The sequence below is a fragment of the Lytechinus pictus genome, chromosome 6 (genome assembly GCF_037042905.1).
Source record: "Lytechinus pictus isolate F3 Inbred chromosome 6, Lp3.0, whole genome shotgun sequence".
NCBI lineage: Eukaryota > Metazoa > Echinodermata > Echinoidea > Temnopleuroida > Toxopneustidae > Lytechinus > Lytechinus pictus.
Window position 1 is genome coordinate 3,590,066 of NC_087250.1, and position 72,089 is coordinate 3,662,154.

The 72,089-nt window shown below is 36.4% G+C and overlaps 3 protein-coding genes across 4 annotated transcripts in view; 1 reads left to right on the forward strand and 2 right to left on the reverse strand.

The window, feature by feature from the left end:
* Positions 1 to 21,499: 21,499 nt before the first annotated feature.
* Positions 21,500 to 38,750, forward strand: LOC129263054 (proton-coupled folate transporter-like). The gene is made up of 9 exons (XM_054900985.2): positions 21,500 to 21,558; positions 24,243 to 24,573; positions 25,848 to 26,043; positions 27,584 to 27,762; positions 28,699 to 29,029; positions 30,589 to 30,720; positions 32,221 to 32,304; positions 32,882 to 33,038; positions 34,534 to 38,750. The coding sequence occupies exons 2-9, from the start codon at positions 24,271 to 24,273 to the stop codon at positions 34,655 to 34,657; spliced, it is 1,506 nt and encodes a 501-aa protein (XP_054756960.2). The 5' UTR covers positions 21,500 to 21,558; positions 24,243 to 24,270; the 3' UTR covers positions 34,658 to 38,750.
* Positions 38,751 to 42,234: 3,484 nt separating this feature from the next.
* Positions 42,235 to 57,442, reverse strand: LOC129263910 (splicing factor 3A subunit 2-like). Of its 2 annotated transcripts, XR_010293848.1 has the most exons (9): positions 57,353 to 57,442; positions 54,064 to 54,221; positions 52,783 to 52,901; positions 51,008 to 51,117; positions 49,854 to 49,903; positions 48,658 to 48,798; positions 46,272 to 46,340; positions 43,803 to 45,194; positions 42,916 to 42,976 (listed from the first exon to the last, which is right to left on the reverse strand). XR_010293848.1 is itself a non-coding variant. In XM_054901826.2 (8 exons), the coding sequence occupies exons 2-8, from the start codon at positions 54,187 to 54,189 to the stop codon at positions 44,634 to 44,636; spliced, it is 1,176 nt and encodes a 391-aa protein (XP_054757801.2). In that variant the 5' UTR covers positions 54,190 to 54,221; positions 57,353 to 57,442; the 3' UTR covers positions 42,235 to 44,633. The 2 variants fall into 2 exon arrangements, 1 of the variants encoding a protein (XP_054757801.2); XM_054901826.2 differs by having other exon boundaries at positions 42,235 to 45,194.
* Positions 57,443 to 66,894: 9,452 nt separating this feature from the next.
* LOC129263560 (brevican core protein-like) overlaps positions 66,895 to 72,089 on the reverse strand; it is a 6,470-nt gene continuing 1,275 nt past the window's right edge. The window contains exons 2-3 of the mRNA XM_064100628.1: positions 70,608 to 70,895; positions 66,895 to 67,383 (exon numbers count right to left, since the gene is read on the reverse strand). Coding sequence (XP_063956698.1) covers positions 67,220 to 67,383; positions 70,608 to 70,895 — 452 coding nt within the window. The 3' untranslated portion in view covers positions 66,895 to 67,219. The remainder of the gene's footprint in view (positions 67,384 to 70,607; positions 70,896 to 72,089) is intronic.

Sequence of the window (72,089 nt, forward strand, 5' to 3'; positions counted from 1 at the left end):
AAGAGATACAGAGAATACGACATGTACGAAAGATTAAAAAAAGAGATACAGAAAACAAGGTATATAATGTATATAGAGAGAGATAGAAAGGGGAGAGACAAAGATAGAAAGAGAGGGAGGTGGAATACGAGGGATAGAAAAAGAAAGAGATATCGAAAGCAAGGGATATAAGGGGGAGAGAGAGAAATAGAAAGGGGACAGACAAAGAGAGAGAGGGAGGGGGAGAGAGAGCAGATGGGAGCTCAAGATGAATCGGATCATAAATGGTAATGACCTTCGCCTTAACGATGACAATGAGAATGGTTTTTATACACAATGAAGTATCGACCCGGGGTGAACTAGGTAATTACACGTCGCCTCAGCCCGGAATATATCGACTCGCTAAAGACCACTTTGATAGATAAATCATCTGTTGTTTTTAGCACTGTATGGAATAAAGCCATCCCAACTGTCACTGGAATTTAAATACCGTATCACGGATCAATATGAGGACACTTCAGTTAGTATTGTCAAAGTATATATAAACAGTTTGAAAACACATTTATTTAGCATTTAGTAACCCACAGCTCTCCACTCCTTATGTAAAAAGTGAATATAGACATGCAGTTTTGCCTATGTTTTTTGCGCTACACAACAAAATGTTTCATTATTATTGTCGGATGCATTTTCTATGCTATTTTTTTCACTGCCCTTTAACAATTCTCAACATCATTGTTAAAAAAAAAAATCTGTAGAGGTTATCGGTAAAGTTTGCATGTGTTATGAAAATGGTGTTCAACCGATAGCATTGATGTTAAAACTCCAAGGTGTAATTGTCTTGCTAAGGATGTAGTGTTTCCGTTACCTGTCATTTTAAAACTCTAGTTGTTTTAGGTATTTTGTAAAAAAAAAAGATTATTAAAGATTATTGGTGAAGGTTTGGGGAAAATCGATCAAATATTACAAACTTGAATTATCCTAATTCGAAGTTCTCAATTTATGACATTGTACACCAGCAGCGGCCCCATATGTTATGTGATATAATATGTATAAATTTATGATTTTTAATAGTTCGTGATGACTCTTGTTTTTATTTTTGCAGGAGCGGATGTGAAATGATTTGTCTTTTGATATCCTGAAGGTACAATAAAACTACTTTTAATTTTCTGAGAAATGACATTTCATTGATTTTTACCATACAATGTGTGGAAAGGTGCTTGCGTGATTTATTATGACGTAATAATTCGACAAATTAAATTCTAATAACTGTTTGGTTTTATTCTTTGATAGATTTCCCACTGTCCTTCACCATGAATTTCATTTTACTTTCAGTTATTAATACAATAAACTTTTTTATGCAGGGCCAGGGTGAACAGCACCTTTTAATCGATAACAAAACGACAAAATGGTAATGGCATTATTAAAACATTTAAATTAAAGAAATACAAGAGGAGAGTTGACAAACTACGATAGATCCAATTGTCTCTCTTCTCTGACATATCTAATGGCAATCCAAACGATAAAATAGCAAAACCACCTTGACCTACGGTGACCCGGAAGTGAAGAACATTTCCCGGAAGTGAGCTCCGGTGATCCTTTGGCTTTTGAGAGAAGTCATGTCAATGAGAGGAACAGACGGGTTTCCGCATACTATTAAAATAACACTTTTAACAGATATCCGAACGACCGAACGAACTCTGTACCAGGTATAACTATTTAAAGGGCATATGAACCATCAACCTTAATAGCCCCACCTAGAGTCCTCAACTACCCCCATCTTGCCATTTTCATTACCCATAATGATGATCCCCTGCATTGATATTGCGCCATATTTCTGTTAAAAACTATTCAAAGGCGCAACATTTTCAGCAGTGTAGTCTTGTAATATAGACCCATTTAAATTATAACACACTAATTCACTTCTTGATACATTAATATCGCGATAATTATGTTACCAAATAAAAAATACATATATCTATCCTCTAAAAAGCATTTAGGCTAATCTACACAAGTAACATTATAGACTAAAATATCCTCTGTATTACCAATAGTTACCTCAAAAGATATATTCTAAGACTAGGCATTTATAAAACATAGTCATTGCTAGGCAACTCACAGTATTTGTCAGTTGGCTCCCCTTTAAACGGCAAAAGTTCATACAATGTCTCATTCTCACCTCTCTGAATGTTAGCTTAAAGGAAAAGTTCACCCTGAGGAAAAGTCTATGGTAAATATAGCAGACAAAAATATTGGTGAAGGTTTGAAGAAAATCTGTCAAAGATTTAAACAATTAGAATTTAGTAGTTTGATTTCCATATATCGTGTAGTAAAAAAAGTCAATGTAATGCGTTTTATTATTATTTATTATCATTTTATAACTATTATGATTATTATTATTATCGTCATTAGTATTATTATCACCATCATTATTATCCTCCTCCTCATCATCATTGTTATAAATTATTATTATCATATTAGGTCATTTCCTCATGTGGTTTTTGAAATAATTTGAATTGAATTAAACTGAATTTACAGTGCAATCTCTATACAGTGCGTATAAAAAAAAAATTACACTTTAAAAAAGCCCTGGGAATTAAAAAATATACAACATGCGGGTAATTTGTTCACATGTAATCTTGGGTTTGGGTCTCATCTATCCAATGAAAGTAAAAGTTTTGACAGAATGTTACACTTGAGTGAGCACTGTCTATTTTGGAAAGCTCGCAGAAATCTGTTTGCGCAGAAATGCTCGTTTTCACGCTGTGTCAAGGGGGAAAGGGCGAAATCAAACTTACCCTGCGAAACATTTCTCATACATTTCCCTGTCACTTTTAGTCAATTGAAAGAAAACGGATACATTCAAGCATTTTGTAACAATTTTGCCAGCAAAATTGAAATTTCAACACTTAGTAAGCACAACCTTTACCATTTTTGTGCCAGCTGGATCTGAGGACATAACTGAATCTGAACAAAAGTTTATATCAGACATCTCCAGCATTTTTTCACTAATTTTTTATCATTTAAAGTGGGTTTACATTTCATTTTTCATTTAATACTTGTATCTCCATTCTTTTCCCAAGCTTGACAATGATTAACAAAATGGAAATCAGGCCTAAGCCATTTCATGTAAATCACAGCTCAGTGTAAAGCAAATATCGTCACGATGGCCTCAGTGTGTGGGGGAGTTGGGTTGGGCGCAATGTAATCTTCAAAGTGTTTTGGGCAAGAAAACAAGTTAAATAATGTAGAAGATATCTTCAAATCATTTTACTCGCTTATTTCCATGTGTTCTTCATGATTAAGGTCTACTTTTAATCGCATAACTATTTCAAAGTTCTGCGCAAATCATTTTTCACTAACTTTTCAAAAGTAAGTGGTGCTCACTCAAGCGGAAATATTTTTCGACAGTTATATCATAATTTGCTTAAATGGATCTGTACCAATGTTAAAATGGGGGAAAATCTTCAGGATATTACAAATGTATAATTTTACAGGATATTTTATAAGTGTAAACTTTTTTTTGATACGCACTGTGTACTCACGTGACCTACCACCGCTAAACCTACACCTTTACATACAAAAATGTTCAAATAATAATTGTTTTGTTCACATCACGTCAGACCATATGAGATTCATTAATTCATTAATTTTTTAACACATTTTCATGAATTTCAGTTTCAGTTTATATGTTGTTCTTTTTTTCTAAGTAGACACACTCAATACATATTACCTAAAATTAACGTGACTGATCATTCTAACAAGACTTATTTTTCTTATTATGCAACATTTGAAACCCTAACTTTAAATCGATGCCAAGCCTGTTCTTTCAAGAAGCAATCACATGATTTAAATCGAAACCCGCTCAGGTGACCTGTTCAGGTAACTTACAAATTCTCTTTATTCCTCTTGGCAATGGCGGCGCTTCTACTGTTTGGTTAGTCACGTGGGGTGAAACATTACCTGGGCATCACGGTAGCCTGTGCATGTGTCGCCTTATTAAGAAGCATACGAAACGGTAGCCTAAATAGCCTCTATTAGACCAGTTCGTAGTTACTTCATGCACGATTTTGGTCAAATGACCTTTCATTTATTTCATTAAGATAGACAGATTTCAAAGTAAGATATTACGTAAGCATGCCTTACATAGCAGTATGAAGAAATTGAATAGACCAGGTGACTGAAATAGCACACCAATGAACACTCTATGAAGGTATTGTTACATTTCTACTTGAATGCATTTTAAAGCATAATGTACAATGTTCTTGGCAAACTGAAATACCAGTCGTTCGTGGACGCATTGTTGTTTTTTGTAGATATAAATGAAAAACACAATGCAAAAGAATATATGAATAATCAAGACATCAAGGTTGGTGCTTATCTCATTAAATTTTTAACCACCGTGTCACTTTAGTACAAATGACCTTTCTCTGATCATGCGCAGAATCTTCTGTTCATGCGCAGAGAGGAACTACGAACTGGCTTATTCATGAACTACTCATATCTTGTCAGTTTCATTACCCATAATGCAACATTCACAGCAGTCCAATCTTGTTATTTGGGCCCATTTGAATGATAACACATGAATTAAGTACTCAAACCATTCATAGCAAAAATTATGTTGCCAACAGGTACCTCTCTACTCGAAACATTTCAGTTTCTATACAAAAGTAAAATTGTTGACTAATTTATCGTCTAGATTACTTTTACTTGTCACAAAATAAAAGGTATATTTTAAGACTTGCCATTTATAGCACACAGTTAATGGGAGACAAAAATTGGTTATCCATGCACTCCCCCGCACAAGCTCTGATTGGTATTGAGTTAAAATTTGAATTATTTATAGAATATAATTTCACATTCCAAACATTTATAAGTATAGTGGCCACAGACTTTTGCTTTCAACCATTAACATTCAAACTTTGAATCTTCTGGTATGCAGTGCTCCCTCTCGGTGCTGTTTTTTTTCATAATTTTTCTATAAAAAGGGCTATTTGAGCACCTGTCTTACAAACCAGTCTATGGATATTATAGAAATCTACAGACAATGATTACATCCTGAAACTCTCATCCCTTCCCGTGCATTTGAAATAGATTTTTATATAAAAACAAAAAATTTACACGCAAAATACGAGATCGAATATTAATTTAACTTACTCTATTTTATATGTTTTCTTTATTTTATACTGCAGGGAAGGCCTGTTCAGTTATGCAAAACTGCTTTCCAAAGGCGCCCTGCAGTTTAATAAATAACTCTACATCAATAGAAATTCAATGTGTGTAACAAAACAATAAAGTAAAAACAGAAAATCCTGGCCTTTAACCCGTTCCATATATTTTATTTAACATATTTTTATTGAGGTAATGTAATGTATAGCACGATTTACTAAATATATTATAGGCCTCTACCCGTCACATGCTACGATGATTAGACAAGTATATGTAGTGTTATATTTCCGATAGTTCAGGAATGAATGGATGTTATTGTCACGATTTGCAATGAAATAGGTGATTACTCTAATTTCATTTCTAATGAGGATCATTAATATCAACTTATTAATTCCGTCGTTACTTGCATTTTCCAAGCAGTCGCGATAATTATAAAATGAAGGTATAAAACTCATTTGGCTAGGGAGGCGTAATCTATAATTAGCCCAATTAATAAAAGACTATTAAATTAGCACGAGCTCGATTCAATGAAAACAAAAAAGCAGCTGAAATATCATTAATGAACTTAATTCTTAGGATTTAATTATTCACAAACCAGTTTAGTGCAATTGTGCAAGTGCAATTGACTCTTATGTTAATTTTATAAGGACAATATTATTTTCAAGTAATGATATGAAAGGTGAAATTCACCATCAGACTGAAGGACATATAGGCCCGTTTTCTGAACTCAATTTTAATTTAAACCATGGTTTAAAGATGTGGTTTAGCTATGGATAGCCACTTGGGGGACAGATTATTATTAGCACGCATTCAATTTATTAATTCATATGAGAGTCAAATAATTCATAACTGCCGGGAATGATAACTAAAGTACATTTCTTCATTACGAAAGCAAATCAAACAAAACAGTAAACATATGAAATATTAAATGAAAACAGATATTTTAAGTTTTTGGCTCCCCATAATTTTAGCACAGAGATAGACCGTGGTCTAAGTTAAGCCTGACTTCAGAATACGGGCCTTACACTCGGCTCTTTAACACGTCTGCTCCCCGTCTGTTCAGCTGTTTCTGGGGACAGAATTTCTTTTTTCCTTTCTTCACAACGAACAGAGCTTAATTTGTATGCCATCTTGCTAGTCAATAGAGAATAGAGTGTCATGGGTTTGACATACCCTTAATGAATCTACCAACTTGCAAGGACATTCCGACATTGCACTCTTAAAATAGTTTGGCAAAAATGCCCAACTTTTAACCAACCCTGATGGGCAACATACTGTCCACACAACTATTGGTTAAAATCTGTCCAAATTGGGTCAATAAAAACTAATAATTGGGTAATAAATTTGCTCAATTGGATTATAATTGCCCTAAATATAAATACTTTGTTACCTACATATTACCCAACACAGCATGTTGTCCAACATTTAAAGTGTGTGTTAGATTTTGCATAGGTCTTAATCATAGTAATAAATATACTAGATAGTAGCAAATGCCGCAGACAGCCGGAATAAAAGGAAACGCTGCTGAGATCGTAGAGTCGGCCTTTATTTCATTTTGATATGTTCGATAATTATGTACACATGGTATATAGTTATAATGGTGTAAGACTGATAGACAATAAAAAAATCATTTCCGTCCACTCTGATTCTTATCACGCACAAACGCGCACACCCAAACACGCACCCCCCTCCCACGCGCAAACCCACTCACACCATTCATACACACTCACATCATTCATACACACACACAACACACAACGGAATGTGCAAACCAATGCGCACAAATACACACACACACACACACACCCTCACCCTCACTCGCTTTATTGCCCTCCTACTCCCCCTTCTCCCTTCCTATTTTTTGTCACCTCTCTTTCACTCTTGTATACTTTCTGTGCAAATTCTATTGATCTCACTCCATAAGCATCAAAGGTCAAGTCCACCTCAGAAAAGTGTTGATTTAAATCAATAGAGAACAAAATAGACAAGCATAATGCTGAAAATTTCATAAAAATCGGATGTAAAATACGAAAGGTATGACATTTTAAAGTTTCGCTAATTTTTCACAAAATAGTAATTTGCACAATCTAGTCACATGCCAGTGAGAGAATTGGTGATGTCCCTCACTCACTATTTCTTTTGTTTTTTATTGTTTGAATTATACAATATTTCAATTTTTATAGATTTGAGAATAAGGATCAACTTGACTGAACCATAAAATGTTAAACAATGGTAATTTCACATGTTCAGGGAGAAATAAAACTATGTTTCACAGGACAATGAGGAGAAAATAAGAATATTTCATATAATAAAATACAAAAGAAATAGTGAGTGAGTGATGTCATCAGTTCCTTCATTTGCATACCGACCGGGATGTGTATTATTTGTGAAATTAAATGAAAGTTTAAAATTGTCATAACTTTCTTATTTTTCATCCGATTCGGATGAAATTTCCAGTGTTATGCTTGTTGGATTTTTCTATTTTTATTCAAATTAACCTTTTGTTGGGGTGGACTTGTCCTTTAACTACAGTCTTTCCTTTGTCTGCACAGCATTTCCTCTCCATGCTCTTTGCATAAATTTATTTTCCAACAGAAATGTATTGCAGATAAATTCCCTGTATTCGAATAGTCTAGCATTTCTGCCAATTTGAAACGCAAATCAGTATCCGAACATTCAACACGTTATATCATAATGCCAGACTTCCTTTTTGACAATTTATCTACGAGACAATTGCCAAAACTCGCTGTGCGTTCTATGATATCAAAAAACACAATCATCTTTGCGGAATTAACTACTAATATCATACATCCGTCACTGGCGATTCAAGAAGTTTCCATCGTCCCTTCCCATTGTGACACTGTGATATCAACAGCGATGAGGCCAAAAGTTTGATTGAGTTTTAAAGATTACTTACAGAGACGATTGTTCCTATCCCGAAAAATAAATGATTTACCTTGGCAATACACATTACTAGTTGGAATTCACATTAAAGTGCTCCGGTGACAACTGCTCCGCTTTAGATTCCCCACACTAATGGTATGACCAACTTCAAGCCAGGAGTTAACACTTTACCCTACCCTAAACCTACCCATAAAACCCTGTTGAAACACTAACCCTATGTACTTCTTAGACGAAGTTAAACCAGAGTAATTTCGCAGGAGCAAACGTCGTTTCACCATTTATCTCAACTGTTTTTAATACAGTACAGTGTAGAATTTTCATATCATTTATTCATTTTTTTTTGGGGGGGCGGATAATCATGACTTTGTCTTCACAAGTGGGTCAATTCCCATTTTGTCTCTTATTATCAAAATGATTGGAATCAGTAATGTCGTCCGTCTGAGATACACAAACTATCCCGACTAGAATATGTGCTAACGTTATGTTTCGTTTGAACCACTGTTTCTTAGAAAATATTAAAGTCATTGCATACAGATAAGCCATATGGGTGCAAATATGTGGTATTATATTCTTTAAATACAATCACACAAGCACTCCTTTTTTACAACGGCTCATTAATTTTTTTTACCGCATATATTTCGTGTACTTTCAGCGTGTTCAGTCATGTGACTGGTCCACATGATTGTATAATTTATTTAGCACGACAGTCAAACAATGGTTTGCTGAAACGAAAACGAGCAACTGTCAAAACTAGCATTTTTTTATAATGATAATGAATCATGATAAATCAGCACCTTTTCAGACTATGAATATTCATGAAGGGGAAACAACGAACACACAACCTCAGATTATTTAGTAAATCCCAGTCATGCCAACCGGATTGAGTCCAGGACGATCAACGTATGACGTTAGTTTTAATTTTATTTTACTTTAATAAGCAAGTAAGTGCGCACCGAGTTACCAAGAATGCGTATAGCATTTTCATTTATTTGAATGCAGGATAAAAGAGCATTGCCGATTAAATGCCTTGCTCACGGGCATCGGTGCCGCGGCCTGGGATCGAACCCCGGACTTTCCATGTACAGTATAATCAGGCGCCTTAGACCACTCGGCCGCGGCACTTCCATACATTGAAGATGTGGGGTTAAAAAAAAAGTAATGGACTGTTGTAAAGAAGAGAGCGCTTGTGTGATTGTGTTTAAAGAATATTACACCGTATGTTTTGCAACGAGATGGTTTATCTACAATATGCATTGACTTTTTATTTTCTAAGAAACACTTAAATTGCATACCCTTGATCGATTTGTAGTCGTCTTTGCTGTTGTTGTGACTGTGACATGAATGGGTGATTTCAAGTTCAGTGTAGACCTATTGGTGTTGGTGTTAGGTAAAGTTATCATGGTAATATAAGGAAGATACGGCAGATACTATTTTCGGGGCTCCATTAATGGCGTTCCAGGCTCTAACCTGTCCCTCTTTTCCGCTTGTGCCCCCCTCTCTGTCTTTCTATCCCTATCTCTCTCATGCACCATTATATTTATAAAGACGATTGACTTTGCTTTGTTTTCTATTTTCGTGAGCAATACCATAAACTATTTCAAAAAATAACTTTTTTTTATGTCTCGCTGAGCCAAAAGTTCGAGAAACATACACTCTTCAACGAAAACATATTACGAGCATGTGTGAGAATTTACTGGGTAAAGTGTAATGTCAGAAGGAAATGCCGTACTTTCTTTATGCAACAACAGTTCTCTTTTATCAGACAACATTCGTGTCGCTTTGCATGTAGAGCGAATTTCCGCCTCTTGGCTAACAACCTGAATTTAAAGGGAATACAAACACGTTAAACTCGTGCAACGTACGGGTTAGAAGCGTGTGAACACTTTGTGAGAAAGGAATGAAATACGACTATTTTACTACAAGGTGTTAACAAATTCATATACATATAGGACTTTAGTCATTGTCGTACATGGGGCTGTGTAGTCTGCATGCACATACTCATATTTGACACTTCAACCAATAACAGGTCTAGAGTTAAGACTAGACGCCAAAGGATCTGGTTGTGTATAGCCAGCCACAATCGATAGTGAATTTAGTCTAACTACTTCAGACTCTGCATTATGCACTATGCCAAGGGTCTGTGCCTGCAGACTAGGGGCGGGGGGGGGGGAGAGGGAGGGGTCAAATTGCCCACACCCCTTGACAGATTTTTAAAGACCTGATTCTTGTTCGTCAGAATGAAAATACTTAATTGATAATCGTTGTGACCCTTGACCTTTTCTAGATACGCAACTGAATGTAGTGTATGAGTTCTGAATTACATTAAAAAATCGGTTTCTTTACCAACAATACACCATTTCGTTCATGTAGTCTTATAATATAGACCAGGTGAGGATCAGTCAATCTATATCAAAATTAAAATTACTCTTACGTTAATAATGATGGACATTACACATAATCTGTAAGCCTTTAAACATTCTCCTTTACGAGAAAGATTAAATGGATAATATTATAATTACCGAAGTTTTTTTTTTATATTTTAAATATTGTTCCATCAACAGACATATGTCACAAGACTATTCTACAGTACACGAGTTGGGCGTTGTGGCGTGCGCCTGTAATCCAAGCTGTGGGGAAGTTACAAATTGATGCAGAGGTTCGAGGTTCGAGCCCTAGTCACGTCTTTCGGATAGTGACGTTAAAGGTCCGTCCCAGACGTAAATAATCATATCTGATTGATACACGTCTGACAAAACTCAAACACACACACACACACAGTCTATTTAATGACCCTACGAAGCAGGTGACCCCCCTACTAAGAGGACAGTGCCCCTTTCACCGAGGTACGTCATAAACATAAACACTCTCTCTTTGTCTCAACCCTTCCTAACTCTCTCTCTTTCTCCTTCTTCTATCTGTCTTTGCTTTTAAGCGCCAGTCGAAAATATAGTCTTCACATTTTTGTTTAATATTTCAACACCTTTTTTCATGCATGACTGTCATTTTCCCCTTTAACACGTACCCTGCATGGTGTGATTATCTCGCTGTAAACATATCCACCATCCTTTCCGTCTAGTTAATAATTTATAGTGCCCCAGTCACATCATGAAACTGACTACTGACCGATCAAAGGCTATTACGTTATTTCCAATGGAATATCATCAATCGGTTTGGAGTCGGTTTCGTTTGTGTGACTTTAGCACTATATGACACAGTCAATCCGGAGTACCCGGTTCCAAACCGATCAAATACATAGTGTTATTTCCAATGGAACATCGTCGGTCGGTTTGTAGTCGGTTTCGTGGGTGTAACTGTACCAGTGTTCCCTTCGTAGACAGGAAATAGTCACGTGATATTTGAATTCAGACATTCGACATACATCGTGATAAACCGGGCATGTACATGCCTATTAGTGGAAATAGATAGTTTTATAGACTTGGTCTTCAGCATTGGGTGCAGTTCCATACAAGAGCATTGTTTTATGTAGTAAGTGTGTTGCAAAACAACGGTGATGCCAGGGTAGTTTGGTAGGTCTGAGTGGGAGGGGGGGGGGTGGGGCGCACTGGTGTACAGATGGGGGTGGGGTCATGCCCCAAGAGTCCAACCGCCAACGGAAAAGGGATGAAAGGAAACAAGCGCAGCTGAATATATCCTTATAAAAGTTGCGCTTTACAAGTTTAATAATGTTTATCATTATTATTATTACGAAAGGAAAGAATAAAGAGGAAAGTAAGATGCTATTTTTTAATAGGCCTTGTAAACATGTATAAAAAGACACTGCTTTCGTATTTTAAGGGTTGAACAAATTTGCTCACTCGCTCGCAATTTATTCTTTCGTTTTGTCCCATATACCATATTTTACTCCCATACAATTGTTGGCTTATTACGCCACTGGGTGGGGCGAGGCGGGGGGGGGGGGCAAGACAACATAAAGGGGACTTTTTTGTAATTTACTAATATGTATATTATAGAATAACACATTGTAGAATAAATTCATGAAAGTAGAAGTAAGGAGTAGTATCCAAGATCATTTTTATGATACATTATCCAACATCATGTGATAATTTTGAAACCTTATGTTTTCTCTTCTCTCTCGTGTCTCAAGTGTAAAATATAATTATGCTGGTATAGTTCACACGATTAAGCAGCGATAAGTGGATCTACTTCGTCAGGTTAGTTTTGAGACTATTATTTTCAATTCTTTCTTTTTCTATTATAATTTATAATCTTTCTTTCTTTCCTTCATTTCATTTGTCTTCTTTTGTCATGTTTTACTTTATTCTCCTACTTAGACTTTTCTTTGTGTTTCCTTGTTCTCGGTGTCTGTCGTTCTTTCTTTCTTTCCTTCTTTACCTTTGTTTTCTGCCCTTGTTATTACTTTCGTTCTTTCGTTTTCCCCCCTTTATTCTTAATTTCTTTCTTGTTTCCTTTCCTTGATTATTTCCTTACTTTTTATATTTCTTCCATCCCCTCTGTATTTCCATGCCTTTCCATTGTGATTCTTTCATTTACTTCGTCCCAACATGACTGTCCACATTTCCCTTCCTCCTTTTCCCACTTTCTCTTTTTCTCTCTCCCCTAGGCTTTCTCACTCTCTCTCTCTCTCTCTTTAAATATAATTCTGTTTTTATTGAACAAAAACCAAGAAAATCACAGTATTTGCCCTCTCACCCTAGTCTGCTGTGCAAACCATTCACTCGAGCTAAGGGTCTGAATAAGCAGCCTATTAATGCCATGAGTTCTAAAAGCCCTCGCGCTCATAATTGAAAAAAGCAAATTTTGTATGTGCTAGTCTTTGCGTGGAGACCCACTTGTTGATCAAAGTTTCAATCAGGGTCTGTGGCCTGCAGACTATTCTCACCATGCATGGGGCATACTCTCTTTCATTGGAGTCTAGTCTTCACTCCAGACCTGTTCTTGGTTGAAGTGTCAAATAAGAGTCTGTTCGTACAGACTAGCATCGAAGAGAGGCATGAAGAGTGAGTGTCTGTCACGCACGATGAATGAGCACTAATCACCATTACCTATGGATGGAAAATATGGCCCCCAAAAGATGCACTTTGCCGCATATATATGGCAGAGTTACGCACAGGGTAAATTAATAATAATAGTAATAATAACAAAAACAACAATAATAATAATGATAATGATAACAACAATAATTATAAATACGATACAACATCGCTTCGAATAATCTAATATGATAAAGTGCCTCATAAACTTCATCGCCAACATGACCTAGCCTTGGCAGAAAAGAGATATGAAGAATCAAGAAAGTAAAGAAAAATAAATCAAACGCAAGTCGCAAAATAATATGGAAAGATAGATAGATAGATAGATGGATAGATAAAAAGATAGATACATGTAGACAGGCAGACAGATAGATAGATAGATAGATAGATAAAAATATAGATACATGTAGACAGACAGATAGATAGATAGATGGATGGATGGATGGATGGATAGATAGATAGATATCTAGATATATAGATGCAGCGAGTGGGAGTGTGAGAGAGAGAAGGGGGGGGTTCTTGAAGAAACTTGAAGTATATACTAGACAATTAAGCTATGTAAGGATACGAGTTCTCGGTTGATTTTGTCGAGCAGAATTCCAAGAAACGTCAGCATTGGCAATAAACTCGAGGAGTATCTATTAGGCCTTTGGGAATTCAAAGGAGAATATACTTGTATCAGTCAATTAAGAGATACATTGAATATCTACGCTGTGAAGTAGAGCAGGGTGGATTTTGGTCGTGGTAGGGTTTTTGAATTATTTATCATATTTTATAGGGTCCTTTAGGGGTGCGTAAAAACGCGTATTTTGGTCATTATGATGTACCAAGACTGAATTGAACGATGCCATGAAATCTGACGAATTTCACATAGGTTTTATGTACACAACTTTTTTTTTTTTTTTTTAATGTTTTTATTGATAAATCTTCAACATACAAATCATTTACATCAAATTCCACTATAAAAGTTACAACAAAAAAAATCAACACTTTCTGTGAAATATCGTGCCGTATAAATGATGATAATAAAAGATAGTCGCAGATGCGTGCAATATTCCCTAACTCTAGGAAAAAATCCTTGCATCACGTTCTCAGCCATTTTATATAGGCCTTTAAAAAAAAAATTGCGAAATCGAACTGCGGTATCTGGACTGAAATGAATGAATGGGATAAAGTGATGAATTGGATTCTCACCATGTACCAAATTATATCTTTTTTTGTATTATAAGAAAACTCTAATCAACGGTTGGTTTCTCTTCAGCAAAACCAATATTATAAAAAAAAGTGTGACTGATGCAATTGGAATTTACGTAAAAGGGTTAATCATTAGGACTCTCGTACGTTGCCATGTGACTGGTTAGTACGTAAACCCGGGTCGGTCAGACACCCGATCTCGATCGATTATCCGTGTTTGGTAGATATTGTGAGATCGGATTTAAAGACTGTCGGCGAACATACGTGACAAACACATTCACACACGATATCTATGTGTCTTGTATTTCAGATACACATGATACTGACATCGCACACACTTGCTCATTAATGAAATATTCGTTACACACGTCTGTCAGATCAGTCTGCTCAATCATCCCCTTCAACCAAAGCCAGGTTTTCCCCCAGATCTTATGCAATTATTAATGTAGGCTTACATGTACTCTCTAAATGCAAATGAGCTAATCTAGTCCCTAATCTCACTCCTTTCAGAGTGAGATGAGGGACCAGTCCGTATGGAATGAGATTTCAATCTTTCAAGAGTGATTTTTTACCTCTTTTGGAGTGAAAGTGTGCATTTTTAAAGACTTTCATTCAACTTTCACTCCAAAGAGGGTAAAAATTCACTCTTTAAAGAATGAAACATCATTCAATTAATACTGGTCCCTCGATCACCTCACTCTCTGAGAGGAGTGTGATTAGGAACTAGCTCCTTTGCATTTGAGTCGATATGACCATAAAGACAAACCGGTCTAGTGTGTATAGAGGAGTATAGTATAGTGAAAATTTGTCTTTAGTGCAGTGGCCACCAAATTTGTTTTTATATTTGAGAGAAATATGTGTTACAAAACTCGTCTATAAAGGCAAACACGTTTCCTTTGGGTGGTCGTAAAAGACAGGTTTAAACATCGTTTATAACGTCGGTTCCAGTGGTGCTTTAACACGTACAGAAGCACGGACATCTTGCGCGCAGTCAAGCGTAAATTAAGTCATTACTCAGCCCATCGACAGGCGCGGGCTTCTTACCAGACAAGCGTAAAGGACATGACGACTAAACGAGACACAGATTAACCAGTTGCCTACATGAAACGGACGACGCCTGTACGAAGTCAATGGGTGTAATGATATTCGGTAGTCGGCGGGTTAATTAGTACATACCTTAATGACTGGAGATCCATTCTTTTCAGCTTTTCTGTAGACGATGACATCTTTATGTTTCTTGATTCTTTCCCAGCCTTCCTCGCTCTCTGCAGCATCTAGCTTTAGCATATCTTGGTAATCCTCATCGGTAAGGGGGTTCTCCGTTGGGGCATCCAAGCAAACCTCTGCGGGAGCCTCCGCCTGCTTAGCGTCTCCATTCGCCTCCTCCTCCTTCTCCTCCCCCTTCTCCTCCCCACCTTCTCCGTCAGCAGTCTTCCCCTCTTCGTCCCCTCCTTCTTTCTTCTCCCCTTCCTCCTCTTTCTTGTCCCCCTCCTCTTTCTTCTCCGCCTCCCCGTTCTCCACCGCGGCGGGAGCGGGCGTCTCCTCCGCCTTTACCTCCTCCTTGGATGGAGCTTGCTCCTCCGTGGCTGCTGGTGTCTGCTCCGTATCTGCCATTTTAGAAAAAATTCCACCCCAAAAACTTGCTCGAGAATATTCCGATATAATAATCAACAGGATTTTCCCAGTCCTTTTAGGCTTTATCGCGGTGAATGATATTCCAATCTGTTAGTGGTTTTTAAATCAGTATGTTTGCACGCGAGGAGCTCACAGTACTCAGTTAACGACTCAGGGCGCGGTCCATGGGAGAAAAAAAAAGCAGAGAGAGAGGGTGAGAGAAAATGCAAGAGTTGTGCGTTTTTCCACAGACAACGTGCAGCGGACCTCGTCCATCAATTCCACACACATTTGCTTGAGCTCCACGCTATTGCTTCTCTCATTACCTTTTACGGCAAATGGGAGCGGACACACACCTGCTAAGACGCATGCGCAGTGTGCCTGGGAGCCAATGCCTAAAGGGATTGAAGAAACCACTATATTGGAATGATCCACTCATTGTGAGGGGTGTATGTCGTAAAAAAATACAAATTTTCGGTTTGGCTTTTCGGGTGGTTGATGATATTAATATTCATATTAGGCCTTTCAGTATAACGTTATTTTTCTTTGTCGAAACAATGTGACTAACACTTTAGAAGTTTTAGAATCATAGATACTTCATGCCTCTCTTTATTATCCTTGCTTATCACCTATCTAAGCATTAAAATTAAACTTCTTTCTAGATGATGTCAATAGAGTTATAATTACGTCATCCTTCGTTGCATTTATCGCATAATTACCATGAAAACTTTAAAAGGCGAGACATGAAAGCAAAGTTATTGAATTCGTCCTGCTCAGAGTGGTTTCGTTCACATTCTCCATCCAATATAACCTGAAATCGGGCGATATGCTGGATAATCGAAACTATATAGTAGAGGTGTAAAATATATAGAAGCGGAAGTATACATTAGTGCGAGAATAATAATGAAAGCGTTAGAAAGTTAAAGGAGACTGAACCCATTGGATCAAGTTAGCTTGTATGAAAACAGAAAAATCAATAAAATTTCAAGAAGAATTGAAAAAACAATAAGAAAGTCATGGGCATTTGAATGTCTAAATCACTAATGCTATGAAGATCCTCTGATTGGCAATGCGACTATTATGTGTAATGGCACAGAAATGACAGAAGTACAAATAAAACATATCCTTTAAAAAAATCTATTTTTGCTCATTCTATGATAGCACAAACTCTTTGTCCATGATGTATTTTATGAAACCCCTTTAAAATGTCTTCCATTAAATCGTTTGTTTGGATTTTTCTAAGGGTTTCATTGATTTATTTCTTTGCTTTGTCAGTTTTCACACAATCTAACGTGTTCCCATGGTTTAATTTTCATTTGATGGGAAAAATGACAAATAGGCAAAAATACTTTATTGGAAAGAGGCAAGGGATAAAGAAGTAAAAGTTTAAAGTGGTAAAGAGGTAGAGTGGAAATTAAATAAAAAGTTAAGGTGTAAAAAGGTAATGATTTAAACGGTTAAGGCTGTAATGGGGGTCAGGGGCGGATCCACGATTTTCCAAAGGGGGGGGGGGAGGGAAAGAGGCACATTTTCCGGAAGAAAATTTGACAAGCAAAAAAAAACGTTTTCATATAAAGTTGAAGGTCAATTTTTTCGTTCACGAAAAATTTGACAAGCAAAAAAAAACGTTTTCATATAAAGTTGAAGGTCAATTTTTTCGTTCACGAAAAATTTGACAAGCAAATATATATAATAATAACAATAAAAGTCCTCACTTGTGTATGAACAACATATTCCCATTTAAAATATATGGTGTGACTTTCAAAGGGGGGCACACATTTTGTAAGAACGGCATACTTATATCAAATTTCGATCATGGCTCTCAAGAGGGGGGGGGGGGGGCACGGGCCAGATGTGCCAAAGGGAAAGGGGCACATGGGTAGACTAGGATTTTCATAAAACCATGTAAGGTTCTTGAGGGGGGGGGGGCTGTTTCTTGTGGATTCCAAATAAGGGATAAAGGGGTTCCAATTCGCATCCCCCCAAGAGGGGGCTATAAGATTAACAGGGGTAATGGCTTAAAGGGTTTTGGTTGGTTTGGTTTTATTTACCAAGTAAAGGAATATATGTTTAAATGATTCATGCTTCTAATGCGACATTGAATAAACGATATAGTGGACAAACAAAAAATAAACATAATAATACAAGTACAACACTAAGCGTGAAACATCAAAAATGAGCCTTAAAACTGATAATGCTTGTCAATTTCTCTGTATGGTTTTAATAGGGAATAAATGAAATTTCATATGGAATTTATCCTTTATCAATTCTCATTGAATTTAAATCAAAATTGATTGAGAGTATTGATTGCTTTTAAAAACATCAACACAAATAGACGACCCATTACATGTCTTTAAAAAAAAAGAAGACCTTAATGAAAAACAGCATTTGCTGATAGGGTGCTCCATTCCACGAGTGGTAAATAAATACATTTTTAAAAAAGAAAGGCGATTTAATAGGAAGTAAATTACAGGCCTATCTATACATGTATTGCAAAAAAGGTAAAACTATATTATTTAGGGTCTTGCAAAATATGCGGGGAATTCCAACAATACCTCAGTAACAGAACCGCATAGTTGCAGTGCGCCCTCTTCGTTCAAAGGCAAGTTAGTATTTTACGACAAGTTCACTGCCACTGCGGGTGATCTGGATCAGTGGTTACTACCTACTCGAAATGTATCATAAAGATTTATTCTAATATCATATAGTGCCTAGTACATTCATCTCACAGCCATTCTTACAAAATATTCATAATAATACAATTATATTAATAGAGGCCTACATACATACTTTACATTTTTATAAGACGACTCAATTTTCTTCTCAATTGTATTGTATAGTGGCCACTTTTGCCCGGGGGGAGGGCACTTCCATTGACGAGTGGATACCATGCGTGACCATGAGGTTTCTAAAAGCACCCTAAACAGCTAGACAAGTATTTTCTATATTCTGAAAATGCAACCCTTAACAAGCATTGGCGTGTGAAACCCTTCCCTTAACATGTACTATTGGAAACAAAACGGTACACAGTAAAAAATGCGGTGTTAACCGGTGTACATGGAGGACCACACCAGTTATTTTACACCGGTGTTAAATTGACAGTGTTAGTTTAGCAGCTATAGGTGTCATTGCAACACCTTTGGTTGTTACATGTACACTCTTTGGTGTTATATTCAATCTCTAGGGTGTAATTTTAACACCAGAGGGTGTGGTCCTCTATTAACAACCACTGGTGTCATTTTTAACACCACAGTTTTGGCAGTGTACCCTTGACAAGTATTCCCTGAATATTTACCCCCCCCCCCTAAAACTTGAAGTACAACGATATCTTAATTGTTATGTCACCACGGCGGACGTCGGTTTTTACTTTCATTGGGTTTAGTACCACCCCACACACCCTCGCTCAAATCGGACCCTAAACATGTAGTTTATTTATTTATTTATTTTTATTTATTTTATTTCCAGGCAAAAGACAATAAGAATATATACAAGAGGAATAAATTACCACCGACTAGTGCCTGAGGATGACTAAAAGAAAAACTAGTTTCTGTTAGTGTAGTGTTGGGCAAAAAGTAGTTTCCACATCCTGTATAAAAGTATTTTAGTTTTTTTATACCCTAGCAAATTGGACCTTAAACACGTAGTTTTCTAGCGAAATATATACCCTTTTTTCCGTTATTTTAGTGTTTTTGCCACCAATATTACGTTACGTACGCATTTTGCCCTATCTTGAAAATGAGATCCTTTTTACTTTTTTTGTTTGGTCACACATGGTATCCACTCGTCAATGGAAGTGCCCCCGGGTATTTTTGCCGTTTCTCTTAGGTGGCCACTATATGCCTACAAACTCAGGTTTGACTCTATTTTATGTTCATCATTTTGGACCCCAAAGAAGTTAAATGACGAAGAAAGTAGGAAAAAAAGGAAAAAAAAAGGGGTATTGTCGGGGATGATGTATATTAATGTAAAATCTATCACAAAATGTCAAAATTGGTGCTCGCTCGCTTCGCTCGCAGCTTTTTGTCAATGTTCTCCTTCACGCCATGTCTACCCTTAAAAATGATAGACTCATAACAACCATCACCTCCCCCAACCTTGAACAGTCGGCCACCATCCAGGTCAACACCCGTGCGAATAGGCCAAACGTTGCTCAACCCAGTTTTCCATGCACAGATCCAAAACAAATTTCTCGAAACTGAATCTCAAATTTTTTGAAATTAATAGACATTTATTGAGTCCGTTATTATCGTTATTAAAATTAAAAGACGAGTCCACCTCAACAAAAACTTGATTTGAATTAAACAAGAAAAATAAGAAAGCATAACTCTGAAAATTTTACATCGGTTGTGAACAAAGAAAGTTATGACATTTTTATTTCACTTTACTTCACAAAACAGTTGTATTTATATTCACATCCTGGTCGGTATGCTAATGAAGGGACTGATGATGTCATCCAATTACTATATATTTCTTTTGTATTTTACTATATGAAATATGAAATATTCTAATTTTCTCCTCATTGTCCTGTAAAACATACCTGAACATGTGGAATTATCATTGTTTTAACATGTTGTGGTTAAAGGACTAGTCCACCCCAATTTTCAGTGTTATGTTTGTTGGATTTTTCTCATTTTATTTAATAAATAAAAGGAAAAAAATCCAACAAACATAACACTGAAAATTTCATCAAAATCGGATGTAAAATAAGAAAGTTATGACATTTCAAATTTTCGGTTAATTTCGCAGAACAGTTATATTCACTTTCTGGTCGGTATGCAAATGAGGGGACTGATGAAATAATTCCTTCACTATTTCTTTTATATTTTATTATATGAAATATATATATTCCAATTTTCTCCCTGTTATCCTATGAAACAAATTTTATTCCTCCCTAAACATGTGGTATTACCATTGTTTTAAAATCTAATGGTTCTGTCAAGTTGGTCGTTATTCTCAAATCTGCAAAAATTGAAATATTGTATAATTCAAACAATAAAAAACAAAAGAAATAGTGAGTGAGTGACATAATCGACTCTCTCATTTGCATGTCATTGAGTTATGCATATAACTGTTTTGTGAAAAATAGGCAAAACTTTAAACTGTTGTAACTTTCTTAGTAGACATCCAATTTTGATGAAATTTTCAGCGTTATGCTTGTTTGATTTTTCTCTATTCATTGAAATTACCCTTTTGATGGGCTGTTAAGTTAAAGTTGGTCTTTATTTCCAAATCTGCAAAAAATGAAATATTGTATAATTCAAACAATAAAAAAATAAAAGAAATAGTGAGTGAGGGACATCAATGACTCTCTCATTTGCATATCTTTGAGTTGTGCATATTAACTGTTTTGTGAAAAATAAGAGACACTTTAAAGTGCCATAACTTTCTTACTTTAAATCAGATTTTGATGACCGTTATTCCGGCCGTTATGCAGCGTTGAGCTAGTTTGATTTTTCTCTATTGATTCAGATCAAAAATTTTCTGGGGTGGACTTGACCTTTAAATTTTCATTAATCATGTTATTGAAATTATCTTTTAATTAGGTTAAAACCCTTTCCACCAAGGTTCTAAAAGAACCTTAGCGTCTCTCTTTTTTTTTCTACATTGATTTTTTAACTGACGGATACCGTACACAGTCACAGTCAGCTGACTTTTCTATGAGACATCCACACAAAGAAAATTAGAGTTTGTAAGTTTCAATCTTATTTTCTGAAAAGTGCTTTTCTTGTAAGAAAGAACATTTGAATTGCAACGTTCTTGCTTTTTGCGTTATGTTTGTCAATTCAACAACTTGTTTCATTTTTCAAAGATTATCTAACTTGAGACTTCGCGTAATTAGCTTTGTCAGATTCGGTGCCAGTTGTACATTCCCACACGTTCATTTTTGTGTAGGGTGGAGCGGTGTAGTCGATAGTCGGATTAGGAATAGGATTTTTTAAGTCAAAAGTTTGTTCTTTATATTGCTCTGACGATTGACTCTAACGTCATCAATTAATTCAATGAGATCTTAAGATCATGAAGTCTTTGTAAATTTGTATGTAATATTCCGATAGAACAACGTACATTTAGTAGATTATTAATAATAATTAGGCCTAGGCCTAATATTGCTGACGATAATTAACACTTTTTGGAAACTTTCAATTTTCAAAGCGATATTAAAAAAAATTGAAAATACCATGTGCTTTGAATGAAGCCAGCAGTGCAAGCCTTAGACCAAAAGATTCGGTCTCTGTTATGTTGGTTGTTCCGCTGAACTCCGTTGGCTCCACTCACCAAATACAGAGACCGAAGTTCTAGCGCAATCTGTACAGGGCCGGGGACTCAATGGCCATAACGTGTTTAAACTTAGTTTAATGTATTAAGTTTGGATAAAAAGGGGAAGTGAAGTTGCGCGATAGCCGAAGTAAGTCACTGTTTTTTCCCCTTTTAAGTAAATTTTTCCCCGTTTTGGTGCATTTCAGGCCAAAACGGAATAATAATCTTTATTTTGGTACAGTTCTATTTTTATGAAATAAAGACAAAAATCGACGAGCCCCGACGGGGGATTTTGCATTGTAAGTCCCCTAATGGTGGCTGCACGATAGCGAGCCGTCTGTGTACGACGAGAAATTTAAAAAATAAAAGTGTTTAAAAAACTCCTCGAAACAGACGGCTGCCAGCTGTCTATGCAAGCCTATGTCATCAATTAGCAGTGCAAGCCTAAGGAAAAATAAACAAATAAAAAAAAAAGAAGAGAAAGGAAAAAAAGGTAAAGAGGAAAAAGAAGAAAAGAACAAGAAAAGAAAAAAAAAGCATAAGGGAAATAAAAGAAAACAGGAAAAAGAAAAAAAAAGAAAAGAAAAAAGAAAGATTTATAGAAAAGAAAACAGGAGAAAAAAATGAAAAAGAAAAATGAGAAGGAAAAAAAAGTGAAATAGAAAAAAAAAGGATGAAGGAGAACATGCATTTCATCCTCAAAGAAGGCTCCAAATTAAAGCAGTGCCAGTAGCAAAAATAGCAATTTTTTTTACTGATTGCCAAAACACCACAAGACAGAAGAAGAAGTTTGTTTGCCAACAGACGTTCCACCAAAGTCTGTACAATAAAAAGATTGGACACTTTGCCGACTTCGCGTCACGCTTTGCATCGTTTTCGTGTAAGATAGTTTTTGTGTCTAGTCTTTCCCTTGTAGTGTCTTTGATATGAAGATAAATCGCGCGCCCTCTTTTGCTCATTAGACGAAAAATTTGAGAACTCGCAAGGTTGCTTTGTATTTTGTGGTAAACGAGAAGAAAAATTAACGCTTAAATTACGCTTTTTGAGGGATATTCATTACATTAGGAGGAAATGACTTCACATCGATTGGTAAGTTTCGTAGGAGGATTTCATTCTGTAAATCCTCTTATCAAATTTACAGTAGTTTGTTGAATTGTTGAATGCGCCGTGCCTCAATTTTCCTGTACACGGCGGCAGAGATGCACCCATGGGTGGTTCTGGATCTTGTCCTCGCACCATGCTTGTAACGGGCCTGTTTTAGGCTGTGAACCATTAACCCGTTGAATACTGAATTAAGTAATTACCATAGACTTTGTACAGGGATTACCCGGTTCCAGTCGGCAACGGATTAAACTTATATTTCACATCTGCAATTATTTTTGCCAATTCAGTACTTTTTCCGACATTCAGTTTTTGCTTGCACTCAACATAGCATGTTTTACTGTATACATATAAATTGCTACAATGTATGTCTATCCAACACCATATCCGCACTTCATGACACTCCTTCCAGTGGCTCACTTAATTCATCGTCCCAGTATAGCTTGCTGTATGAGCTGCCAAAGGGATTATTTTATCAAGTATCAAGTATCCAGTCTTGATTGTTGATGCTGTTGACCTAAACCATAATGCCTGACTGGGCAGTAGTCGTATCATAACCTTGTTCATTGAATTAGTGGCAGTAGTGTGTGTTCAATATCAAGTGAGCAAGTATTTTTTTTTGCTTGGGAAAATGTGCTCCCCCCTCTTGGAAAATCCTGGGTCCCCCCCTGGTTTGTGGAGACAGCTGGAATGATTTGCCTCTTATGATAAGACAGTCTCCATCAATAGCAATTTTCAGGAAGGCATTAAAAACCCATCTCTTTCGTAGTTCGCAGTTTTATATTTGTATAATTTATTTTAATTATTTTCATTGTAAGCGCTTTTGTCCTCATGGAAGAATAAGTAATGATTAATCTGTCTGTTTTTTTTTAATTGTTTTTTTTTACTTTGGTGAAGCAAGACGTAGTCCAGCAGAACACGTGACGAAACAGAGACTGAAGCTTCTGATCTATGTTGGTATGATTTTAAATGTGAGCTTGATCTTTAACTTTCAATTTTCTCCTTCATTTTGAACAGCACCTGTCTCTGATTGAAGCAAACAAGCATGGAAGACGATGAAACGTCCCCCCTGACGTATTCAACGCAAGTGACCGCATCGGCGGACAACACCCAACCGGCGACGGACGGCCGTAAGTCCAGAATCACCGTCGAACCGGTCATCTTCTTCATGATGCTGGCGTACAGCTTGTTCATACCGCTCAGGCTACAGTATCTGACGAGGCGGATTGCGCAAGATGAGTTTGGGATCGTAGATTACAATCACGCTGATGATCCACTCTGCTCTCAGAAAGTTAATAACAGTGTGATGACGGTCAATGGCACAACGGAAATGGAAATTGAACAGAGGGTAAATAAGATGAGATTTATTATTAAACTTGATAAAATGGTGATACTTATACAGCTTGGGAAGTGATTATTAGACTGTACTGTATGGCAAGGGTAAGAAATAATTCAATTTTTTAGGGGCTGTATTTTTATTTCCATTTTGGGGCAATTGCAGAATTTTGGGGGCTATTTCTTTCATTTTAACAGCTGCTTTTTAGGGGTAACAAGCAATTAGAGTTAGAATAATGATTCTCTAATTAATCTTAGATTTGTGTTTGACAGATATTGGGCCGATGCTAGAAAGAATGGTCGCCCCAAAGCATGCATTTTTTGAGAATTTTATGGGCTATTTGGGCTGTCTTGAGGGCGAAATCGCCCGTTGCCCTAATGTATTTCCTACGTATGCTCATATGGGATCTTACTAGAAAAGTGGTCTCATAATTATTTCTCAAGCTGTAGTACCTAATCAAATGATTTTATGACCAGTCATTTAATACCTAATGGAAAATTTGCGACTGACTGGCACTTGTGACTAGTTTTTGAGACAAGGATGGTTTATCAAACAACAGTGATTCACATCTTTGTGTTGTAAAACATAAAATACACATCATTTTGCTTGGGCATTAAAATATACATGATAGTTACCTTTGAAAGGTGTAGACGTCCTTGGCATAGTTGGAACTGGTCCAAAGGTACCTTGCGTATAATTCCTAATAATGCCCTCTATAATGTGCATTATTTGTATACTATTGCCCCCCATGATTATTTGTATACTATTGCCCATTGGTGTACTATAACTATCTAGAATTTTAGCAGTGCATCAAAGACGTAGATTCGTATATTGCATGTTTTTCCCGTGAGGTAGAAGAGAATGTATTGCATGATCAATAGAGATCTGATAAAAATACATGTAACTCGTGCGGCTTATGTATAACATGTGACGTTTTGCATTGGCTAATAATAGGGAGGTTTTGCTCAGCGGCACATGACGGATTCAAGAACGCGGTAAATGTATTGAAAATAACGTAAAACAGCTGGGAATTGTTGTCAAAAATTGGTGAACCGAAAGAGCAGCTTCATCATAAATTTTCGGAGCTAATTAAAATTGCAAATGTGTCATTTTTCCAGATTCCAGGAGGAAACTGGTGTTTTAATTCACCAGTTTTCAACAGATGCTTCTTGGTAGTGCTTCGTCACGACGGGCATTGGACAATTCATTTTCTATGTTATTGAATCCACCGTATGTCGCTGTGCAAAAACTCCCTAATTAATAAAGATGAACCTCCCTTCTTTCAGGTGTCACTTTTCGCACTGTACCTGAGTGCGACAACCTCCGTTCCAGCATTGTTCTGCACAACCCTTTTAGGAGCACACAGTGACCAAGCTGGAAGGAAGGTTGCCCTCATAGTCCCATCCATAGGTTTCTGTGTCTATGCAGCATGTTATCTTACCGTCACTATCAAGGAAATGAACATCTGGTATCTTGCCATTGGTGAGTTGCTTCTTTCTGAGGAGAGGGGGCGGGTGGGGGGGGGGGATAGATTACAAAAGAAATATTTCTGGACAATGCATTTTTTTTTCTCAATAATTGTGTTTATTTTTTTAAGCACCAATTTCTGTAAGTTAAATGATCGTGTTTATTTTTTAAAACATTTTCATTAAATTTTCTGACATATTTGGCCCATTTTTTTAAAATGTCACTTGCTGAATCTAAATTTGAGTCTTCCTTGTCCACACTTTTTCTGAAATGAAAAACGACATCTGAAGCTTGGCAACATCAAAAGTTTTGCCTCTTTATGCCACTAAGCTGCTTTTATTTCACACAGTAAGCCACTATCAATTCAGCTTTCAATCCATATGGACTAATTGAGCTTACCGTACTTTGCTCTCTAATTGATAAATGTATGAAATGCTGGTGTGATTTCTTTTGCTTTCTTATTCGCTTTTTGAATTTGATTCCCTTATTTTTTTTCTCAGATCTTATAATGAAGGTTTCCTTCAAAGTGATTTTGATTAAATGTTTCTATTTTATCCGTATCTTACTTCAGGGTTCCCAGCCCATCAGGGAAATCAGGGAAAATCATTTTACTTTTTTTCCAGTCAGGGAAAAATCAGGGAATTTGATATGAAAATAACTCAAATCAGGGGAAAATGCCTCAAATTGAGGGAAACATCAGGGAATTTTGATCAGCCCAAAAGTTGAAAGCACGGTAGTCAGTCAGACTCCGTTATATTTTGTTGCATATCAAAAAAGCATCCATTAAATGACTGGTTATTGTGGTACTACAATATTGCGTTTACACTGAAAATAACTACAACAACTTCAAAAACATGCGAAACTGGGAATGGGTTTAAATAATTATCAGGGAATTTTTAAACTTCATCAGGGAAAAACCAGGGAATTTTTTTTTTGGAAAAGCTGGGAACCCTGTACTTTATTCCATGTATGCAGTAGGCAATGGAGATAGCCTCTCAACAGAATTTGTTCTTTTTGGTGATCCCCAGGCTTTGGCTGGTGTTTAACTTCATTCTATTTGTTATTTTGTCAACCATGTGATGTTTTCAATTGTACTTTTTCATCTTTGTTATGATCTTGTTTGGAAATAAAATAGATGAACAAATATTTTTACCTAATATGTTGTGAAAGTAATAGGCTAGATATGCACAGACCACCTAGTTGTGGGGTTGGCGTGGTCTAGTGGTTGTGACTCACGTCTTTCAATCTGAGGGACGTGGGTTCGATTCCCAGCCATGGCGTGTTATCCTCCAGCAAGAAATTCACCCACATGGTGCTGCACTCAACCCGTCTGAGGTGAATGGGTACCCGGTAGGAAGAAATTCCTCGAATGCCAGAGCGCCTGTAGGCAGCACGGCTATAGCCGGTGTAATATAAATTATAAAATTATTGTAATGCACAGTTGAGTATATACTTATAGAAATGATAATATAAATGTACAATTATTATTATTACTATTGTTGATTCAAGCCCTAAGTGATAAACAAGCTGGCTACATTTTCCTTATCAAATGCAGGTCATTTTATGCTGGGCGTTTGTGGAGACTTTTCGCTGCTCCTCGCTGGCTGTTTCTCCTACATGGCAGACATTACCACAAAGAAGGAGAGGGCTCTGCGAATCATTCTTCTTGATTGCCTGAGCTTTACTGCTGCGGGAATCGCTCAAGTTGGAGTAGGTTTCTGGATAAAAACTCAGGTACATGGCCATTCTATATAATGATAATACGCAGCTCTTGTGAAGTACAAATCACATGATATTACAGTATGTCCATATTTTTTCCAAATGAGTTAAATATTGTTACCCTGACTTTAGCCTGGCTACTGTTTGCAGTGTGGAAGCATTTTAAGGAATGAATACTGCCAGGTGGGCGTTTCATAAAGCTGTTCGTTAGTTAAGAGCGACTTTAAGAACGACTGGTGAACCTTTCTTACGCGCTTAACCATCGCCAATTAATATATCATTTACCACAAGAAAGGATCACCAGTCATTCTTAAAGTCGCTCTTAAATTACGAACAGCTTTATGAAACATCCACCAGGTCTCTATTTAACTCACCTAGGTTGAGAGCAGCACATTGTGGATGAATTACTTGCTGAAGGAAATCAACTCTAAGTTTGGGATTCGATGCCACAATCCTTATAAGAGTCAGAGTGACTACCATCATGCAAATTTCATCGCAATTTGGTGATCTGCAACAAAGATCTTATGGGAGAGGGAACATCGCCCCTCTCCCTTCCGGTCCTGACAAGAATTTGATGTGGCTGTAGAGGTCCAGACTTTGAACCACGAGGTTAGGGGTTCGATTTTCCACCAGTGCACTCGATCCTTGGCAAGGCATTTTTCTACATTTGCCTCTCTCCATCCAGGTGTAGTAAATGGGTACCCACTAGGAAGAAATTCCTTGAATGCTCAAGCGTCCGATCAGAGTAGCCATGCTAAAGCCAAAGTAGTATGCAGCACTTAGAAAAATTGCATTAAGCTCTATATAAATGTGGCATATTATTATTATTTATTCTTATTCTTCATACTATCAGTAATCAGGGTTAAAAGTGGAATGTTATTGCCATTATTACATGGCATGCACATGTATTTGCTTATAAATATCTTCAATTCCTTGTGTGTCATTCCTAAGGGATTCGAAGCACCGTACATCTTCATCCTTGGCTGTGTCTCACTCACAACGATCTACGTCATCTTCCTTGTGCCTGATACGCATCCGCAAGCTCACCCCGCCATGTTAAACGTCGGAGACGCCATCCGTAAAATACTGAACCTTGTCCAGAGCAACACCCACCAACGGCGTCTCCCTCTCTTCATCGCGACGTCGGTCATGCTTCTCAGGGTTCTGGTGTTTTTCTCGTTGCCATCGTTGACGTTGCTCTACGGAATGGGGCACCCGTTTTGCTGGGATTCGGTGATCATCGGGATATTCAGTGCAATGCAGTATGTGTCGGGAGCAATAGGTATGTAGCGAAGATGACTTTGATGATGATGATGATGGTGATGATGATGATGATGGTGGTTGTGATGATGATGATGATGGTGATGATGGTGATAGTGATGATGGTGATGATGATGATGGTGATAGTGATGATGGTGATGATGATGATGGTGATAGTGATGATGGTGATGATGATGATGGTGATAGTGATGATGGTGATGATGATGATGGTGATAGTGATGATGGTGATGATGATGATGGTGATAGTGATGATGGTGATAGTGATGATGGTGATAGTGATGATGGTGATAGTGATGATGGTGATAGTGATGATGGTGATGATGATGATGGTGATGATGATGATGGTGATAGTGATGATGGTGATGGTGATGATGGTGATGATGATGATGGTGATAGTGATGATGGTGATAGTGATGATGGTGATGATGATGGTGATAGTGATGATGGTGATGATGATGATGGTGATAGTGATGATGGTGATGATGATGATGGTGATAGTGATGATGGTGATAGTGATGATGGTGATAGTGATGATGGTGATGATGATGATGGTGATAGTGATGATGGTGATGATGATGATGGTGATAGTGATGATGGTGATGATGATGATGGTGATAGTGATGATGGTGATGATGATGATGGTGATAGTGATGATGGTGATAGTGATGATGGTGATAGTGATGATGGTGATAGTGATGATGGTGATAGTGATGATGGTGATGATGATGATGGTGATGATGATGATGGTGATAGTGATGATGGTGATGGTGATGATGGTGATGATGATGATGGTGATAGTGATGATGGTGATAGTGATGATGGTGATGATGATGGTGATAGTGATGATGGTGATAGTGATGATGGTGATAGTGATGATGGTGATGATGATGATGGTGATGATGATGATGGTGATGGTGATGATGGTGATGATGATGATGGTGATAGTGATGATGGTGATAGTGATGATGGTGATAGTGATGATGGTGATAGTGATGATGGTGATAGTGATGATGGTGATAGTGATGATGGTGATAGTGATGATGGTGATAGTGATGATGGTGTTAGTGATGATGGTGATGATGATGATGGTGATAGTGATGATGGTGATAGTGATGATGGTGATAGTGATGATGGTGATAGTGATGATGGTGATGATGATGATGGTGATAATGATGATGGTGATGATGGTGATAGTGATGATGGTGATAGTGATGATGGTGATAGTGATGATGGTGATAGTGATGATGGTGATAGTGATGATGGTGATAGTGATGATGGTGATAGTGATGGTGATGATGATGGTTGGACCTGGAAGTAAAACTAAAAAAAAAAAAGATTGATGCATCCGATCATTTTACCAACAATCAACAACCGAATACTACTTTTACACTAATCGAATGTTCGCCAGTTGTTGGCTACCGATTCGAGACAATCCATTATCAAACCTACATGGCTATAATCTGTGGTATTTGACAATGACGTGCAAGATAACCAATGAAATTTATGCTAAAAGTTGATGAATTCCAAACAACATAATTTTTTTTTGGTCACCCTCTGTAGGTATGATAATAGGTGGGAAGCTTCTCAGCCGATACCTCCGAGATGCCAGCCTTGTTCAAGTTGGATTAATTTCTTCAATTTTATGCATCGTGTTAACAGGGGTAGCACCAAGGAATCCTTATCTTTATGCTGGTAAGTGTAAAGTCAAATCTCTTGGAACAACAGAAATCTATTCAACTTTAAAGGACAAGTCCACCCCAACAAAAAGATGATTTGAATAGAAAGAGAAAAATGAAATAAGAATAACACTGAAAATTTAATCAAATTGGATGTAAAATAAGAAAGTTATGACATTTAAAAGTTTTTCTATATTTCACAAAACGGTTATATGCACATCCAGGTCAATATGCAAATGAGGGGACCGATAACATCACCCACTCACTATTTCTTTTGTATTTTATTATATGAAATATGAAATATTTGAATTTTCTCCTCATTGTCAAGTGAAACAGTGATTAATTCCTCCCTGGTCAAGTGGAATTTGATTGTTTTAACAGTTTGTGGTTCAAACAAGATGGTCATAATTGTCAAATCCGTAAAAGATGAAATATTGTATAATTCAAACAATAGAAAACATAAGAAATAGTGAGTGAGTGACATCATCGACTCTCATTTGCATATCACTGAGTTGAGCATTGAACTGTTTCGTGAAAAATAACTGACACTTAAAAATGTCATAACTTTCTTATTTTTCATCCGATTTTGATGAAGTTTTCAGCATTATTCTTGTTTGATTTTTCTCCATTTATTCAAATCATCTTTTTTCTGGGGTGGACTTGACCTTTAAAGAGAGATTTCCTCTGTTTTCATTGGGAATTTGGCGCTATTCAGACGTAAATCATGCATGGTCGAACCATGGTAGGTAAAGATCTATGACTATTAGATGTTGTGTAATGACAATGGAAAAGATCTTATGTAAAGTCATTATCTCACTGTATGGCAAGTTCCCCCAAGTCTGCGCAGTCCCCCTTGTCTGCGCATACGCGTATCTGCGCGATTCTACTAAAAGAAGATACGCGACGACCACAGACTTTACACATGCAATACATAGAAAGATATTCATTAAAAAATCCGACTAAAAATGGTGGGAAAATAATGAATTTGGGGCATTTCATATGAAGGCCTCATGCAGCCTTTTTCATCAAAATCCCCAAATCGCGTGCAAAGTGAATGGGTGCGCAGACATGGGGTTCCATTTTTTGGTTCAATCTGAAAATGACCACCTGAGGTTTTTCCAAGAAAATCATATATTTCTTTAAAATTTTTACGCGATATTTGGTACACTTACTCATAATAATAATATAAGGAACATTATCATTTGAAAGATTTTGGGAAAAATAGAAATTCATGTTAAATCTTAACTCAAATCGTTAGGTGGGCAGACTTGGGGACCACCATCATAAAGTCAAATAAATTGCTCTTAAAAAATACAATCAATTTCAATAAATTCATAATTATGATCTATTTCATAGCATAAGCTTTTCTTCCTTAATTTTACTTGTAGGATTCTCAACAAACATACAATGTTTTTCTATGGACTTTAAAATTCTTTTGGTATATCTTCATTGAACTTTTATTTCATTCGTTGTTGATTACTTTTACATGGATTATTCTCATTATTCATCTCTTCAGTTCCAGCGGTAGGATTATTCCGAGCTTTATCACTCCCGATGCTGAGAACGATCATGTCAAAACTGGTTTATCCGTCAGAGCAAGGTTTGTGAACTAAGTCACTATAATCTTATTTTATTAAATCATTTATTAAACAATATTTCATCAGACACATAATTTGTATACATTCTTTTATCATAAATCTGTGTACTGCATGGGTTCTGTTTATATGAACATATGAATAGAAAATTAATAATGGTTGCCAATTTGAGGATTAAAATAAGATTTATTTTGAACTTATGAAGTATGTGTACCGTATGGGTTCAATATTTAAATGAACATATGAAAATTAATAGAAAATAAAGTGTTGTTGCTGATTTGAGAAGCAAAAAAAAAAGAAGATTAATTTAGAACTTATGAAATCTGTGTACTGCAAAGATTCCATTCGTGAATATGAACATATGAATAGACAATTAATAATTATGGGCAATTTGAGGATCAAAACAAAAAATAAATTAGAACTTATGAAATCTGTGTACCTCTTGGGTTCTACATTCATATGGACATATGAAAATGAAAATAAAAAATAAAGAGTTATTGCTGATTTGAGGAGCAAAAACAGATTTATTAATGAAAGCAAAGGGTTTGATGACTTTTATTCCTTACTTTTTTTTTCAATCAGGTGTAATGTTTGCTTGTATAGGATGTCTACAGAGTTTAGCCATGGTAGTATCACCGCTCATTTTCAATACTCTCTATAACGCAACGTTACATATTCTTAGAGGACTCGTATTCTATGTCATGGCTGCTTTTCTCGTCATCGCTAGTCTTCTTTCAATGTGAGTAAAAGTTCAATCTATTTAAAGAGGATGTTCACCCTGGTTTAAATATTTATTATTATTATTATTACAGTATTATTATCATTTATATTGTTTTTATTATTATATTATCATAATTATTATTATCATTATTGTTATTATTAGTAAGGGAGAGAAATTTAGGGAGAAATATTGGTGAAGGTTTGATAAAAATCGGTGGAGGAATAATGGAGTTCATGAGTATTTCAGTTTAAACTTTAAGACGAGCATTTCGTCCATATATGTTGTTTGATAACCTAAGGCCATTTTCTCAAAAAATGGACAGTGATTTTATTCTTGTGGATATCATCAAACATTTTCATTTTTGTCTCACCTGCATAGCAGAGTGAGACTATAGACGCCGCTTTTCCGACGGCGACGGCGGCGGCGGCGGCGTCAACACCAAATCTTAACCTGAGGTTAAGTTTTTGAAATGACAGCATAACTTAGAAAGTATATGGACCTAGTTCATGAAACTTGGCCATACGGTTAATCAAGTATTACTGAACATCCTGCCTGAGTTTCATGTCACATGACCAAGGTCAAATGTCATTTAGGGTCAATGAACTTAGACCATGTTGGGGGAATCAACATCAAAATCTTAACCCAAGGTTAAGTTTTTGAAATGTCATCATAACTTAGAAAATATATGGACCTAGTTCATGAAACTTATACATAAGGTTAATCAAGTATCACTGAACATCCTGCTTGAGTTTCACATCACATGACCAAGGTCAAAGGTCATTTAGGGTCAATGAACTTTGGCCGAATTGGGGGTATCTGTTGAATTACCATCATAACTTTGAAAGTTTATAGATCTGATTCATGAAACTTGGACATAACAGTAATCAAGTATTACTGAACATCCTGTGCAAGTTTCAGGTCACATGATCAAGGTCAAAGGTCATGTTAAGGTCAAAGAACTTTGGCCACGTTGGGGGTATTTGTTGAATTGCCATCATATCTCTATAAGTGTATTGGTCTAGTTCATAAAACGTGGAAATAAGAGTAACCAAGTATCACTGAACATCTTGTGCGAGTTATAGTAGTTTTCAAAATCAGCACTGCTGCTATATTGAATCGCGTGATGCAGGTGAGACGGCCAGAGGCATTCCACTTGTTGTTTAAAATACATTAGCTACTCGAGTACTTACTTTATATATCAACCAGTTGGATATTAGAGTGTCAGAGACAAATATTATCTCCTAAAATTTTCATTCCATGGCTTGAGAAAGGGTTTGATAATACATGTACATGTACATGTAAACCTGTAAGAAAAAAATTCAGATTAAAAAAAAGTAAATTTATTCACTAAAACACATTTTCATTTTATATCTATCACATTTTAACTGTTGCAGAGCAGACACATGTAATGAAGAGGAATAATGTCATGTATTTTTCTGGGATATGTTTATACCAAAACTAAAGATCGGCTTTAACATTACCAATTATAATATCATGTTTTTGTCTCTTGCAGTGTTTTACAAGTTAAAAGGCAAGAGTCCTCATTCTTACTCCTTTCGGACCCGTCAACCATCAATCCAGGTAGCCGCAGTCTGTTAACGGGACGACCTCGTAATTACAGATCGGTTCCAACGTAGTGGGGATGATCCCTAGTCAGCTCTGCACACCCCACTTTTGAGTTAAGGGTCTGAATGTGCAGCCTACAATGTGTACTGAAGCCCCCCCTCACTCAGAAATTGAAACAGCAAGTTTTATATGTGCTAGTCTTGCGTGAAGACCCTCTTGTCGATCAAAGTTGTAAATCAGGAAAATTGAAACAGCAAGTTTTGTATGTGCTAGTCTTGTATGAAGACCGTCTTGTCGATCAAAGTTGTAAATCGGGAAATTGAAACGGCAAGTTTTCTATGTGCTAGTCTTGTGTGAAGACCTTCTTGTTGATCAAAGTTTCCATTAGGGTTTTTGCCTGCAGACTAGATGAATGGAATGGTCGGTATTCTGAACTTAGGTTCTATTCAAGCTGTGGCTGAGAGTTGTGGTGTTACTATGGAAGGCCAACTGTGACATAAACATCTAACAAGAGATCTTCAATTTGTCAGCACAATTGGTGTTCAATTCATTCATAACTGTCTTGAAATGATAACTGAAATATTGTTTCTTCACCATCAAAACATAGAGGAAGATTTTCAGCAAAGATGAGAAAATATAATGTTGTCATAGTTTTTTGACATGTTTGACTTTCCATAATTGTAGCACAGAGCTGCCTCATTTAAACTTGACTTCAGAATACATGCCAAAGTGCGGATGAACCCAAGGTGCAATGAATCTCCTTTCCAAGAGAATTTTTTATTTTTATTCTATTTTGGGGGGCTATTGTGATAACAACAGACTTGATGCATGAGCTGTGATTGGCTGTCAAGATACTGGCGCCACAGAATGGGGACAAAACTACATAATTATTAAAACATGTCTATTTCACAAATTTATCCTTCTCACAGAATTCACAATTTCGAACGCTGAATCCACGCGCAAAGGGCATTTTATATATTTCTGTAAAAGTATATTCATGCAATATTTTGCAGTATTTAAACCATCGTTAGAGCTAAAGCCATTGCTCTACATGCTTACCTTAAAAAAATTATTTTGACTTGCATATTTTTAAACATTAATTTGAGTGTATTCATTATAAAAATGTGCCTTTTGGCTGAAAGGTGAGTCTATTCTCAACAAAATGTTTGTTACACAAAATTTTTATTTTAAAGACATGCCCTATATCTTATTTCATATGTAATTTGTATTTATTCAGGTGTTTATATGTATAAGTATAAAGCTTTATTTTGTATAACTCTTGTTGTAAATATTGTGTATATATTCATATATGAAGGAATGAAATATGAGACAGATCTTAAAGGGATCGTTTAACTTTGTGAGCAGCTGATTTAAAAAATTCTCAAACTGAGTTGAAACGTGCGTATGAGTGCCTGTATTTGTCTTCAAAAACCCTGAAACAGACCACAATATAGGATGAAAAACTCTAATTTAGATACAAGTAGCAATTTATTAGCCTGATTTTGAGAACCGTCTAGTAGACGGGTTCAGCTTATGACCAGTTTTCTCCAATTCAAAAAGTCTGTTGGCTATTTTGACTGCCTTCTGTTGTGTGTATCTCCTATACACACACTATTAGCTGCACTGTACATTCAGTGTATACCTTGTACACACTCTATGTAGGTCATGCTGTGTTCATCTAGAATTAATGTGTTGTGGTGCACAGATTCCCTGTATACACATAGTCATTGAAACCAACTCCCAATTATTTCAAACTTTGGTTTACATCTCCAAGGTTTTAAAATTGATCCTGTAAATATAATACTTTGAAACTTTTGGGATGGTATTTTTACACTATAAGCCTAATGTTTAGCCCATTTTCATGAACCAAAAGGAGAATTATTTAAATCAGAACAAAGTGAAACGATCACATTAAGAGCTTTAAATTGTAAAAACTAATTTATATTTTGTGCAATGAGAATAATGGATCCATAATTTTGTTATTGAAAACCTTATCAAATCCTTTTTAGTTGCCAAACGTCAGGGCAGAGTGATGATTGGTCCTTTTCCAAGCAATGATAATACATGGTCCCACATATGCTTCTCAGTGTTTGCAATCTCCAATTAAAGAGTTTTTCATGTTAATTATAAACCTTGGGCCTGTAACACAAAGTATAGCAGTCATTTTAGAAAATCAGTTTATGATTGATTACATTGACTTAAGTGTATGATTATTTGTGAAACTCAAGGGTATGATGTGGAAGCTCCATGGTGTAGCGGTTCTGACTCTCGCCTTGTAATCAGAGGGTCGTGTGTTCGAATCCCACCATGTCCTAGCGCTCTTTGGCAAGGCGTCAATCCACAATTTGCCACTCTCACCCAGGTGCTAATTGGGTACCAGTAGGAAACAACCATCATTGTGGTTGGTTAAGCAAGTGTGCGCCTAACAGGCTGCTTGAAATGCTATGAATCCAGTGACCGGGTAATAGTAATTGTGAAGCACTTTTAACAGTTGTAGATTGATAAAGCGCTATATAAATGCCAATTATTATTATTATGATTAATCACTAACCTTTGTGTTGGGACCCAAATCTATATTTATGATGAGATGGTTAATAGTCAATATGATGTAATTTGAAAGACTTTCTCATGAAATCATTTTTTGCTGCTAGGGTTACAGTTATATCATATCAATATGATATAATTAATTTGAAAGACTTTCTCAAGAAATCATTTTTTGCTGATAGGGTTATAGTTTAGCTTCAAGTTGCCAGTTGCACATTTCATATGAAGTCTCACTTCTTTAGTCAGATCATGGAGCTACTAATGGCAGGCACATGTAATATCATCAGTGAAAAAATTATATTATACTGGATGGCTCAGAATGGAATACTAGAAATATTCCAAGAGTTCGGGAATATTGGCCTTAACGAGTGGAATATTTATGGTATTCCATGAAGAAAGCCATCCAATATAATCATTATCATCTATCCCACCCCTGGCAATCAAAAAGAGGGAGAAATTTGATTCAACAAGTCAAATCACTTATCACAATCATAATGGCATCATCACTTCACAAGATCAAATTTGGTCGCTGACATGCGACTTGCATGTAGTTTATTATGACGTCATCGAGCATAGTTGTGGTCTATGCTGCGGAATGCATTGCTTTCATTGTTATACGCGTTGTACATTTCACGCATTCGCGCATGCGCACTATATTGTTGAATACGCTCTCATATTCAATAGCAAATTTTGTACAGAAGCCCATGTTATTCGTCGGATTTCGGTCCTTTTTAGGGATACGCTCTGATACTGCACAAGCAATTGATGCAGACCAAAATACACGTATTTAATGCATCGCTAGAACACTCTATATAGATAATGCATTATAACCCATATGCACATTGGCATGAATGCACATCAGTTATTCACACTTACAATAACTCTTTGTATTGCCCACCCCGCCCCCCAATTTTCGTATTGTGCCTCTTTGCTTTCCAAGACCTTTTCCTTTTTTTCAGGCAAGTTTATTCTTCTTGTGAGAAAGAATCCTTTGTTTCATGTGGAAATTTTGAAGATATCAATCCCTCTCATTTATAACATATAATATATGTTTGGCTGAATGCTAAGTGTGCATTGAAAATCAGTGACAAGTTTTTCATGAAATGCCCCCCCCCCCACTCCTTTTAGGTATTATATATATATATATATGCAATGACCCATCATTGGTAAATAATCAACATTTTATGTGAAAAGAAAAACCAAAAACGAACTGCAGCTGATTATTATGATTGTTACATTTTTTTGGTTAAATAGCAGTATTTTCATTTCAAGAAGAAACATAAAAGTATGTTATAAACATTCAATCTTGGTTTTGAATTGGGGAGTTGACCTTTTTTTGTATTCTGCCAAGAACTTATTCACCTCACCTGGGTTGAGTGCTGCAAAATGTGGATTGATTTCTTGCTGAATTTAATTATGTCATGGTTTGAATTCGAAACACATGACCCTCTTCAATTATTCAGAGTTATGTATTTTTTTTTATCTGCAGGGTATACTAATTCATACTTATCTTCTCTTTTTATGAGCAAAGGAGAAAATGGTGTAAAAGCAAGTCTTGTTTTATGCAATCTATTTAATTGGACAGCAATAATGAATTGTTAATAAAAACAAAAATTGAAAGTCTGATGTCCTGCAATCTGTAATATTGTGTATTTTCTCTTTTGCAGGGGTGTGAGTGGTCACAAATAAAAAGATCTGAAAAAAGCTGAAGAGTGTTGAAAAAGTCTGAAATAGAAAGAGCTCCCATACTTTTGTACAGAGGAAGGCTAAAAAATAAGCTGAAATTAAGCTGAAAATCAAAACAAAAAAATCTGAAATCAGATATAAATCTGAACTCTCACACCCCTGCTTTTGGGAGTGAGCTCAAGGTTGTGAGAAGGGGAGGGGGTAACTGTTCTTATACAACTCCCAAGAATGTTCTGTAATCTGATTGGTCCGAATCGGATCACATGATATTCAGCGAATTGCACTATTGCATCCAAAATGCGCTATCCTGCACTCTGACATCATACCAAAAGTATTATCCTGCACTCAGGGGCGTCGATCCATTTTTCAGATTGGGGGGGGGGGGGGGGCAAAATCATGAATCAACGTTCCAAAGGTGCTCGCACATAGGTATCTATATATATATCTATATGACTCATGAGAAAGAGACACATATCTCACCAACAAATTAATGTGAGCGCGAAGCGCGAGCTGAATATTTTTATATTCCAATCTAAAAAGCGGACATTTTGAGCACAATTTTAAACAAAGAACGAGTTGATATCTCAATCTTGCTTGCTGATTTCTGTGTAACATTACAATCTTATTTTAGTTTTACACATCAGCTGAATTATTGGGGGGGGGGGGCAAAAGGATATGTTTGCCCCCCCAATATTTTCATTGGTGGGGCAATCGCCCCCCCCTGCCCCCCCAGGATCGACGCCTCTGCCTGCACTCTGACGAGGTCTGGAATTATCTAGAATTTAGATCAAATATAACATTTGGGGCAACTCAGTAAAATGGGGAGGGGGGGGGGGTGGTGTATAAAACAAACAATACACGCATTCTTATGCATAGAAGACCTAAATAATGAACTCTGCTCGACTCGCCAAATGGATATACCGCACTCGTTCCTGCGGACCTCGGTGCGGTGTATCCATTGGCTCTTCTCGCCTGCATGCACGCGCTTACGTGCATTATTTGTATCCTATCTACCACTTTATAATTTGAGGGAAATCAATAGTCTGCCTGTAATTGATTATCAATATTTACATCATGATCTTGAATATGTGAGCCATCAGTTTGTGATTGCAATTTTTTTTTTCATGAACAAAAGAATAGAAATTACAAGCATAGTAAATTTACTGTTGATAACCTTTTCTTTTTTTTTACAATTTCGGCCCCCCTTAAAATTTTGGTTGATAACTTTTTTTGTTGTTGCTTGCTTGTCAAAAAATTTTGGTGGTCCCCCCCTAAATTTTTTGGCTTCCGCCGCCAGTGATTACAATAACATCATGAAATGATGGGCCAGGTTTCCACGATAAAGGAATCAGGAATGAATACAAGATTAGGTTGCCAACCCCCATTTTTTTTACTTTGAATTATTTAGTGACTAGTTGGCTAGGAACAGCCATGGTGACTTTTCATCATGTTTACTAAATTCTTTCGTCGTCCATGGCTTTAGTTAATGAAGGTAAAAACGGCCCAAGTCCATGATAGTTCATCAAGACAAACAAACTGATTTTGTGGATGTCCAAGAGGATTTTGGTCAGTTATTCCATCATTATGCACATTTTTAATATATCATTTTCGCAGGCTACTTTTCACAACTTACTGCCTCAATCTGCGACATGGGATGAGCTTTTAACATTGCAATAAATGGGGATTTTCCAGGGATGTTTTGAGCATTTCGGGGGCTAAATCGCTCTGAGCCCCCACATATTTTTTTCTATTTAAAGTGCACACAAGATATGCTAATGGATATAAAGCATTAGTATTCCAAGTGTAAGTTAACTTTGCAAAGGGTTATACTTGTGTTGTTACATTTATTAAACTCAAAGGGATAGTCCGGGCTGAAAATGTTTTTATCTATTAAGTGTAAAATTCACAGAGCAAAATGCTGAAAATTTCATCAAAATTGACTAACAACAAAGTTATTGAATTTTAAAGTTTTTAAATATTTTGTGAAAACAATATGCACACCATCATGAATATTCATTAGGTGGGCTGATGTCATATCCCCATTTTCCCTTTTCTTATGTTATTAGATGAAATCATAAGTGTTTCATTTTTTCATTCATGTGTAAATGATGTGTCTCCATTATGATGAAATAAATTACATGTAATAACTAATGAACGTAATCAGTTGTCAATCCAATTGTTTTAGTTCTTGGTAGAAAAAATTTGAATAAACCTAATTTCATATACAAAAGAACATGTGGGGATATGACATCAGCCCACCTAATGAATATTCATGAAGACATGCCTAGAACCGTTTCACCGGAACAATGCATATCTTCAAAATTCAATAACTTTGTTATTTGTTATCCGATTTTGATCTAATTTTCAGCATTTTGCTCTGTGAATTTTACTCTATTGAGATATAAATATCACCAGCCTGGAGCATCCCTTAAAAGAAAGCTTCTTGTAAAACTTTTATCAGTAAAATGGTAAAAGGGCGAGAGAGAGCGACAGACAGACAGAAAGGGGTGGGCTGGGAGGGGAAAAAGAGAGGGAGAGATAGAGGCCTATAGGAAAGGGAGAGAGAGAGAGATACTACATACTACTACTACTACTACTACTGCTACTACTACTGCTGCTGCTGCTGCTGCTGCTACTACTACTACTACTACTACTTCTACAACAACTACTTCATGTACACTTAACATAGAACATGGTGAACATATTAGTGAACACTTGTATGACTTCATAAAAATTGATTTATTTATAAGCAAGTTCACCGATAACAATAGACAGTGGCGGACCGTGACCCGGAGGAGACAAAGCATTGGAGGGGCACTGTATTGTTTGTGAACAATGCTGTGCCCCTCCAATGCTTTGTCTCCTTTGGGTCACGGTCCGCCACTGACAATAGATTTACAATAAACATGACCAGTGAAAACGGGAATATTCATATAGCTTCTCGATTCATCAATGAGCAGACTAAATAGAGGGGTGAGTAAAATAAAACCCAGTTTTTAGTCATTTTGAGCTTACAGTACCAGTATCAGTAATACAGTAGACTCTGCAATAAGTCCACCTCCGAGAAGTGATTTAAATCTCTAACTTGACGGGACCTGTAACTCAAAGCTTAGCAATCAACGTAGAATATTTTCTTACGACTGTTTGCATTGAATTCAATGTACAATAAATCGTGGAAATCAAGCGTACCATTCATTGCTATCTTTTGTGTTAATATGAGACCCTCGGACCCGTAACACAAAGGTTAGCGATTAATCGCTAATTTTAGAGAACAATTCTGATTGTTTCCTAGTCAGTCTACTGAGCAAAATGCGCATGCAATGATATTCTTTGATAGACTATTTCGTCTAGCGACTAATCGATAACCTATGGGAATCAAACAGTGCAAATCATGAGCTAATACAAATAGTCAAATTTTGCCAAAATGAAAAACAGATTTATGCGGTCCTTTCGGTTCCAATCAAGTCAGTAACTTGTACACACTTTCTGAAATCTGCGATGCCCATATTCAATTCAACCCCCGATAGCCTACGACGTGAAACAAAAATTTCACTACTTAAATTAGACTTGCATGGTCGGAAATGATAAATCATTCCTGGGCCCTGTCTTACAAAGAGTTGATCCGATCAACCTCAGGTATATCCATCAATGTCATACTTTTTTCTTCAGGAAATAAGCACAATGTCCTTTGAAAACAGAGAGAAGCACACTGAACTTTCGGGAAAAATATGAATATATGAATATAGATCTAGAAAATATTCCAAACAGACATACAATATACTTTAGATAATGACGTTGCTGGCTTTCCATAGTTGTGGTTGAATGGATCAATCGTAACTCTTTGTAAGACGGGGCCCTGATCTCAAATTAACATTTCTTTTAGTTAAGGCCTTCTGTATGTAAACTTGATATGTAACAGCAGACTTATTGGATCTTACCCTCCCTTTCAAACAATTATTGATCCCTTTATGGATTATTTACAAAGCGGGGAAAGAATTAAAAAAATACAACAAAGAAATACAATGTACAGCATAAAGACAAAATGTCGCAAAATTGAAAAATATTACGTCACTGGATATTAGTGACCGACTACTATTCCTAATCCTGTATGTATGACGAGAAAGAAACACATTCAGGAAACGATACCAACAGGGAATCATCTTGGTTTAAGGCCGTGTTTATGCTTCCACTTTTCAGGCCAGAATCAGCGTTTCCAATCGTGATTAGTCCAAAACACGGTTGCGTCCATGCTTACTTTCATTTAAACGCTGTTTCAAAAGGCCGATCGTAAACTCACAAAAAAGTGCGTTTGTAAACGTCGTTTGACCAGAATCAGGCTTTCTGGGGAAGTATAAACAGAACCATGATCGTAAACGTGTTTAAATGACGTCATTTGGTACATGCTTCCGGTGAGATGAAAATCCGCGGGCAAATACAGTCGCATTGCTCCATGGTCGCATGTTACCTCCACGGAATTACCTCTCATCTCCCTTGTTTTGTATGTGTAGTACTATTACTAGTATAACTCTTCCAATTTGTCATCACGACGTACGTTGAGGGATTTACATTAAAAAACCTGGAACACGAGTTATAATGAAGAGACATCGCCAGATGCCCCACTAGCATAAACAAATAGATATTTTATTATTTTGTATACATTATTATTCTTTATTTTTTCTTACTATTATCCTCACCATGGTGGAAATTATATGGCTATATCAAGAAGCTCCATGCATTGACTAAAATATCGGAAATTGGTTGATGTTTATATAACAGTCAAAACAAAACTTTCGAAAAGGGGCGCGCCCAACTTGGCCTCGCTTACCTGCTCAACGAAAATTACGATGCGAAGCTAGCTGGAGATCGTGATTTCGTCTCTGAAAAGTTAAGCATAAACAGCACTCCCAGAACCACGTTTACGATCGGCGTTTTGAACCGACGTTTGAAAACGCTGATTCTGTCCTCGCAATGGAAGCATAAACACACCCTAATATACATATTGAAGGTGACAAAAACATGAGCTTGATCTTTTGGGGGGTTACGACTGAAATATCATTTCAAAAAACAATTTCTTCTTTTTCATTTCAGTTTAAATTTTGATATATGATTTTTTCCCTGAAAGAATAAACATCCTCTCTTGGTAGTAGTATAGATTTTCCTTCAATAAAGGTAAATGTATTGAAAATGCCCATCAAATGACGAAGAACAGCTGGGAATTGTTGTTGAAAATTGTTGAACAGAAAGAGCAGCTTCATCATGTCAATTGTACAGATTCCAGGAGGAAACTGGTGGTTGATTCACCAACTTTCGACAGATGCTTCTTGGTCGTCGTTCGTCCCGACTCGGACTGGCATGGGGCAATTCATTTCAAGAGATAATTTCTTCTTTTTCATTTCAGTTTAAATTTTGATATACATGTATGATTATTTCGCTGAAAGAATAAGCATCTTCTCTGGGTAGATTTTCTTCAATAAAGTTCCTTCAAGCTTCAAGCACTAAATCTTACAAATAAAGAAAGTACAAATCAGAAATCGCTTCACAAAGGTTATATCCTGAAGTTTGTGAGCATCTCATGCCCGAGAACTGGTTTTTAATATCCCCAAAATAAACATTACAGATTTCATTTTGTAATTTGTAACAATCCTGATTCGAATTTGGACATTTTAATTTGAAATTTCACCCATAATTTTCATGTCTAGATCACGCCTTTCACACAGCAAGAAGTTTATGATAAACTCTTAAAATTTATCTGAAAATGAATTGACTTATGAAAACAGGTATTCTACAGAATAACCATAACTTATTAAAAGCTTTAAACTATGATGATGATGAGGTTTCGCTGGTTGAAGTCTTGTCTTCCGATGTTGGTAGATCCATGCTGGGAGGAGGGGGCATCGGGGGTGGGGCAGGAGGGGGAGGCAGGAAGTTAGGCACCCCGGCTGATGAGACCGCGCTTGGGGGTCGGGGTGGAGGGGGGATGGGTAGGGGAAGGTTGCCCCCCATGTTCGGGGGGGGGAGGGGCATGTTGGGTGGAGGGGGCGGAGGGGGGTGCAACCGGGGCATGGGGCCGCCGCTGGGCGGGGGAACCGGGGGCGGTGGGAGGGGCATGGAGTGCGGGGGAGGGATCGGGCGGGGAGGCATCATTCCAGGGGGCATGGGGAATGGAGGGGGCGGGGGCATGGGCATGTTGGGGGGTGGAGGAAGGCGTGGCATTCCAGGCGGACCGTGGTGCATGCCCGGTGGAGGCATACCAGCGGGGGGTATCGGGGGGACAGGGGGCTTCTCTCCAATATGAGGGGCTCCTTTCAGAGCACTGGGGGTGGGCGGGGGAGGGACCATCGGCTTGATCTCCATCTTGAAATGAAACTGTAGGAAAAACTGTAAAAGAGAAAATGAAAGATCACAAGATCATATTAATATCTTTAAAAAAAATGTACTTCGGAGAAAAATATGATAGAAATAGGTTGTAAATATGAATCTGAAATACAGTAGATGAGTATGTCATATATACTTCAGTTTAAATGTCAATGTCAAAGATCTCATCCATAAATTGCACTAGTGACACAAAATTCACAACATGTCAATGAGGACAAGATTTTTATTTTTTTGTTAGTTGTTTCACAATTTAAAAGGACTATATTTATAATGCAACTACCCCTCCCCCCAAATGTAATTAATAATAATAATAATAATATAGGTATATTTACCCAGGGTAGCCACTTCAGTTTCGAAAACTGTTCTACCAGCGGGCCCTGCTATTATTATTACCCCGGCTTTAGCTGAGCAACCTAGGCGCTCAAGCATTCAAGGAATATTTCTTCCTACCGGGTACCCATTCACCTCACCTGGGTTGAGTGCAGCACAATGTGGATGAGTTTCTTGCTGAAGGAAATTACGCCATGGCTGGGATTCGAACCCACGACCCTCTGTTTCAAAGTCAGAAGACTAATCCACTGGGCCACAACGATCCACTGTTTCAAATCATTTTCTAGATGAATTTTCATATAGAAATGTTCTTATAAAACCTCATAACAAAAAATAAAGGGGTCTGACACTGATAATGAAACAAACATGAGTTAATGTTGACAGTGATGTTTAGGGGGCACTGCAGATGTGGTATAAGTTTTCAGTTTGAAGGCACAGTGTGAAGAGAGAAATACCCATTGCTATCCATAGATGGAGCTCATTATGCGCTGCCGCACGCACGAACCTGACACAAAGGGGAAGTACTCCCTGACACAATTATGAGTACATGGGGCCACAATAACACGTTAAGTACTCAAAGTACGCACACACACAGGCAATAGACCAAAGTGTGTAACTTTGTGCGCACTTGACCTTTTGGAGTACCTTATTTTACCTCAAAAGAACGTGTAGTAGTTCTATCCACCTATTGATGGGAATACCCCCTCCCCCCAAAAAAAAAAATGTTTCTAAAAAGAATAGAATTGATACCTGTTTCGTTTCCTTGTTCCATGAAGTCCAGAACTTGTTCTCATTCTTATCAACTTCTCTGCTAGGAACCTATAATGTGAAAAATAAAAGAAGGAATTTGTAACATTTTGATGACTGAATGCGTTTTTTAAAATAGTTAATGTGTATGCAAATCATTTGTTCAAGTCTCCATTTAGCGTTTAACCCTAAAAGAGCCAGGTTATTTGAACTCGTCTCACAGCCGGGGAGGGGCGGATTCCGCCCCCTCCCCCCGAGATCTCGGCCTTCGATCACATGAGCGCCGCAAAAATTTGCACAGTGGTAGTGTGCGATATAATCTACAAGGCCGTATGGTTATTTTTGTCTAAATAATAAGATTTTTCATTTAGTGAATAAATTATGCTAACTATTTATTCATGAAATAAAAAACATTTGCTCTAATCGATATCATACTTCCTCAAAACTGCTAATTTTTTATTCACAAACTCTTTGTAGGATCCCGATCAAATATACTTTAAAGGAGAATGAAACTCTTGGAGCAAGTTAGCTTTTGTAAAAGCAGAAAAATCAAAGAATAAGATCAACAAAAGTTTGAGTAAAATAGGACTAGCAATAGAAGAGTTATGAGCATTTGAATGTCGAGATCACTAATGCTATGGAGATCCTCCTTTTGGCAATGCGACCAAGATCTATGATGTCACAGATGAACAACTCTCCCCTTTTGGACACTGGAAATATACCCCAAAACATCTCTTTTTGCTCATTCTAATCATATGACAAAATGATTCATCAATGATATAATGTTGTGAAACCTCTGTACGTGTCCTCTCATCAAGAGAACACCTCACCTTGTGATAGACTCTATAAAAGTGAGAATATAAGTGAAATAAGTACTAAAGTAATGAGGGAGTTGTACGTGTGTGACATCACAGATCTTGGTCGCATTGCCAATGGGAGGATCTACATGGCATTAGTGATCTCAATATTCAAATGCTCATAACTTTCTTATTATTCATTCAATCTTCCTCAAATTTTCAACAATATGTTTCTTTGATTTTTCTCTTTGATATGGATTCAGCTGGTTTCAAGGGTTTCATTCTCCTTTAAAAAAAATTGGTATCGCAATTTTTTTCTTATGCATTGTTTTGAATTTCTTATGTATTTCTTTGTTTTTTATTGTTTTTTTGATGGAAATTGTTACAGACTTAATTTTGATCATAAACAAGACAAAATTTATAAAATTTAATCAGTAAAAGTAGAAATAATGATACATTTATGAATTCTGGCTAAATACACAATTTTGCATGGGATTTGTACATGAATTCGTGTTTTTGAGCAGTTTTGGGACTGACATGCACTTACATAATGTTAAGTAATTTCGTAATCGCGTACCCGGGCATCGCGAATTTGGTCTCAAAAGTTGCGCGAGATTTGAAAGTAAAAAGTCAGTGAGCGGCGCGTCTGAAAAATTTCACGCGGCGGATTTATCATGAAAAAAATGTAGAGGGGGGAGGAATCCGCCCCAGGCCTTTTAGGGTTAAAAGAGAATGAAAACCTTGGAGCAAGTTAGCTTGTGTAAAAGCAGAAAAATCAAATAAGATCAACAAAACTTTGAGCAAAATTGAACAAGCAATAAGTTAGTTACCTCCATCAATAGACTGAATCCGTTTATTTAAATCCAATTTTTCCTTCAAGAAGACCAAATTTATAATTGGCTTTTAAAGAAAGAACCTTCCCTGGTGACCGATTGTTTTTGGGGGTGGTGGGCCACAACTGGGTGACACGACAATTGTTCCGTTCTCTCAGTGGGCATAGGGTTAGAATTAGGATTGTAATACTGTTTTTGGTTCAGAAAAATGCAAACATAAGGATACAGGTTTATTCATTTTTGGAGGTAAGGTTTTATGCTTGGTTTAGCAAATCTCATAGAACCTGATTGTAACCGCTCTGTTGACTTTCTAGTTTCAGGATGAAGAGTGAAAATCCATATTTCATTGCTTGAAATAGAAATATTCCGTAAATTCATTTTGCCCAATTGATCGTGGGCCCGACAGCCACTACACAGTGGCAGATCAACAAGGTTATATCCCTTAATGTTGAACGCCAAACAGGGTAGCAGCAACTCCCCTGTTTTTACATCTTTTGGTCTGATGCGGCCAGGGTTTGAACTCCCGACCTCCCGGTTGTAAGACGGATGCTCTACCAACTGAGCCAACACCCCATGATAAACCAGTGTATAACCTCTACGCTACAATAATGTTACAAAACTGGTAGTGAGTACAGTGCGGTCAGAAAGTATACAGCATTTTGACTTTCTTTTTACAATACACTTTTTTTTTCTCGTGGCAGGGGGAGGGTACATCTCCCCTCCTAACCACCCCTCTAAACATGCTATACAGGGTAATACCTTGAATGAAATGGTTTCATACGGCTCGGCGGCAAAGAGGAGATACTGCCACTTCTTATCTGGGGGTTCGATCCTCTGCTCGTAAGCCGACATGAAGCGATGACGGGGGTAGGTTCCTTCTGATATCTCAGGGTAATCAATCTATATGGAGATCGAGAGAAAGAGAGAGAGATCATTATAATACATGTAAGTAGTAGTAATTGTAGCATTCTTAGTGTTAGTAATGTCATCATTATTATGATGATAACTGATCATAGGTGACTTCCTGATATCTATTAAATAATGCTATACGGAGAGGAAGAGACAGAAAGATTATCTAATATCATTATTATAAGTAGTAATAACTGTAGAATTACTAGTGTTAGTACTTTAATTATGATGATGATTATTATTATTATCATAGGTAACTTCTGATATCTCAGGATAATCAATTTGTACAGAGAGCAAGTGAGATAGAGAGATTACATGTACGTATTATCATTATTATAAGTAGTAGTAACTGTAGAATTACTAGTGTTAGTACTTTTATTATGATTATTATTATTATCATAGGTAACTTCTGATATCTAAGGATAATCAATTTGTACAGAGAGCAAGTGAGAGAGAGAGAGAGAGAGATTATCTATTATGATTATTATCGTAGAATTAGTATTATTTTAATGATCATTTTGATGATTATTATCATTATCACAGGTAACTTTTGATATCTCAGGATAATCAATCTGTATAGAGAGAGAGATTATCTATTATCACGAGTATTGTCACTATATTCTTATAATAACATTATCATTGTCAATATTATCATTATTAAACATATCTTCATCTTCTTTTTTCTCCTCCTATTTTTTCTTCTTCTTCTTCTCCAATTCTAAGTAAACCGTAATTCTCATCTCTACATTATTTTGAAACAAAAACGCTTTTACAATCCTAACTCTAACCCTCGTTCCAAGGCTTTATTTCGTCTAAGATACAGGGTTAGAGTTAGGGTTGCAATAGGGTGTTATGTTAGGTTAAGGATAGGGTATAGTGTTCAATTGTCGCCAGAGCAAATGTCGCGTCACCCTAACCCTATGCCCTCTGAGATATGAAGACCGGAGCAAAGGTCGCAGGAGCCTATGTCGTGTCACCGGCAATTTACCAATGCAGCAAATTACATCATCCTTATATACGATACAGGCATTTGGATTAATACTCACTTGGAATAATAAGCTCTGTTGGTCATTATCAGGGTCTTTCTGTTTGGTAACTGAAAAAATGAAAGAAAATAAAACAAATAGTCAATTCCAATCTCATATAAACATCAAAACTAAAAAGTTCAAACTTCATCCACAGTAGAGCACAACAACCTGAAAATTTTTTAAAAATCCATCTCATATCAGAACATACAGTATATAGTGACTTACCCAATATTCGAAACAATGATTATGGGGAAGAAATATATGTGTGTAATTGCTGAAAAATTGGCAAATTAAGCATTTGATTCCAGGCAGATGTCACAACTTCTACAAAGAAATAATAATTCACTGTCCCTAACTTGACCTAAGTTCATTGACCCTAAATGACCTTTGACCTTGGTCATGTGACTTGAAACTCAGGCAGGATGTTCAGTAATATTTGATTACACATATGAACTCAGCAACTACCAGACCAACAATCGATTGGGATGGATGAATTTGGGGGAATTTCTATTTCTAACTTCTACCCAAAATTGGCAATCAATGATTGAAAGGATAGAGCAACATCGATCTGGCGCTGCTAAGCGGCTGCGAGAGTCAGACCCACGATCAATTAGGCAAAATGAATTTTCAGAGGATTTCTATTTTTGATTTTGTTTTTAAAGGAGAAATATATTGATTATGAGCATATGGCCTTATTATATATCAATGCATACGTATGTAGGTCATGTTGTTCATTAGAGCTATAATCTTCTTCTTCAACAACATTTGTTTCGAAGTCCAAATCTAGATATAACTTTTGGATTTTCTTCCATTTCATGATCGAACTACTCAGTGACAGTGTGGAGAAATCGCACATTCACTCGCATTTGCAGTAGGTTTTGCACACAATCGAGTGGAGCTTGATGTGGGAGAGCCAATCACGTCTCTGAGACCATCATACATATCATAAAATTTGAGTCAATTCAGTGACCGATGTGAGGCATATTTCAGAGAGGCATTTTAGCGTTTTTTAATTGGCGATTTCCACCTTATGTATTATTTTCGTTATTTTTAAATGACCTAATGATAATCCCCACATCATTACCTTTCCATTGATATAATAAGACCATATTCATTATCAATATAGTTTTCCTTTAAACAATAAAATATAACTATTGCTCATGAAACTTTACCTTTATATCCTGGCCTCCCAATCTTGACAAATTTTCTGATCTCGACCCGAGACTTCTCCGGCGCTGGCTGGGCGGGGGCATCCTTGGCTTCCTTCGCTGCTCGACGAGCTCTGAAAACCAAAACAACAAAATCCTTCTTCCAATACAATAGTATACAAACAATGTATGCACATTGCGCAATCCATCCTCACTCCAGTTTACGCGCTGTTAAAACTACAGCACAAAGCCCTTGGGCCCACAAATACAATATTAATTGAAGGTGTGGCTAATTTCTCTTCATCATGTTTCATTAAGAATATGCAATTTGTGGAATTCATATTTCGTGATATACATGTATGGTGGAGTTGCTCGCAGATAATGTCATAAATCAGAAATGATAAAAGTCCCTCCTTGATGATGTTCATCAACCCTTCACCAATATTTTAAGAGGGGGCGTCGTGGTCTAGTGGTTAAAACTCGTCTTTCAAGCTGAGCGACATGGTTCTTTTCCTAGCCATGTGCTGAACTCAACCCAGGTGAAGTAAATGGGTATCTGGTAGAGAAAAATTCCACCAATGTTTGAGCGTCTAGGTTACCGAGCTAAAGACGGGGTAATAATAATAGCAGGGACGCTTGGAGACCAGTTTTTGGAACTGAAGAGGCTAACCTGGGAAAATATACCATTAATATAATTTTTTCTTTAATATTTTTTGTTTTATAAAAACTAACTTATCATCAGGTTAACCTTCCACTTTAACGAAGAATACATAACCAGTCACCTAAATACCGAACCTTTTTTTCTTTTCTTGAAGCTCTCATATATTTTTTTCTGCAGTCAATGAAGCAATTGTGAGTGGGTTTGTGTTGATCAATTTTGACAAGTTATATTTTGAAACGGAGGATGTGCATTTTCAAGATCAATGAAAATCTCTTTTTCTCTTTTCAGGCAAATTTTTGTTGGTGTGGAGTTAGCTGGTCACATATATATCAATAATAATAATAATAATAATATTAATTGTAATAACAATAATAATAATAATAATAATGATAATAATAATGATAATGATAATGATAATAATAATAATAATGATAATAATAATAATAATAATTTGAAAGAATATAGAACAATATCCCTAGATTTCTGGAAGAAGTCCGGTTGCTGTTTGATATACATGTACCGACAGAAGATCAAGTTGTGGACAAGGGAAATAATAATAAGAATAATATGGACTATTATATGGTGCAGTCACTATTTTTTTATTACTCTACTACACTTAAGTATCATTACCCTGCCTGTAGCCGAGCTGCCATATAGGCGCTCAAGCATTAGAGAGATTTCTTGCTAACAGGTACCCATTCACCTGGGTCGAGTGCAGCACAATGTGGGTAAATTTCTTGCTGAAGGAAAAATCATCGTGGCTGGGGATTGAAGCCATGTCCCTCAGATTGATTGAGAGTCGTAACCACTAGACCACAATGCCCCCACATATACATGTATACCAGTTGACGTTTAAGGAAGGTCCAAACGTACCCAGGGCCCTCTTCTAAATCAATTTATGTATTAAACTGAATGGGCTACCCTGGTAAAAGAAACCTACACGAATAAATAAATTAAAAAATAAATAAATAAATAAATAAATGAATGAATGAATGAATAAATGAATAAAACATCGATAAACCCAATGAATGAATAAATAAATGAATGAATGAATAAAAAAAAAAAAATAAATGAATGAATAAATATAAATAAGTGAATGAATGAATAAATGAATAAATAAATAAATAAACAAACTCACAGATTAGATTGATGCTTCTTGCCCTGGGTATGCGCCAAGTAACTGCCTTCGTTGTTGTGTAATGTCAAACAAAGCTTGCATTCATAAGATCCCAAGTGATTCCTCATAAAGTAAGGATCCTAAGAACATCGATAAACCCAATAATGGTCAAAATTGTAATTTGGTGTGATTATTCTTTTACCTTTTTTTTATATTCAACTAGTAATATAAATCAGTGGATGAATTCCAAATTCAATTTGCATGTTATTCTGTACTTGATACAAAAGATATCATTTATAGCTATATATTTATGCATCACTAATTCATTTATAATATTGTTTATGAAGTTTTGGGTTTTGCAAAGTTAGACAGATCATAACACTTCATATACAGTATGTATCATTTCAATATTTCAAATTCATGTATGTATATGTTTATAACAACTGGAAGTGGGGCAGAAGGCATATTGCCACAGTTATTCAGTTAACTATTTCTGCCTCTGGCATTCTAGTGGTTAATTTCTATTCCTATTCTTCATTCTTTGGTACTTGAATTTATGTATTCTTTATGTAGTTTTTATTTTGCCATATAAATAATATAAATAATAAAATTATACTTCCATTATGAAATGCAATCAGTAAAGAATAGGAATTTATTCAAGTACAACATACAAGATAGAACTGGAAGTTGACTGCAGAAACAACTGCATTTTTCCCAGTAGATATGGTAAAATAAGGTAATAAAGTATGATTAAAGGTAAATATTTCAAAACAAATTTATTAAATCAAGTTTAATTGTCACCATATATATTGATCTGATGTGTGAAGTAAACTTATCTTTGTAATATCATGAAACCTTAGCTCAAAACTGATAATTCTGATGATCACTAACACAGAAAAGCATATGTGGGACAGTGTATCAAGATTGCTTGGAAAAATAACTGACATTTGATGGAGTTTTGTGCTTACTCTGACTCATTTCTCATCAATTACACATTTTCTTCCAGAGCCATTTGGCAAATATATGTACATAGGCCTTCTTGCAAGAACAATTGGGTGGAAAATTGATTGAATTCTGTTTGTAGTAGTTATAGTTAGTAGTATTTATTTCCATATTAAAAGCATAATTATATACAATAAAATACGGTGGATAGCCCACATTTAGCGTGACTGGCACAGTCACGCTGGTCTTTTGTGGAACCCATGTCCTTCAGATTGAAAGACGAGAGTACATGTGTATACTCGTTTGAACTCATTTTGGGAACGTTACCACAACTGGGATTTATCTTTAAGTTAAACTAACCTTATTGAGATCGATGGTTTCCAAGGCAAGCTGTCTCAGCCTCTCCCTCCTGTCGCGGTTAGACTCTGACTGCGAGGCCACGCCCCCTCCGCCCGTTTTCCCTCCAGCGCGGTTTTGGAAGTCCATGTTGACTCAAACCCAATGTGACCTTAGGAATGCTAAAGTTTAAGGGAAAAAAAAAATATAAACACTTCAAGGAATATTAGAACAGTGTCTATCTTTGTGCATCATTACCGTTGTTTTACATACATGCAGGGCCAAATGCCAATTTATCATAAGTCCCTTTAGACGTTTTTTGAATAAATAAACTTTTATTGATAAAAAAGTGAAGCAATCACACATGTTTTATTATGAAATGGATACAATACAGGGCAACACAATATAAATACAGTACTATAGTAATATACAGAAACAAATATAAGGCAGTTTTATAGCGATATACAAAAAAAAACCCATAAAACAGGAGATACATGTATACACTTGGAGGGGGAGGAATAGTCTGCAGGCACAGACCCTGATTGGAACTTTGATCAATAAGTGTGCCTCCACGCAAAGACTAGCAAAGACTAGCACAGCGAGAGAGCCTTCAGTACACAAGGCATGAGTAGGCTGCACATTCAGACCCTTAACTCGAGTGAAGGGTTTGCCCAGCAGACTAGGGGAGGAAGGGGGATATACAATCTCTTGTTTTAAACTTCAGCTGCTCTGAATTTTAATATTGAATTCACAAGTTTACATACATATTGCTCTGAACTGTACAACATAGTTACAAAAGCAATATATCACAGCAACTGTTGTTTTGAGTTGAAAGATTCAAATCCTTGCTACAAACTGGTGACGTCCCAGTGCTGAGCAACTGTGAGCTTTATTCCGATTCCTGATAGGTCTTGACTGCAAAAATGGCCATAACTGGTACATCAGAGTAATCAACATCTTTACACCCGAAATACATAGAATATGACATAACTCGGAATAGTGGAAAAAAGGTATTTCATGTAAACAGGATAAAAATTGAGCCTTTCTCATCAAAATGCCTAAATTGTTTGTAAAGTGAATGGGTGGGAAGACTTGGGGCACTATTTTGTTCAATCAAATCAATCAAAATATCAGAAATAAATAAATAAATAAAAATCTCAAAATGATTGGCTGAGCTTTGTTTTCACAAAACCATAAACCGTATTTCTCACAAATTTTTATGAGATATTTGGCACACTTTAATACTCATAACAATATACATTAGGGTACATTATCATTAAAAATTTGTTGTGGAATTTAAAAGAAATTAATGTTTAGTCTTAAGCCCACCAGTGTACACAGCACAATCTGCTGCAATGCGATTTTTGAACAAATCACATTTTACATGAAAGTCCCAAGAAGCAAAATCATTTTATTTGAAGTTCGGAGCAATGCTAGGAATGCTAAAATTCAAATTCTGCTTTGCTGCAAACCTTGTGATCAGAGTAAATTTTGAATGGATTCCCTCACATTGTGATGTTAACGGCAATGAGACCGTCGATAAAGCTGCCAAGATAGGAGCGGCGAAAAATTTTGTAGACACGTATGTTTTACCAAACACCATAAATGAACTTACATGCTCACGCATGACATTTTATAAAGGTATCTGGCAAGCAGATTGGAATGCGTCTAGAAATGGTAGATTTTTCTCGGAAAGAGGAATGCCTCCTTCATCAAATTACAGTAGGTAAGTGCAAATTAAACTATTATATGTTTCAAATTAAACAGCACTCTTCAGGCCTCTGTGAGGTGTGCAAAGTATTTGAGACTATTGAACATTATGTTTTATTTTGTTCAAAATATGAAAAGGAGAGACGCATTTATATGTTTAATAAACTTAAGATGAATGACCCGAATCTTAAACAATTGTTAATTAATCCCCATTATACACGGGAACTAGTATGTATATATATGCCACTAGTAACAACTAACATTGCCGAACCGAGGATAAATCACTCTATGCTAGCCAGTTCCTGAATAACCCTGAACCGACGACAACGTAAACAAGCAAGTTTATTAAATAATATCGCGCACCCTCTCTATGCGTATTCCGGATCAGGCGAATTAAATCCATGCCTTCTTCGACATCAAGAAAAATCATCAATATAAATAAAATTACCTGAAAGACAAAGAGGATATGAAATTGACTTCATATCGTTTGAGTTGGTAAGTTTCATATATCAAAAGCTTATCTGATTTAAAATCTCGTCTATTACTAATTAAAACAAATTCCCCTGAAAGTGGTGCATGTGCCGTGCCAGTGGTTATCCTGTGCACCAGCTGTGCTGCGATGCCCGGTGGCAATGCTCCGTTCAGGCTGCAGCCACTTGTTCACTGCAACCACCCTGCCTGTGGGGAATCTACAGGTAGGACTATGGCATACCAACGCTGCACAGATCACACACTTAAAAAAATCATTAAAATATCATTTTTGTGACCAAAATTACTTATTTCCATACAGTTGCAATTTATTTTTCATAAGTAACTTGGGAATAATTTTTTGTGTTCACTAGAGCGCTCAAAAACTTGAATTTTGGGCATATTTTTGTGTACGCCCTCTATTGGTGGAAAATAATATTGCGAGAAAATTTTCATTTTCTTATCTCTATTTTTAATTTAAAAAAATAATTTAAAGAATCAAATTTACTTAAATTAAAGTTAAGGGCCAAGTTGTATGACAAATAGGTGTAATGGAAACTGTCAGGGTAAAAAAATCAAGCATTTGTCCCAAAGAAGAAGAAGAAAATAAGCCAAACATTGCCATCCTTATTTTGCCACACATGGAGATATAACTGAGAACAAGGTTATATCATAACCTTGTTCATTGAATGAGTGGCTGCAGCAAACATTGACATTGACTTTTTTGTCAAGACATGAGTCACATGACAATAACAGTAACACCATGCACCAGCGGGCATCACTAACTGACGGAAGTATGTCATACTTTCCTAAGTCATTTCCAACACCAACATCATTTCACGTACGGCGTTGTTGCTGGTGTTGTCACAAAACCAATACTAGATTTGAACACCTGACTCGAACACGTCGACACCCAACCTATGTCTGGCTATGACAATGAAAACACACATATCAATACATGGGACTGGAGAGCCACTTTCTGTGCAGCTGAGCTGTGCAAAACTTACAGCCTAGTATCCGTGCTAAAGATCTTGCCCACATTCCTAGATTTTGACAGATATCTAAACAGATTCAAAGAAACATATTTTTCATACCAAAACACCAAAATTACTCTCAAACATATCAGTAATCTTACTTTTTTGGTCGCGTTGACAATTCGTATTCGTAATCGTGTACTTTATAAACGGCGACCGGCGTGCGTTACGGCCCGGAACTGAAGGTTTAGAATGATTTTGATCAACCAAGCCAATTTTGGACGCAAACATCACGCAATTAGAGGTTATTTCGGTACTATTATGGTGTCCCTCAGTACGAAAAAAAAAATTAAATTGGAAAAGTAATAATGCGGTGATCTCAAAATTAAAGACACGTAAAATTAAAGTTCAGTTTCCATCTCTCTAGTTTAATCTCACTTTTTGAAAACAGAAAAAAAAATCCGATGAGATGCATTGTGTTGAGTCGCTCTACCGACATGCTCTCTCTCTCTCTCTCTCTCTCGTGTCAATTCCTCCACTCAGTGATATGCAAATGAGAAAGTCGATGATGTCCCTCACTCACAATTTCTTTTGATTTTTATTGCTTGATTTATACAATATTTCATTTTTTATAGTTTTTACAATAAGGACCAACTTAATTGACTGAATCATATATAATATTAAACAATTCTCATTCCACATTTCCAGGGAGGAAATAATCGTTGTTTCACTCGACAATGAGGAGAAAAATAGAATATTCCCTATATCATATAATAAAATACAAAGAAATAGTGAGTGGATGACGTCATCAGTCTCCTCATTTGCATACCCACCTGGATGTGCATATAACTGTTTTGTGAAATTAAGCAAAACTTTAAAATGTCATAAATTTCTTATTTTGCATCCAATTTTGATGAAATTGTCAGTGCTATATGCTTGTTGGATTTTTCTCTTTTCATTCAAATCATCTTTTTGTTGAGGTAGACTTTTCCTGTAACAATAATGATTTCACCCTAAAACATTCTTCTAAAATTAAATGTCATGATTATCATAATATGATATATAAACTACATGTACATATTTTTCTTAAACTTTCGTAATGGAAACATCGCATAAACATACATGTAATCATTATAGCAATATGTTAGCTAAATTTTTGGTCATTTATTGTTGAAATGAATATTCATGAATGAAGTCCAGATCAAGGGATACAGAACCCAGATTTGAACCATCTGGGTCCCGAGCAGAATTCATCTGAGACCCATCTTGGACCCATGCGTGGCCGGAATTCTGGTAGGTATGTTGGAGAAATGCTTTGTAAATAATAATATTAATAATGTCCATTTATATAGCGCAGTTACTATACTCAACTGCGCTTTGATACTTGGTATCATAATTATTATTACCCCGACAGTAGCTAAGCTGCCTTATTAATAGGCACTAAAGCGTTCAAGGAATAAATCCTGCCGGGTACCAATTCACCTGGGTCGAGTGCAGCACAATGTGGATGAATTTCTAGCCGAAGGAAATTACGCCATGGCTGGGATTCGAACCCACGACCCTCTCTGTTTCCACTGGGCCACAACGCTCCGCAATAAATGACTAACATGCAGTTTCTGTTGAAACCCTTTTTATTCATTTTTTTTCAATTTTTGTTTTTGCTTGTCAAATTATTTCTCGGGACTTAAATGACCTTCATTTTTTAGTGAACTATCCACTTTTTTTTTGCTTGTCAAATTTCTCGGGACCGTAAACAAGTCCTTTTTAGTGAAAACCTTATTTTTTCAATTTCCTTGTGAAATTTACTTCAGCACTCCCAGCGAAAAAAAAAATCGTTCCCAGTGCCCTGCTAACGGAGCTACATTGTGAATTAGCTTAAAGGCGGAACATATGCTAAGCAGCTTTTTGTACTTTTCAACAGGATTGGTATCTAATTCAGCAATACGCGAGAGAGATAAGCGTGAGAAGAAAAAAAAATGATGTTCTGCTAAAGCTTAGAGAAATGGACAGTTTAATGACGTTTCAATATAAAACGAGACAATGCATCCAACAACAAAAAGGATTGCGAGCTCAAAACGTGAGGTTACTTATATTTTTATGCAGGTCAAGACCTAAGAATGGGAATTCTTTTCATTTTTTACAATTATGAAAAAGATGGGTGTCTTGCTACATATACGATTCGAGCGCTAAGTACGAGCTGAATATTCGCGATATACTAATCTGAAAATTGTACATTTCAAGCACGTTAATTTTAAGTACAGAAAGAGATTTTATTCTAATCTCAAAAAACAAATTAAGGCGAGTGTGAAGCACAATATAAAGTTACTTAGGAAACTTACATGGCATAATATACCTAGGAAACTTGACATTTTATTGGTAAGAGAAAAAAAGAACATTAGATACATATTCAATAGGAAGGAAACATAATGGGTCTACCTAGTTTAACTTTTTAATGCTCTTTTGCAATTTTTACCAAAAAAAATCTTTTCAATATTTGCTCTGCATTTTATTTCTTCTAAGAATATTTCAAATATTTCTTTAAAATTTGATTTTCTTTTTTTGGTTGAAAAATTGTATAAAAATCTTAAATAATTATTGCTGTGTCCATTACCACTGTGTCTACCAACCACAATTAGTCCAGTCAATATAGGGTTTGACCCACCACTAATTGCAACACGAGATATTCCACTGCAATTAATGCTTTCAAGGAAGGTCCCCTAAACAACATACTAAAAGTCCCAAGAAATCCAAGCAGTGGAAATTTATAAAATTTGCATATTATGCAAATTAGCCATAAAAAGTAAGAAAAATAAGGAAAATAGCCCAAAGATTACAAATTGAGTGTCCAAAACAATTTAATTTGAGCGAAAATTCATGATAAATAACTGTATTCAATGTTTTTTGTCAAAAGTGCAAAAAAATCTACCTCATTTGCATAATATGCAAATAAGCATCCTTATATGGAAAAATGTGTAGGTTTTGTGATTTTCTCTCATTATCTGCTTGAAAATTTAATTAATGTTGGAATTTACATGCTGCTATCACTAAGGACGTTGAATACATTTGTATTCAGTTTAGTGTCTGTAGTGTAATTTACATATTATGCAAATAAAAGTATTTAACATGTTATAAATATTCAAAAAAACATACTGGTGATAAATCCCTAAAAATTGCAAGTAGATTATCTATTGAAATTGGAATATGGCAATACCTTACAGGAAGGTTTCCTAAACACCATATTAAAAGTCCTTAAATATACAAGCATATGGGAAAATCACAAAATTTGCATTTTATGCAAATTAGCCATAATAAATTACAAATAAGGAAAATGCTCCAAATATTGGAAATCAAGTGCAATCAATACAAATTGAACTGAAGCCCATGACAAGTTTTACCAATTAATTTATGTTTTAAATAAAAAAATCGTAAATAAATCTACCTCATTTGCATATATATGAGCATCTTTATATGGAAAAAATCCAGAAATTTTGATTTTTCTCACAAAAACAGTTATGAAAACATTTCAGTCTAGATCAATATTGATCACTAAGAATGGCAAATACATTAATAATCAGCTTAATATCTGAAGTGTAATTTACATATTATGCAAATAAGCATCCGACATGTTATAAATATTAAAGGAAACACATAAGTGATACTTTCCTCTAAAATTCCATGTAGATTATGTGTATTAACCATGATGACCTTCCCTACACTTCTTGCTTGGTTGATATTGAGTTTTGTCACGAGCAGTTACCCCACTCATATTGTACAATGATGAGTCGATTCTACATGGATTCCACTGCTTGAATGTTTCATTATTTCCATCCAAGTCTTGCTCTCTTCTTGACTTTGTATAGAGACTTTGCGTTTCTTGCGAGTATAGTCCACGCTAGCAACTCCTGGATTGCCAAGTGATCAGCACAAAATGTCACACCCGTACAAATAAAAGCCCATTAGCTTCGAATATTTGGTCCTTGTAGCACACCAATTAGCTTATAAACTTGGGGTCCTTGTATTTAAAGCGCTTAACGATAAATCTCCACCCTACATCTCAGAGCTCTTATCTCAGCATAGACCAACACACATTCTCAGATCAGCAGCTCAAGCATTGCCGAGGGAATCTCTCAGCCACACAACCTGGGATGACAGAGCCTTCTACATCTCTGGACCAAAGCTTTGGAATAGCCTTCCCCAATTTATCAGGAGAGCAGAGACCCAATCAACTTTTGAGTCTTACCTAAAGACCTTTCTGTTCCCCACTCCAACATTATCCCAAGACAAGAATAACTCAATTGTAGCATTACTAGGACAGTACTTGAACTGAATGATGATCCTAAGCACTGTTTGAAGCCATTGAAATTTGTGAGATATTTCCTATTTTTGAGCAAGCGCCATGAGCGCCCAGCTGAGGCGGATACCGACGCTTTACAAGAACCCATCATCATCATCACTTGTCTTGGTGGTGAATATGAGTACTTGCTTGGATCACAAGATCTCTGGGCATGCTTAATAAGAGTAACAATGGGTATTTGCCTATACCAGCGACATGAAAGCCATTCATAAATTCATGATGAAGGCTTAAAGTGCATTATAGGCATCTTTCTCAGATACAGGAATCGTAATTAGACGTTCTTGCTGAATCCAGTTGCTGCTTCATGATGAAACATCCATTTTCTGTTCTCTCCTCTTTGATAAATCTCCTATGGCAACCATCTCCAAATATTAAAGCTATAGTTTCTAAGTAAGTCGTATGCAAATAATAATATTAATTTCCTGATATTTATGGTAAACAGAAATTCCTCAGTGAGACGATGAACAAACCAGATGGAGAACTAAGCCAGATTATTGCCTTTCCAACAAGAGGACACAACATAATGGAACACCCTTAACATCACCATCAAATACCATCCAACATTGATTAGACAGTGTGTACCACTTCCAAGATTTATTTGCCACAACGTGCTACTCATGGGTATACTGTGAGGTTATCCAGAGGAATAAACATTTTATGGTACGACTAAGGATGTTCTTCTGGAGGAATGCTGACTTTAATGCAGATGTACTTTGGACAATCATACAACTCTCTGTACTGAAATCCGACAAGTCGAGCATAGGAGACTGAATGCCAATCAAGAGGACCTTAACAAGAACACACCGTTAACCATGTCTTCTTCCGACACAAGTTGCCTCAATGAGAGAATGGACATAAGTTGTGTCGGAAGATGTCAAGAGTTTTAGAGAAAGGCTAGGAAGGCTTGCACATTTTAGAGCTCCAAAAGCATCAGTAAGGTAAAGCTCATAATTGCTACAATGCATTAAAGAGGACCATAAGAGGGTTTGTAGACAAGCCTATAATACATAATTTGTTGACCGGATTGACAATGATCCAGGCTGTAACAATTAGCATGTTGGGAGCCCTTAATATCAATAGCTATGACTACATTGGAATATCATTATTAAAGGAAGGCAAAGATTTTTAGTCTTAGTATTCACCACTGATCATGATGATGATGACGCTGAAGTCCTGGGACCCAGTCCTGACCCAGATATGGCCAGATAACATATTGTTTAGTCAAGCAGGTGTAGCCAGACTACTGAAGAAATTGTTAAAGAAAATAACCTGCATGAAGCTACTAGGCCAGACGGAATCTCTGCTGCACTTCATAATGAGACTACTCATCAGATCTTACCTGCCATAAGTTTGCTTTTCCTGGCCTCCCTTTATCATGTTTATGCGGTGAAATTTCAAGAAAGTCTAAGTCGTTCCCATCCATATAAGAAAGGGTTGTCAACTCTAACAAACTACACACCAATTCAAATACTGTGCTTTGTTCTTGCCAATCCCATCATCTTGTCAGACTAACGCTTAGGAAGCGAAAAACATATTTCCAGTATTTTTCCTTGAATATAAATCATATTAGGATAGATTTGAATGATTATATAGTGATAGCAGCATATTGATTTGAAAAACTTAAATGTTTTCACTGCAGTCAATGTGATAAAAATCTAAATTTCTTGACATTTTCCATATAAGGATACTTATTTGCATAATATGCAAATGAGGCAGATTTGCTAGCTTTTTTAAATAAAGACATTGAACTTATTTATTCATCATGTTCAAAAGTACTTGCTGTGGACATTTAATTTGTAATCTTTGGATTAATTTCCTCATTTTCTATTATTTAAAATGGCTAATTTGCATAATATGCAAATTAATTTTCAGGCATTGGGATGAATTCTCATGCTTAGTGATATAGTAGCATATTAATGTCAACATTAATGAAATGTTTTCAAGCAGTCTATATGAGAAAAATCACAATATCTTGACATTTTTTCCATATAAGGATGCTTTTTTGCATAATATGCAAATGAGGTAGAAATTTTTGCACTTTTGATTGAAAACATTGAATTCAGTTATTTATCATGAATTTCCATTCAAATCAAATTATTTTGGATATTTAATTTGTAATCTTTGGATTATTTCCCTTCTTTTTCTAATTTTTCATGGCTAATTTGCATAATATGCAAATTTCATAAATTTCCACTGCTTGGATTTCTTGGGACTTTTAGTATGTTGTTTAGGGGACCTTCCTGGAAAGCATTTCAGTGGAATATCTTGTGTTGCAATTAGTGGTGGGTTACCCCCCCCCCCTATTCTGGCTAGATTGACTGGACTAAATGTCTTTATAATTTATATGAACATTTTTTATATTCAGATTAATTTTAACACAACATTTACAAAATTTTACCCAAAAGAGTATAATAAGGACAACCATGAAATAAGTAATAATAATTATTAATAGCTTTGCACTTAAAATTCTGCTAATTTAAACCGAAACAGATATTCATTTGACATCAAAAGTTTACACAAAAATATAAATTTGAATACAGCTAAACAACATCTTACAATAAAATCAACTTTTTATTTCCAGATACTGATCCAAATCAAATTTCTTTGAAATAAAGTGACCAATATTTAGGGTACAAACTTTTTATCCAATAAATTATTGTATAACCTTTAAGAAAATTCAGATAAATGTTTACTTGTTTTATAATGTAAACAAGGACCATGGTCCTTCAATTGGAAATAGCTAACATTTGAATAATTTGAGCAATGTTTTTCTTTAACCGATATGTATTTCCATTTTTCAGGTATACAACTCCAGATTAATTTCGAGTCAAATAAATGATTTTCTATTTCTTTAAGTTATTATTGTTCGCAATATCTCCAATAACAGGAATGTCTGAGCATACCTAATGTTTAAAAAACAAACACTTATTCTTATTTAAAAATGTTTTTATTACACTCTAAAAAAATAGTGGGTAAAAATGCTCCATGAGGGTAATTATGTGTCCCACCAACATTGGGCATTTCCTTTAGGCTTTTTTTATTTATCCAGTGTGATGAAAATTTTGGCCATTCTAAAGTAATTGCTGCTGAGTTTTTAACCTTTACTAGACAATATGCCCCCCCCACATTGGAAAAATACTGCTCAAAATTGGTTAGACACATAATTACCCTCGTGCTGGTTAAAATTTTACCCAATATTTTGTTTACAGTGTACCCCATAATAACAACTGCTACCCACTATATCATAATCTGTATTTTATCAAAAGAAGGTTTGTTACTGCACATTTTCCAATCTGTCATACATTGCAGAGGTAAAAACGGCAGAGGTAAAAATGGCAAAGGTAAAAATCATATGGCAGAGGTAAAAGTGGCAAAGGAAAAAATGGTAGAGGTAAAAACGGCAGAAGTAAAAATGGCAAAGGTAAAAATCATATGGCAGAGGTAAAAATGGTAAAGGAAAAAATGGCAGAAGTAAAAATGGCAGAGGTAAAATAGCAGAGGTAAAATGGCAGAGGTAAAAATGGCAAAGGTAAAAATGGCAGAGTTATAAATGGCAGAGGTAATAATGGCAGATGTAAAAATGGCAGAGGTAATGATCATGACATGTTAATCAACAAGGAAAAGACAGAGCATTTCCGGTTAATATCAGTCATAATTATTGACCTTGAATGGACTCTACTTAAGAAAGTTGCATGACATGATACTTAAGAAACTTACATGACATGATACTTAAAAAACTGGCATGACATGATACTTAAGAAAGTTGCATGACATGATACTTAAGAAACTACATGACATGATACTTAAGAAAGTTGCATGACATGATACTTAAGAAACTTACATGACATGATACTTAAGAAACTGGCATGACATGATACTTAAGAAACTTACATGACATGATACTTAATAAACTTACATGACATGATACTTAAGAAAGTTGCATGACATGATACTTAAGAAACTTACATGACATGATACTTCAGAAACTTACATGACATGATACTTAAGAAACATACATGACATTGTACTTAAGAAACTTACATGACATGATACTTAAGAAACTTACATGACATGATATACTTAAGAAACTTACATGACATTATACTTAAGAAACTGGCATGACATGATACGTTAGAAACTTACATGACATGATACTTCAGAAACTTACATGACATGATATTTGAGAAAGTAACATGAAATTATACTTAAGAAACTTACATGACATGATACTTAGGAAACTCACAGGCCATGGAAACTTACATGCCCGGATTAAATGACATAATAATAATATAGGTATATTTACCCAGGGTAGCCACTTCAGTTTCGAAAACTGTTCTACCAGCGGGCCCTGCTATTACTATTACCCGAGACATGATATTTAATAAATTTATATGACATGATACTTAGGAATCTTACAAGCCATGATAATTAGCAGGGTCCTAGTAACGATTTTTTGACTGTGGGTGCTGATGGCAATTTGACAAGCATAAAAAAGAAAATAGGGAGGGTTTATGTTAAAAAATGCAGGTCAATTTTGTTACATTTCTCCATTTTGCCACACCTTCCGAAATTCCTGTGGGTGCTGCCAATGGAAAATAACACACGCAGCATCCGCAAGAGAAAATCTTGGGGGTGATTCAGCACCCCCAGCCCCCCCCCCCCGCTTCACAGGGCCTTGATGCCACTGGGAGTCAGCTGGATGAAAATTTTGACCTAAGACCATTAAAGGAGAATGAAACCCTTGAAACCAGCTGAATCCATATCAAAGAGAAAAATCAAATAAACATATTGTTGAAAGTTTGAGGAAGATTGAATGAATAATAATAAAGTTATGAGCATTTGAATATTGAGATCACTAATGCCATGTATATCCTCCCATTGGCAATGCGACCAAGATCTGTGATGTCACACACGTACAACTCCCTCATTGCTTTAGTACTTATCTCACTTATATTCTCACTTTTATAGAGTATATCACAAGATGCGGTGTTCTCTTTATGAGAGGACAAGTACAGAGGTTTCACAACATTATATCATTGATGAAGTGTCATATGATTAGAATGAGCAAAAAGAGATGTTTTGGGGTATATTTTCAGTGTCCAAAAGGGGATAGTTGTTCATCTGTGACATCATAGATCTTGGTCGCATTGCCAATGGGAGGATCTCCATAGCATTAGTGATCTCGACATTCAAATGCTCATAACTCTTCTATTGCTAGTCCTATTTTTCTCAAACTTTTGTTGATCTTATTCTTGGATTTTTCTGCTTTCACTAAAGCTAACTTGCTCCACGAGTTTCATTCTCCTTTAATATGAAAAAAAAGTCAACAAACTTTACACTTAGACCTTTTTGCCAGATAAAGACCCAATACTTGATATGATTGTGGAAACGTACATGGTAATACTAGGAAATCTAAATGTCCTAAAGAGCTGTTTAATATTCAGGATTCGGAAATTTTTTGCTTTTCATATTTCAAATATGTAGCTATAATGTATTTTGTTTTCCTTCTTTTTTTCTTTTGTTTTTGTATCATAAAATGTTCTACGATGATTGTTACACTGTTTGTCACGAACCACTGATTCCACCCTTGTCCGGGAACATGCATGTAAACGCCTCTAATAAATTTTGAACTTCGAACTAATTCCCTCAGTGCAATAAATGATATGTTGGCTAGCTAGGCTATGCGGACTTGGCACACGGTAGAAATGTGGGAAGCCAAACATGGCGTCGTACATGGCCTCACCAACCACGAGCCATCGTACATCCTTGCGTACACACAGTCGTCATTAGTGTTGGATGAGGAGGAATTGAAGTAGAATTCTGACTCGGCACACCAATCTGTCGAAAGAAAAAAAAAACAGGACATTCCACCGGTGGCGGTATGAGTCAGAAATATTGAAAGTTCGAAGGAGCTGCAAACGAGAGAGAAGCGATCGAGCGTGCAAATCTTCTGATGGCCTTTAAACACAGACATTTAACGGTCAACTCCACCCTAGAAAAATGTTGATTTGAATAAATAGAGGAAAATCCAACTTGCATGACGCTGACAATTTTATCAAAATCAGATGTAAAATAAGAAAGTTATGGCATTGTAGAGTTTAGCTTATTTTTTACAAAACGGCGAAAAAAGCACAGCTCGATCAGTGACTGCAGATCTAGAGTCAGTCGATGATGTCCATCACTCACTGTTTCTTTTATTGTTTTGATTATACAATATTTCCTTTGTTGAGATTTGACAATGAGGACCAACTTGACTGAACCATATAGTATTAAACAATGCTAATTCCACATGTTCACACCTATAAGTTTTAAATTGGAACCTTTAATTTTCTTGGTGCTGGGCATTCAGATTGGAGAGGTATATACATATGTTTGGTATACAGGACCCCCACTAGAGCAGTTTTATAATTGCAGAGGCTACCCTGGATAAATAAATTAAAAAAAACAATGTATGAAGAGCTCAGTTGCAAAAGGGGTTGGGTCCATTTTTCATCAAAATTGTTTTTTGTTTGTCTAAATGTATCAATTTTTAGTGGCTCTATAAGATGATACCAAAGCAAAGTTGAAATTCCCATTAAAAAAGTGAACAAAAATGGCAAAGAAAAATAGCTTTTTTTTTCAAAAGGGGTTAGGTCCACAAAGAATATTTTTGGAAAATAATATTTTTGGAAAAGAATATTAAAAAAATATGAAGACAGGTAGAGTTCTTTAATACCAAATTTTATGTTCACATGGTAGGGTATAATGAAAATTTAGTTTCGCATAAAAATATTGCAATCAGTGAGAATAAAATACTTGATTTTTCTCGGAATGGTCCAAAAGCGGATCGACCTAACCTCTTTTGAAACTAAACTCTTCATATATCAACTGTTGTACATTTTTTAATAATGATATTACTTAAAGGACAAGTCCACCCCAACAAAAAGCTGATTTGAATAGAAAGAGAAAAATAAAACAAGCATAACACTGAAAATTTCATCAAAATTGGATGTAAAATAAGAAAGTTATGACATTTTAAAGGTTTGCTTAATTTCACAAAACAGTTATATGCTCAACCTGTTCGGTATGCAAATGAGGGAACCGATGACATCACCCACTCACTATTTCTTTTGTATTTTATTATATGAAATATGAAATATTTTGATTTTCTCGTCACTGTCATGTGAAACAAAGTTTCATTCCTCCCTGAACACATGGAATTCCATTATTTTAACATTTTGTGGTTCAAGCAAGAGGGTCCTAATTTTCAAATTCATAAAAATTGAAATATTGTATAATTCAAACAATAGAAAACAAAAGAAATAGTGAGTGAGTGACATCATCGACTCTCTCATTTGCATATCACTGAGTTGAGCATAGAACAGTTTTGTGAAAAATAAGCGGAACTTTAAAATGTCATAACTTTCTTATTTTACATCCGATTTTGATGAAGTTTTCAGCGTTATTCATGTTTGATTTTTCTCTATTTATTCAAATCAACTTTTTTCTGGGGTGGACTTGACCTTTAATGTGGTTCGCTTCACAACGTCTGCAGGCAGAGACTGATAACACGATCAAAAGACCGGGAAAGTGTTTTGAGAAAACAAATATATCATAGGCCTAACGTCAAACTATGATTTTAAACCGATCCTAAAACAACGTGAGTAATTCATTATTTATAATTGTTTATAATCTATCTAATCGGATTTAACTTCTCCGAATATAAATATCCATTTATGTTCTATTGTTTGAAGTAGACAAGAAATAAATGAACTACTCGGAAAATTTGCTTTGCCTAATTGATCGTGGGCCCGCCGGCAGACGCTGTGCAGCGCCGGCCAGATCAACGAGGCTCTATCCCTTTAATCGTTGAAAGCCAAACAGGGTAGTATATATGGAAAGCAGCATCTTCTAAACGTCTTTTGGTCTGACGCGCGGCCGCAGGGTTTGAACTCCCGACCCTCCCTCCCGGTCACCGTTGTGAGACGCATGCTCTACCAACTGAGCCACCTCACCGGTTGTGTATAGTTCCATTTTGATTCGGTTGCATGGAACAAAATGTGGTGTACATTTTGTCCCACGCCAGTCGTTTTCCTCCGGCGTTGAGTTTTTTGGTGTTCAATATCTACGAGTATTATAGCCGGCATGAGATGTTTGGTCCATCGTGATGTTTTTTTTTTCTTTGGGGGAGGGCCGGGGGCGGGGGGGGGGGGTGCGGGCGAACTTACGTCGTTATTGACCCTTTCTCATTGGCTACCTAGCTGTTGTACGAAATTGGAAAGACAAGTAAGGCACGCCTTCTCTGGTCCCCTTCAGTGCCGATGTCAGGATTTTTAAACTAAGGGCGCAAATGAGGCGCAAAAAAACATTCTGGGGGGCAAACATGGCAAAGACGGACACCAAATCTTTTGCCTGTTTCAAAAAATCGAACGCAAAGCGCGAACTATCTTAACATTGGTCCTACTGACTTAAAAAGGGACCTGTGAAGTATTGTTTGCAGTGACCCGTGAAGATATCTCACCAAATAAATAATGCGAGCGCAAAGGATGAGTACAAAATCTTATCCTGAGTTAACTGAACGTTTGAAGCACTTTTTGTAACCATAAACAGGATAGGTATCTATCAGCGATTGATGCTATATAGCGTCTAGCACTAGGTGAATTTGTTTATTTTGAGCATTTTTATAAGATGCATATCTCGCTAAAACAAATAATGAAAATTCGAATCGTGAGAAAAATAATGTGTGCATATTGACTTGAACACTGGATTTTTTATAACCTCATGTTATCCTATTGAACCGAAAACTTATCTTTCTCCATCAACAGCCACTGCGATCGCGAAGCGCGAACCAATAATTGAATTTTATATATAGTCCTATAACAGATTTACGTTAGTGACTAATATATAACTTTGCAGCTTGAGTAGGATGCTTATTACAGCATTTACAATACATTTTTTCAGTTTTCAAAATTTCTGGAGAGGGGGGGGGGGGGAATCTTTACTGATGGTCAATTCCCACCCCCCCCCTTGGTGACGCCACTGCTCCCCTCCCCCAAAGCAATGCTTGTCATGTTGCTACTTACATTCGAATTCAGTAGTCCTTTCCGGCTCAGGGAAGCAAACACACCAGGTTCCATATGCGTCACAGTCCAACCAGATCTTGCCTGTAGGTCCTATGTAATGCTTGAGATGTTCATACTCTTCAAAGCTCTCAACGACGAGAAGAGAAGCTTCAACAACGTCGCCGTTCGCCAGGGTTACCCCACCGAGATCATGGCAGTACTTCAGAGAGGAATACCAGTTGCAGTTCAGAAGGTCGTCCTCGATCAGAAAACACTTTGTTCCTCCGTACCGCCATCCATCGGGGCAGACTTTAACATAGGATGACAAAGAGACGTTTTCAATTAAATCCTTATCAGGCTTATCATGATTCAATGTGCATGCATATTGTTAGTGCTCGGCGTTAGCATTAAACAACTGGAGAGTGATCGGCTTAGCACTTTATGCTGAGCAGTAAAATTTACGGTCAAAAGCGGATGCTCATCCCACTTCTATTTTTTTTGGCGGAAAGAAAGAGACTGTTGGAGGGTCGGTGGCGGTAATGTCCCTGGGCCCCGTTCCATAAAAGTATTATGGTAACTTTGCCATCTATTGGTAACTACCACGGTCAACAGCCAATCAGAATCATGGCAAAGTTACCATAATGGTAACTTGAATGCAACAGGGTACTGTTTCTGCTACTCACTGGCGTACCTACGGGGGGGGGGGGCACTCTGCCCCCCCCTGACGAGCAACAACCCATACAAAAGACATATACATATACCCTTTTTGCCCCCCCTGACGAGCTTGAAGACCTTTATTGCCCCCCCCCCTGATGAGCTTGAAGACCTGCTGCTACTCCATTGATACGCACATGGTAACTTCCCTGGAACTGTGAAGAAGGACGTGTGTAAGCCACTACTCCAGCATCTGTAATAACTTATTATTTTGTTTTTGTTTAGATCACAGTTCTGAACTATATTTGGAGTGTTTGTTAAGAACAACGCCGGAATTTTATGTTAAAGATAAATTCCAATTGTGGGGACGATCTCAAAATGATTTTTTACAGAATTTACAGTTATCACAACAAGTTTTATGAAACGGGCCTCAAATGTCATCTGTCTTCGGAAAAGTGTAGTTCACTGTTCTGTGCGTTATGATAAACAAGAAAATAATGCTTAATTTTGTCCTATTCGCTACCATATTATGTGATTATATGTATTATCTCACTTGAATGAAGAAAGCGAACAATATTTGTGGGCCTACATCGCATCGAACTTTCTACTTTTAATTTCCCATTAAAACGGTCGTTAATATCATTTGCAGAGAATCGCTGGAGACCAAACATCTTTACAGCCGTGCATGGACACGTCCGACAGCTTCTTCCAAAACAAAAACGTAAACAACGTTCTCATTACAATCCTAGAACTAGTTCACATTAATTTTATTTTGTTCACCCACAAGTGGGTTTCGTTGCTAAGGAAACGCTCTGGGGGGGGGGGGGTTGACATGTTGGTGCGAAATTT

Coding starts and splice junctions, on each gene's coding strand:
- LOC129263910 (XM_054901826.2), bottom strand. CDS start 54,189: ATGGACTTCCAAAACCGCGCTGGAGGGAAAACGGGCGGAGGGGGCGTG. Junction 49,904..51,007: donor TGGGAGGCCAGGATATAAAG/GTAAAGTTTCAT, acceptor TCATTTTTTCAG/TTACCAAACAGAAAGACCCT. Junction 45,195..46,271: donor GGAACAAGGAAACGAAACAG/GTATCAATTCTA, acceptor TCTCTTTTACAG/TTTTTCCTACAGTTTCATTT.
- LOC129263054 (XM_054900985.2), top strand. CDS start 24,271: ATGGAAGACGATGAAACGTCCCCCCTGACGTATTCAACGCAAGTGACC. Junction 29,030..30,588: donor GTATGTGTCGGGAGCAATAG/GTATGTAGCGAA, acceptor CACCCTCTGTAG/GTATGATAATAGGTGGGAAG. Junction 30,721..32,220: donor GAATCCTTATCTTTATGCTG/GTAAGTGTAAAG, acceptor TCATCTCTTCAG/TTCCAGCGGTAGGATTATTC.